We start from the raw sequence: 72,089 nt of genomic DNA, 5'->3' as shown, positions 1-72,089 counted from the left end.
GAACTTATACAGTAAGATAGAAGAACTCTTTACACTTCCATAAGTCCGTCCATCATATGGTCACAAAAGTAGCACTCACAAGCTGCACAAGTATAGGGTAACTCATCTATGGGAATGATTCTGCTGGTTATTGCCGCACCTATCTCAGTGGTATGAGGTGATCTAACAAAAGGACCTCTGAGAGGCAAGCCAAAAACGGGGTAAAGGCATATCTTCTCATGAGGAAGAAAACACGCCAGTAATAAGAAGACCCGCTCAGAAAACCCAAGATGCCTTGATCTCATGACGCAGTAGTATCGGGGACCCAAACCCAAAGCTTCAATAACCATGGCCAAGCGGACATTGTTACGAAAGTGCTGCTGACCCCAGGGTGTTACCCTAGTTATGTTTTGATAGGTCCGCCATTTGGTCTGAGCTACAGAAGTTCCTAGATGAGAAAAAAGTGAGCGCTCATACTGTTCTATAAAATCTTTCTTCACAGAATCTCTTGCGTCTTGAAGGTGAGAAATCATCATGGATAAAACTAATTCCTGTTGCCAATCCATGAAGGAGATTAAGAAGAAGGGAGATCGATGGAAGTAAGACTACTGTGAGCGACAGGTAAAAGTTACGACTTATATAAAGGAAGGAGCTAGCGTAACTTAGAAGCCAACGGTAACTTGCCACTGAAGTTTTACCGTCTTTCCATGATTTGGATTTGGCACATATTTCTATGAAATACATTAAGAACTTTGAGATGAGGGGATAAAAGAAGTTCGTAGGCTAAGTCACCTACTTTCATTGAATTCAGATATAAGGCTCACAATATCTGGGGGATAACTTCTTATACTCCCCAAGAGATAAAGAACTTCTTTTGGGCCGTACTCGAATGAAAACCAAAACCTTGGTATCCAAAACACCGATTCTCACTTCTGAACTCATTGTTCTAAATCCTTAAAACAGGTGGGACTCCTGAGAAGTATTCTAGGGAAAGGGTCTTCCTTTTTTAAACAGAATCTTTCTTTTATTTTAGAGAGGGACTAATTATAAGATCAGAAAGGGAGGTTCTTACTCCTGTATACCTCGAAGGCTGGGGGAAGAATCTTACATTCTACCCCACTTGAAAAGTGCGAGATGTCCTCATCTCGCCAAGTAGAGGACATCTCTTTTTCTTAAGATCCAATTTATTCTGGGGTTCCTTATATTCTGGTCAACCCAATAGAATACGAGGATAATCATCCTTTAAATAGAACTCATCATTAAATAACAATTCATTCAATCATATCATTCATATCTTTAACACGATAATGGTCCATTAGACCGAAAAATTCCCTTCTGAACATTCCTCTACGGGAATTTCAGTTAAGCTAGTCCTCAATTTGTCATCCCTTAACTTGATCTACCGAGTCAAGTGTTAACAGTAGCAATCTGACAACACAATCTACTAATCTCATAGGGATTTGCTGAATTCATTATCATCATTCCAGTTATATGAATATCATCACAGGGACTCGTCCCATTAATCCTCATTGTGGTTTTGTTCAGATTATTATATTTCAACTAATTTTAGAAATCATCATTTTTCAATCAGAATTTTCAATCAGAATCCAAATCAATTCATCAATTCTCAAACAGAATTAAAAATCATATCAATCACATTCGAAATCATCATCTAGATAGCATTAACGCTTATAATTTCAAGTCTTAGATTTACTCGTATATACTATCAGTAAAGAGCTGCAGTTATACTCTCGGTATATACGATAGTTGTTGAAATTTGAGCAAAATGATAAGCTACGGTGGATCAAACACTAGAATCAACATGATTAACAAAGTGATTAAGAAATAATTAAGACATAATTAGTGAATAATTAGCAGATAGATTAATGTAGGCATGGATACTCAAAAACCAGCAAATTCTCATTAGGGCTATGCCTCAATTTATAGAGTTTACATCAAGCATCAAATCCCATTGATTTCTCCATGATTCACTCCCTGAATATCTCCACCTTTTGCCTGATTCTCTCCACCTCTTCTCTTTTCCCTGAATATCTCCCAGAATATCTCCACACTCCTAAATTCCCTCATGCTACCCATTATTCTCTCCCAGTAGATTCTTCTCACCTTTTCACAGGTTCTTTCACAATTACATCTCCTCTTTTACAGCCTCTAACCAAGAGCTTGTTCCCACACACACCCTATTCACTTGTATTTTTCAACACCTCCCCTCAAGTGAATAATCCTAGTACACCTAGACCCTATACCAAGTTTGCCTCCCCTTACTTGGTAGTCCGCGACCAGTGTCTACTCCTCACCTCAAGTTATCTCAGCACACTTGGACCCTATATCAAGTTTCTCTCTTACTTGATAGCCTGCGACCAGTGCCTCAGATCCCTAAACCCATAGTCCTTGACACTCTCTCTCTCTATGTGTCCAAGGCTTACTATAGTTGCCCGTGACCTTGACTAAAGTGCTCACACATACATCTACCACGTGGCCTACATCATCGGTGGCTCAGAGGTGGTTTTACTTTATTGGGGCAGGTTACATTGGGTTGTGGGTTCTCTCTCTGTCTCTCTCTCAGAGATTTTCACATGGCTCCTCACTCTTTGGAGCCTCACATCTCTTTTCTTCAGTCTTCTTCTCGTGGCAGCATCTCTCCACGCGTCCGTCTCTTCTTCCAGTCTTCTCGGGGCAGCTTCTCTTCTCGTGTCCATGTCTTCCTTCAGGTCTTCTTCTCGGTGTGGATCCTCTTCTTGGGAAGAGATATTCTTCTTCTTTCATGGCTGGGGCCATGAGCTCGTCCGTCAGATCATTTTGCTCCATGTGAGCAACATGTTTCAATGTTTTGCTGACAGTTCCTTTGGGCTTTTTATGTTTATTTTGTATCATTATGCAATGCAAACCCAAATTTATGCGGGAGGTCTTACCTCTTGCCTTAATCTGGACAAGGGCAGTGTCTGTTCCCATTTTTACACTGATAAAATGTGCCCAATACATAATGCGTATAGCATTCATTCTCATGCACATTCCAAATGCAATTCTGGCTGTGAATAATCTTGAATTTGAGTGAGATTTACAGGCATTAACCAAGGGTTAAATGCAAAATGATGATTTTCACAATTTTATCAGCACAATTTTCCCAAAAATTACACTAAATTAAGGGTAACCAATTTGTACGGGATGGTTGGAGTATCAAACCAACTCCGATTTGAAATCTGAAGTTATAGGGATCTGTATCAGATACCTAATGGTTAATTTGAACCCTCAATTGCACCAAAATACAGTGATTAGCACTGATTAATCATTGATTAGTAAATTAATGCTCTGGTTTGTGTGCAGAAAACAGAGTATGCGGGGAGCTCAGATCTGGTGCCTTCCACTTCAAATGAGCTCAAATGCTTTCAAAGGCATCAATAGCAATGAGTCTAGTAGAGGATTAAGCCAAGAAACACAAGATTTGACCAAATAATGAAAGCTTAATCTCTGTTTTACCAAAGTCACCTGTAGATTTGATGAAGAGCTTTGATCTCTCTGTAGACTTGATGAAATTTATTTCTGTCTTCACCAGCTTGTAGAGCATGCTTGATTACCCTTTGTGCTAAGAGGAATTAGAAACATTTGAACTGTGCTTGAAGAAATCTCAATTCTCATCCAGAAAAAACGCGCCGGCGAAATCACTGATTTCTGCTTCGTTTTTGCACCGTTTGCTACGCCGTCTTGCTGAGCTTGAAGATGGAGATGTTAGCTAGCTTGAGCTAGAAGCTTGTGACCTAATTTTGAGTATGCTAGATGCTAGAGACCCTCCACTGGCTGGGGGTGAAGGGGAAGAGTGAAAGCTTACTAAAAAATTGATTTTTTGCTAATTATTTTACTAATCCTAATTAATTCACTAATGGGCTCATAAATCTGGTTGATTCTAGGCATGGCTCTGATACCATGTTGAAATTTGAGCAAAATGATAAGCTACGGTGGATCAAACACTAGAATCAACATGATTAACAAAGTGATTAAGAAATAATTAAGACGTAATTAGTGAATAATTACCAGATAGATTAATGTAGGCATGGATACTCAAAAACCAGCAAATTCTCATTAGGGCTATGCCTCAATTTATAGAGTTTACATCAAGCATCAAATCCCATTGATTTCTCCATGATTCACTCCCTGAATATCTCCATCTTTTGCCTGATTCTCTCCACCTCTTCTCTTTTCCCTGAATATCTCCCAGAATATCTCCACACTCCTAAATTCCCTCATGCTACCCATTATTCTCTCCCAGTAGATTCTTCTCACCTTTTCACAGGTTCTTTCACAATTACATCTCCTCTTTTACAGCCTCTAACCAAGAGCTTGTTCCCACACACACCCTATTCACTTGTATTTTTCAACAATAGTCACGGCCCTTGGAATTATAAGGTAAATACCATCATGTCTAGGCCTCAAGCAAGTCAGGGATTCTATATAATTGCGGTATTTCCATCTGAAGACCCAATTACCAAATTACAAGTTTCAGTTTGAATATCAAATTGTATGAATTATATGTGCTTCTTGATAAATTTTTGACATATTTGGTTTCTCAGTTGATCTTTATTAGCCAAAGGCTCTGATACCAACTGTAAGATCCCTGTTCCCACTGCCGAGCAACGGATTCAGGATACTGGCAGCGGAAGTAGCACTTCTCGCGCGGGACAGGGGTCCCACATTCGAGGCCTCACCCACGGATATCCGGATAAGCTACTAATCCGTCGGTTATTCCAAAACCAAACCCGAAAAAACTTCCTTTACCGGAAAGCACGGGTGATTCCACCAGAAAAACTTTTACTCTAACGTAGTCAAAACAGATCCGATTGCATCTATAAAGATACTTGGTCAGATCAAGGAAGAAACTTGCACTTGGATCATTGGGATCAATGCTTTTTTCCCCATCAAGAGGCACAGCCGTTGATTCCTATCCATAGAACAAATACTATCCTGGATTTACTTTATCTATCGTAGTAACAGAATTTGAGTCTCGATTTATGGATCCATCAGTCCAGCCTAACCCCATCCCAGTCCCATGGGTTAGCCAACCGCCCAACCACTGTAGTGATGGGATCCAATTAAGAGTTTGGTTAGGTTTTGTCCTGGTACCAAGGAAAAGAGTTCCAAGGCTCCCTAGCCGGAAGTTCATGCAAAAATAAAACTAGTCACACCACTTACACACCCAATATGAAATTGCCTTTTCACAGATTCAACCAGTTTTAAAGCAATCCTTTAATAAAACCATAGTATCATTGATCACCATCTTCCAATTTATCCCATTGATTCTTAATTTCCCATCATTCCTTCATCAGAGTATCTATGGCATCATTGGCAACTAGAACGCTCACCACCTGTCCACTTATTAGGGGCCGTTCAATAGTTCCTAGCCCATAATACTCGGCAATATAATCACTTATCAAGATGGACTCTCGTTGAAGATCAGCAAGATCAACCAACAGATCCATATAAAGAGCCATGGATTCATCCATTGAAGACCAGCAAGGTCAATCAACCAGATCCATGCCCGATTTCAGAAAACAACTCTTACTCCTTGTTCCAATATCTTCCTCGACACACACGTGGGTATCCTAGGCGACCCAGAGCCCGAGCACCGTATGGTCAGCACCCTCTAGGATCCTTCGTAGGTGACCTAGCGCTTCACTCATAGGCCGCTTCCTTGGCCCCTCATCCACCGTACCGGAAGCTCACCATTTTAATCGCACCGAGGCTGGTCAAGACCTCAGCCGACCTTGCTACGCGAGACGTCCTCCATTGACTCTCCGTCAGCAGTTGCAACTTTATCAGTTAGGTCTCCACGACCTTAATCACAAGACGGTCAAAATGCTTTCCCAGCATTCTTGACATAAAACAGTCATTTACAAACAACATTTACAAACAGTTTACAAATACAGTTTCTATATTAACTCTCATTTTTCCACATTATCCCTCATCAATCCACATTACTTATTCCACATTCCATTTATATGTGTACTCATCCCATCACATCATTTTCCATCTCATCACTTCAGATTCCTTCACATCACATATCATATATTCACATCCATACATATATCCACATCCACATCCACATTCACATCCATACATCCACATCGACATCCATACCTCTATTTTCACATCCACATCTACATGCACATTCACATCCATACATCCACATCTATATGCGTACATTCACATCTACATGCATACATCCACATCTCTATGCATACATCCACATCCACATTCACATTCACCTCCATACATCTACATCTACACGTATACATCCACCTCCACATTCACATCCACATCTATACATCTACATCTACATCTACATGCATACATCCACCCCCACATTCACATCCACATCTATACATCTACATCTACATGCATACATCCACATCTCCATTCACATCCACATCTATACATCTACATCTATACATCTACATCTACATCTACATGCATACATCCACCCCCACATTCACATCCACATCTATACATCTACATCTACATGCATACATCCACATCTCCATTCACATCCACATCTATACATCTACATCTACATGCATACATCCACATCTCCATGCATACATCTACATCCACATTCACACTCACATCCATACATCTACATCTACATGCATACATCCACATCTCCATGCATACATCCATATCCACATTCACATTCACATCATACATCTACGTTTACATGCATACATCCACCTCCACATTCACGTCCACATCTATACATCTACATCTACATGCATGCATCCACATCTCCATTCACATCCACATCTATACATCTACATCTACATGCATACATCCACATCTCCAATCACATCCACATCTATACATCTACATCTACATGCATACACAGGAGCAAACCCTAATATATATTGCAAACCCTAACCATAGAGGGAAGCCATCTCCACTCTCACACAAAGCATAATGCCATAATCCATAATCCACACAACACACTATGAGTTGTGTCCACACTCTACTAACCCTAGCTAATGTCCACACACTATGACCAGCTGGACACGCGGTCATTTATGTCTCACGCATGTTCCTACCTAATCTGCCAGCACATACCATAGCAGGCTCACACTGACATCGAATCTCAACAGCCCCTCTCAAGCTCATGATGTACTGGCGATGAAGATGTAGATGAGCTTGGGATATCAAGACTCTCAACACTCCCCCTCAAGCTCATCCCATGTACTCCCAACATAGTTCGGAAGTACTCAAACTGCTCCCTGCTAAGTGGCTTCGTAAAGATATCAGCCACCTGCTCATCAGTCTTCACATACTGAAGATCAACTGTTCCATCCAGCACCTTCTCTCTGACAAAGTGATAATGGACCTCTATGTGTTTGGTCCTCGCATGAAACACTGGATTCTTTGCCAACTGTATACTGCTCATGTTGTCACAATGAATGACAACTTTGCCATCAATAGGCTCACATAAATCTGTCAAGAGACTCTTTAACCATATAGCCTCACAAGTAGCAATGGCTGCACCTCTGTACTCAGCCTCTGTACTGGATAAAGCAACTGTAGGTTGCTTCTTGCTACTCCAACTCACCACGGCACTTCCAAGTGTAAAAGCATATCCACTAGTAGACCTCCTGTCATATGCGCTACCTGCCCAATCAACATCTGTGTAGCCATGTATGTCCAAGCTTTTACCACTCTCATAAAATAAACCATAATGTGCTGTGGTCTTCACATATCTCATGATGCATCTCACTGCATCCAAATGTGGTTTCCTAGGGCTCTGCAAAAACTGGCTGACTAGCCCCACAGCATAACTCAAATCCGGGCATGTGATAGTCATGTATATGAGACTACCAACCATCTTCCTGTACATAGAAGGATCATCCAATTCCTCGCCATAATCAGCCCGCAACTTTACATTTTGCTCCAAAGGTGTACTCATAGGCTTACACCCTGTCATGCCATACTTTGCCAACATATCCAATGCATATTGGCGCTGTACTAACCATGTACCTGCATGATCTTTTACCACTTCAATTCCAAGGAAGTATCTCAACTCACCAAGATCTTTCATGTCAAATTGCCCACTCAAAGCTTTCTTGACATGCATCACATCTGCACCATGATCACCTGTGATAATCAAGTCATCCACATAGATGACGAGTAAAACAATCCCATGCTCTGTCTTCTTCACATAGAGTGAAGAATCTGCTCTGTAGAAGTCTGAAAACCAAGTGAGATAAGATATCTGCTCATCTTATCACTCTATGCACGTGGTGCTTGCTTCAAACCATACAATGCCTTTTTCAATTTGCATACGTGAGTGGGATATCTTGGGTGTACATACCCTTCTGGCTGTGCCATGTACACTTCCTCTTGTAGTTCTCCATTCAGAAATGCATTTTTGACATCCATCTGATGCATTTCCCAGCCATTAGCTACAGCCATAGCAATGACTGCTCTCACTGTGCCCATCTTACCCACTGGACTAAAGGTTTCATCATAGTCCAAACCTTGGGTTTGTGCATAACCCTTTGCTACCAATCTTGCTTTATGTCTCTCAATAGAACCATCAGATTTGCACTTCACTTTGTAAACCCATTTACATCCAATAACATTCTTGTCCTTTGGTAATGCAACCAAGTCCCATGTATCATTATGGACCAATGCGTCCATCTCAACATCCATTGCTTTCTCCCATACATGCTCTCCAATAGCCTCTGTATAGCATGTAGGTTCCACATGCTTCACCATAGATGTCATATGTGCATAGTGCATAGCAAAATCTCTATATGTCAATCTATCAACAGGATATCTGACTCTCTGGGATCTCCGCAATGCATGCGGGTCACTCTGTACACCTGTAACTCTAGCATGTGGTGGCACATATCTGTCCTGCCTAGCACCAGGTGTGCGTAAAACAGGTATGCCAAGCTCCTCATCCAAACTCTCTGAACTAGATGACTCATAGCCTGTGATTCCAATTCCTTCGACTTTCTTCTTTCCTTTATCCATAGCACTACTCCCAGTGCTCACACTCTCATGCCTCAAACGTCCTGACCATGGACTGACCATGGACGTACAGTACTACTCTCAGCTTCTGTTGCTGGCCCAGACATAGTAGTAGAACTAGAACTTGCTTGTGGTGGCAAGTTCACATGCACATCAGCCTCAAGTGACTCAATGACTCCCTCATCTTTTGCTTTGTACCAACTAGCAAGCTCATCAAACACCACATCTCGTGAGATGACCACTTGTCTAGTTTGTGGATTATAACATTTGTATGCCTTTCGATCCTGTGCATATCCAACAAATACACATTTCTCTGCTTTAGGATCCAACTTCCTTCTTCTTTCATCAGGCACATGTACATAAGCTATGCATCCAAAAACTTTAAGATGTCCAATGTCTGGCCTATAACCTGTAAGCCGCATCTCTGGCGTGCTTCCATGAATGGCTGCTGTAGGTGTTTTGTTCAGTATATACACTGCAGTAGCACATGCTTCTGCCCAATAGTAATCTGGCATGCTCTTTTCATTGAGCATTGCCCTTGCCACTTCACATATAACTCTATTCTTTCTCTCAGCCACACCATTCTGCTGAGGTGTATACCTGCAAGTCAATTGTCTTCTTATTCCATGCTTCCTCAAGAAATGCTCAAAAGCTTTTGAGGTGTATTCACCACCTCCATCTGTCCTCAGACATTTAATCCAATAGCCATATTGCTTTTCTGCAAAAGCTTTGAAATCCATGAACTTTTCCAACACTTCACTCTTCTCTCTGAGAAAGTATATCCATGTCATCCTGCTGAAATCATCTATAAATGTCACATAGCATAAACTGCCTTTGATAGATGGGTTTTGTGCAGGACCCCATACATCACTATGTACTATCTCAAGTGGCCTGCTACTCATATTTCCTTCTCTAGGAAATCTCAACCTTGCCTGCTTTCCAAACTGACAGGCTTCACAAACATGCATATGTCCATCATATTTGAACCTAGGCAATCCACTGACAATGCCTCTTGTTTGCATGTTCTTTAATCTCTGTATATTGACATGTCCAATCCTCTTATGCCACATATCAATGTCCTGTACCACATTCCTGCTCTTTGAGAACATGGCTGATTTTAGCTCAGGAATTCCAGCATCCAGCTTAAACAATCTGCCTTCTTTCTTTCCTTTAGCAATGACTCTACATCCATGTTTAAAGTCCTCAACGAAGCATCCATGCTCGTTGAAACGAACCTGTAATCCCTGTTCCACCATTTGACCAACTGAGGCCAAGCTCTTTGTGATAGAAGGCACATACAATACATCAGACATAGACTTTGTTTGACCATTATGCATGACCAATGGTACACTTTCAACATGTGTAATGACATGCTGGGTATCATCACCTGTTTTCACATTGCCTTTTACATCCATAGGCTTCATATGCTCAAACCATTCTCCATGACATGTCATATGGTTTGATGCTCCTGAGTCCATATACCATGTGTCATCATTCTCAGCATTTGTCGTCTCATAGAACCCACAACATGCTTCATGGCAAACAAATGATTTGCTGTGCCATCATTGCTGCTTGATGCATAATTTTCACCACCATGTTGTGCATAGTTTCCACCATAATGACCACCACGTTGTGCTCTTCCCCCTCTCAAATCATTCTGTTTGCGGAAATAATCTCTCGCCATATGACCATATTTGCCACAATAATGGCATTCCACATCTTGCATAGAATTTTGTTGGCCTTGCCAACGTCCTCTTCCACAGGGGTTACCACGACCTCTTTGAGGGGTATATCCACGACCACCTCGAGCACCATATGAAGGCTGAAAATTCTGTTGTGGAGGCCTATCCTGCCATCCATGACCATTACCACCACGTCCACGTGATGCGAATCTCCCCCTGCCCTCTAAAGCCTCTCTACGAGTAGAAAGCCTGATTTCTGCCATCATCATGGCTAGTAGATGCATTCAGAAATGAATCACTGAGTTTGATTTCCTCAACCAACAAGAGTGAAACCAACTCATCGAAGTCGGGTAAACCTGTACTCCTCTCACTGAGATAGATGTATCAAAAGATTTGTATTCCTTGCCAAGACCACGCAAGGTAATATCCACCAAATCATCATCAGGCATGGGGGCATTTATTGTGGCCAATGCATCTGTTAACTTCTTGATTTCTTGCACATAATCATGTATGCTTGTTAACCCATGACGGACATTGAGATGTACTATGTTTTACGTCATTAATTTAAATATTCTGAGTCATGGGCTGGGCTTGTCGGCACCATATGTTAAGGATAAAGGGATTGGGTGATCGCCGATGAGAGGCGCACCTTGAATATCAGTAGGATAAGGGTTAGGGTCGGCCGGCCATGTATGGGCGCCCAAGTGTGAACGGCCAAGTCACCTATAAGAGTCAAATGTAACCCTAAAATCCTCATTCTCATGTGTTGTGAATACAAGAGTGCTCTTGCCTTATCTCTTTGGTTTCCTTCTCCTGCGTGTGTGTGTGAGAGAGAGAGAGAGTGAGAGAGCGATCGAGCACTGTGTAGCGGCACGGCGGCGGAGAGGCGGCAGAGCGACGACGGCGGCTCCTCCTTCACGACTGCGACGCGGGAATCCTTCAAGGCGGCAGTTGAGCGGCGAGTGACACACCCTTTGGCATTCTGTTTGAGCTTCTTTCCCTGGTTGTATGCTTGCAGCCATTCGTGGCTCGCATACGGTGTCTGGCAAGTCCCCAGCTACGACCTGTGCGGCAAAAGCGCACATTTTTGGCGCCGCTGCCGGGGAGTTGCCCTGCACCAAGCTCCAGTTTGTAGCTCGGCTGTGCTGCGTGAAGTTTAATATACACTGTAGGCAAGCAACTATGTGTTTGTTGTTGAGTTGTTTCCGTTTTTTGCAATCTGTTTCTGTAATTTATCTTCTGCATTTCTGTTATTTTTCTGCTCTGCGTGTGGGCATGTGATCTGTTATCTGGTTTTCTGCGTGGGAGGGGGATTTCTGAATCCCCAGACCTGTGCTGCGTGCGAACTGCGCCGCGGCCAAGGCTGAACCTAAAGAAACCCTAGAAAACTTATCTCCAAAAAAAACAGAAAATAAAAAATTATAAAAATTATAAAAAATAAAAAATAAAGAACTAAATTTTATTTTTAAAGAAAGAACCAAACGTGTGGAGAGGAAAGATTTTCTAATTGGAGAAAAAAAATTTGAAAAGAAAGAACCCCAATTGACCCACGACCCACGACCCCGGCCCCGGTCTCGGTCTCGGTCTTTTGATATATATATATATAGGAGAGTGAGCCTCCATAGCTTTCTTTCAAGTGAGAGCTTATGGGAAGTCGTGCCCTATATGTAGCCCACTCCCCAAGCAGTAAAGTGAGCATGTGGGATAAAGCCCTCACCCTTTCCTCCACAAGCAAATAGGCTTTTGCCCCTTCCCCCCAAAGGAAACGGACTATTTTGAGGACTACATGAGCTCTAGATAGGCGAATACGGTGCTGTAAAGCACACTAGGACCCTTTAAACGATACGCTCGTTTCGAGCTATCACACGCCCTAGTCCAAGTTTGACCGTAAGTAAGGGGGTCAAAAACAAGTTAAAAACAATCTAAAAACAAGTAAAAACGAGGTGCAAAATACCCAAGAAACCACTTGTGTGGGCTTCAAGGGTAGTTACCAACGCACATAGGGTACCCACGTCACATGCATCTACGTTCTGGTCGGGTGCTAGAGCCTGAACCACTAGAAAGCATTTCAGTCTACGCAGGCTTCAAGGGTAGTTACCAACGCACATAGGGTACCCACGTCACATGCATCTACGTTCTGGTCGGGTGCTAGAGCCTGAACCACTATAAAGCGTTTCAGTCTACGCAGGCTCACACCATCCCTCCACGTTGGCATCTTGGCCTTCGGCTGGAACCCAAGGGAGTGCAACCCAAGATCCACGAATAGTGGATAGTGACTCATCCTCTGACTCAAAAGCCATGGAAGGGCACCCTACCAAGAACCCTGAGGAGACAAGCCAAAACATGCCAGTGTGGGCCCCACAACCCGAATCTAGCATGTTTAGTCGTCTAATAGAGACCTTTAGTAGAGCTACATGCTCTGAACATGCGACAAGCGAAGTAAATGAGGAAGGAGGGGTAGTAGATTCGCCATTCACATCTTATGTAGACCCTACCCTCCCAAAGAGTGTCCATGTGGATATTCTACCCACTTCGTTTAATGAGGGCCCTACTGAGCTACCACATTCCGATGCTCTTCCTAAAGTAGAGGTCCCTAGAAGCCAATCCATAAGAAGTGACATTGCGTCCACTTCAAGAGAACCGTTTGGCACACCAAGTCTAGATGGGATATTTCTCAATGAAAATTGGGAATATGATCTACACACAGAGACTCTAACTGACCTATACACAAGTTACACATACCATGTAGGTTGGTTAGAAGTCCTACGGTCTACATCTAGCGCCACTAATCTAGAAGAGCAACAGCAAATGATATGTGAGGTTATTCATAGAGTTATCCACATTGAGAGGCAAAATAGGGGAGTGGACCTAGTTTCCACTGGCCCTATGAGGTTTTTGGATACGGGCAAGGCCAAACAACCAACCCTATCACAATTGGAGACTCCCTCGGTGAGTCCCATAGACCCTTCATATGTTGTTTCGCCTGGAGTCTCAATGCAGGTTGAGCCCATGGGCAGTAACTTTAGTTTTCCAACCTTGGCTCAACTTTCCATTAAGGAATCCACAATGCCTACCCCAATGATGAGCATGACAGAAAGCGCACCTGTTACCACTGTAGTTAGTACAACACCACTACCTAGTGGAACAGTACCTACAACAGTGCGTGCCCGTGCCTATCGACCCTATGTACCTATCTCAACTCATGCTCATGTAGCTCCTACGCCTCTTAGTATGCCAATGGCGTATGCTCCACGATCGCCTTATCACCACCCTTATCCAATAGGAGCTAGGCCTAGTCACATATCATATCCTACGTCATTTGCCAACATACTCAGACCAACGCCAACTCCTATCAGCGAGGCTATCCCAGAAGTGCCTCCACCAACTATGCCTGCTCACTTAGGTGATCTCGCAGCATTTGCTCAGATGATCGGACGATCCATTGCGGAAAACATGCGGGGCATGCCTGAGAGAGAACCTAGAAGCAAGGCAGTACAAGTGGCTAAGCTCACTCAAAACTTCAGTGGTAACGAGGATGTTAGGAAGCACATTGAAGTCTTTGAACACGTGTGTGATTCCTTGGAAGAGCACAATGAGTTGCATAAGTGTAAAGCCTTAGGCTTAACCTTGAGTGGGAAGGCCGGAGATTGGTATCGAACCTTAAGGGTTGAAGAGCGCACTCACTACCCCACTCTCAAGAGATTGTTCTTGAAAGAATACATACGCGAGGGTGTGCTTTGGGGGGTAGCATCTCAACTTCAAAAAGCTGAACACGAGGAAGGGGAGTCAGTGAGAGACTTTATAAGTCGATTGAAGCATCTAAATTCTCGCTGCACTCCTGATGAACGCTTCAATAACAACCAACTCCTCGATAGATTCATCCGAGGATTGCGCCACGAGGACATTTACAATGGCCTAGTCATTAGAGGTCTTACAACGTGGGAAGCAGTCACTGCCAATGCAATCCAGTTAGAAGACAACTTGATGATTGCAGGTAAAAAGGTGTCTTCAGAAACAAAATCCGTTAGTTCGCAAGTATCTGGGCACGAGCCAATGACGGCGAAACCTATTGCCAAGGAGCCCAAGATATCTGAAATGTCTGTGATGACCGACCTTACTAAGGCTCTCCAAGAATACTTTAGGGGTAATCGAGCTCCTCAGAATAGCCATATGTACCCAAGAAGAGAGCAACAATGCTGTTCGGTGTGCTTAGGACCACATAGCACGAGTGAATGTCCCACATTCAGAGTCAAATTCAATGGGAATTGCAATGCATGTGGTAAGTATGGCCATCAATCTAAAGATTGCCTAACACTTAAGCGAATGTTGGCAAACCAGGCACCACTAGCTTGGTCAAACACACCAAGTACCCGCACTAATGCCTGCACAACCTATCGAGCAACCGTCACAGCACATAGTTCCAAGGAATCCGAATGTAGTCCAGTCTGTGCCGTTACCACCGCCAGTGCTAGGACCACAACCTCCACATCCAAGGATTACCCCAATAAACCAGATGGGTTGTGAGTCACATAGTGCATGTGGGGATTATGAAGAGGAGATAGACCCTACTGCTCCATACGGGATTGATACGTTTGAAATGATTCCCCAGTACTACATGGAGGATCATTTCGGGCAAGTCAAGCCTGTATATCAAGCGGCTGCTCTTGCCACAAGAGGGCAAAACCTTAATACCATGGCGAGGAGACCACCTCTTCAATGCTACGAGTGTGGTGGACCGCATCGTGTAGCGGAGTGCCCTAATAGGTTACAAAAGATCGCTACTCAGATGCAACCAAATCAAGGGAGCACATCGGGAATGCCGGTACTTACATGTAATCGTTGTGGCATAGATCATTTGATTGCTCAATGTCCACATAATCCTAATGCACCCAAGATTACGCCATTGAATTTGGTTGAGGTCACCAACCAGGCACGAGGAACCACACCCGTTGTACCCGCGAATGTAGTTACACGGTCAATGCTCCAAAATCAAAACTACATTCTTGAAGAGAGGGATACTGCATCAATCGCTCAGGCAAAGAAAAAGAAAACACGACGAAAGAGATCGCTTAATGCCACGAGCTCCAAGCCTAGTTCAAAGACTAACATAGGGATAGGAGACGACCCCGTGTATATGAATGATCCTGAGGATGATTCTGATTCAATAGAAACCATGGGGACCAAAGCCACTACCTTAAGGGAGGAACCCACTCGGGAGCTCAATGAAGGAGAATCAAGCGAGTACATAAATAAGGGGAAACAGAAGGAAACATCCTCGGCCCCACAACCAAGTCAGTTAATGCCCTCTCGACCACCCAAACTGACTGAGACTCCCCAAGACAAGCCACGTGGGCCAAAAACCCTCAAGAAAAAGATTGGAACTTACCAAAACCCAGTTGAGGAGATTGAACAAGTGCAACACTTAAGGGGTTTGGTGGAAGAAACACAAAGAGAACTGGAGCCAAACCCGAGAAAAATCAAAATTCCAGACACAGTGTTTCCTACGCAAGTTCAGTCTCACAGGAACCATAAACCGTTAGCTATACCTAGTATCATTCAGGAAGAAAGTGAGGATAGGACATCCGGAAGTGGGCAAACACCCTTCTTGCTGGAAAGAATGTTTAGTGAGGGAATGCCTGACCCCATCGAAGAGGAAATGATTCCATCTTCACCAATCCCTAGTCAAGGGGCGATGTCTCGAAAAGTACCGTTGAATGTGTCTAAGCTAATGGATTTCATGTCCTCTAAGATCAGAACCACGATCATATCCAAATTATATGGAGATTCTGAGCTATTCTTAGCTCTTCGGGCATTTCTCAATGGAGAACTAAAGGCGGGGCTACCACAATTTGCAAATATGGATAGACCTGACACGCTTCAAGATGAAGGGGAGCATTGGGATCTACAACCCAACTTAGATGAAGATTCGGTACCTGTTAACAAGTTGGGACAGTACTTTGAAGGTGACGAATCTAATGCAACCCTCCCCATTACTACCAAGGGATTAACTCTAAAGGGAATCCTTGATGGTGGTGCTGGAGTGAGCATTGTGACTAAAAACTGTTGGGAATCTATGGGGAGACCTCACCTCGAAGTCACAAACATAGTGGTTAAGATGGCAAACGGAACTATTGCTAAACCTATTGGAATGTTAAGGGACCTTAAGATCAAGGTCCTGGGATACAAGGTAAAACATACCTTCATTGTAATGGATTTCTCCAAGCATCCTATGTCATATCAAATGATCTTAGGACGTCCTTTCATGAGGGAAGCACAAATGGTGCATGACTGGTCGAAAAACCATGTCTATCTACAATTCCAGGACTCTGTCATTCGAGTTGATCTTGAGAATGGTCGTGCGCATCCTTTAGGAAGCAAGGTTATCATCGATAAATCGATCGGATACCACTGTTCACTCCGCCCCATTAAGGTATTGCTATACATGCAAAAAAGAGACTGATGATGGAAAGGATTCTCCTTACATGGATGTCCTACCGGGTATGACTAAGTCGGATAACGTGGATTGGGTATACCTAGCGGCAACCATAGACACATGGGGAAATAGAGGCACAAGTTGGGTAACACCTGAGGGGCAAGATATGCCACCGTTAGTGCCAATAAACATGATAGGTGTTATGCACTTGACTCCTGATGGCGAGAACGTAGCAAACTCCACCGACACTGAAAGTAGCGAAGACTCTGACCAATGCAACTCTGAGTATGAATCTCAAGAAGAAACTGACCCTGAGCCTGATGGGAAAAATGAATCAAATATTCACCCAAATGTGGAAGCAAGGTGCTCAAGGCCTAGGACAGTGGTCTCCTGCAGTTCATCCGAAAGTGAAGATCGACCAAGTGAGTCCGAATCGAATAGAAACAAAAATCAAAAACTTGGTAAGAAGAAAACGAGACATAAGCGCCAACACTATCGAGCTAATGTACGAACTGCAATAAATAAGGAGAGATCCACTGCAGAATGGCTTAGTTATGTAGGAGCCATTGACGGAAGATAGCGGATAATTGGGGACAATACCTCCAAAGTGTCATGTGGTGTATTCCGCAACCTCATGACGTTGCCCAATTAGAAATCGAAGAGAAGCCAGAACTAAGTCGTACTGCAAGAAGGCGACAAAACCAAGAGTTGGCTCAGCAGCAAAAGGAAGCAGAATTGAAAGAAAAAAGCCTGGCACAACAAGAACTAGTAGACTTACACCCTGCCCCCGAGCATTTCAAATCATTCACCACAGGGGAACGTAAAGTAGTCTACACAAAAGCCCAACGAACGCCTACCAATGGGAGTAGCGGTGTCTACGATGGCCCTACGGTAGTTAAGGAGATAGACTTAGCAGATCCGGGTGAGGAGTCTAAACCAGTTTTTATTGCTCAAGACCTCACCAAGGCGGAAGAAGCTGCACTTACGAAGCTTCTTAAAGAATTCAAGGACATATTTGCATGGACATATCATGATATGAAGGGTGTTCCACCCTCGGTGGTGCAACACACGATTCCAATGATTATCACTGCTAAACCAGTCCAGCAACGTGTCTACCCAATGAATCCTAGGTATGCAAAGATTGTACAAGAGGAAATTGAAAAGCTGGTAAAATGTGGATTCATATACCCAATTGAGCACTCAGAATGGGTTTCTCCGATAGTCATCATGCCAAAGAAGAATGGGAAACTCAGAGTGTGCGTTGATCTCAAAAAGGTTAATGCAGCCACCAGAAGGGATCATTACCCCTTGCCATATTCTGAACATGTGCTTGAAAGAGTGGCAGGCAAGGAGGCATATAGCTTTTTAGATGGGTACTCGGGTTACAATCAGATCACAATTGCAGTCAAGGACCAAGCTAAAACAGCATTTATCACGGAGTTTGGAGTGTTTGCCTTTCGCGTCATGGCTTTTGGCTTGACCAATGCACCTGCAACATTCCAACGATTGATAAACACGGCCTTTAAGGAATATCTAAGGGACTTCTGTGAAGCTTTCTTAGATGATCTTTGTGTTCATTCCTCTTGGGATGAGCACTTGATGTGTTTACGAAAAATATTTGAAAGGTGTAGATTATATCGCATCTCCTTGAATCCTTTCAAATGCCAATTCTGGGTTAAACATGGAGTTATCTTAGGGCATATAGTGTCCAAAAATGGGATTTCCACGGACGAGAGTAAAATCAAGGTCATTCTGGAACTGCCACCACCCATCAACTACAAGGGAGTCCAACGCTTTATGGGCCACGTTGGTTATTATCGAAGGTTTATTCTCTTCTTCGCCGAGATAGCTCGACCATTGTATAAGCTTCTCATCGAGTTTATTTGGACCGAAGAATGTGACCGTGCCTATAAGCTATTAAAGAAGGCCTTGGCGAGTGCTCCAATCTTGAGAATGCCTAACTGGGATTTACTCTTCCATGTGCATATTGATGTATCAAACTTTGCTATTGGGTGTGTTTTAACTCAACCTGGAGAACACAAGCTAGACTACCCCATTAGCTTTGCCAGTCGCCAGTTGAACGATGCTGAGATGAACTACACCACTACGGAGCGAGAAGGGTTGGCAATGATATATGCAGTAAGGAAATTTCGTTATTACCTCCTTGCCACCAAGTTTGTTTTCTATGTGGATCATCAAGCATTGTTGTATCTGGTAAACAAACCATGCTCCACAGGAAGAATCACACGATGGCTATTGATTCTTCTTGAGTTTGATTTCACTGTTGTTGTGAGACCTGGCAAAAAACATGTTATGGCTGATCATTTGTCTCGCATACCTAATGGTGAGGCTCCTACGGGGGTTGATGATGACTTACCTGACACTTCCCTGTTCATGGTGGAGACAATGCCTGAATGGAGTGAGAAGATTGTTAACTTTTTGGTTAATGGCTTCCCACCCAAGGAGCTTCGTAAAGATCTAGCTCGAAAGCTAATCAAAGAATGCGAACCCTATCGCCTGATAGCCGGGACTCTTTATAAAAGAGGAAAGGATGACGTTCTTAGGCGTTGTGCCCGAGAGGATGAGTATTTATACATTTTGCAAGAGGCACATATGGGTGTAGCCGGTGGTCACTTCTCAGGAGACTTAACTGCGCGAAAGATCTTACAATCAGGGTATTGGTGGCCCACTATGTTCCAAGACGCATCACTCTTTGTGAAGGGTTGCGATGAATGCCAACGATATAAGAAACCCCAGAGGAAAGATCAGATGCCCCTACATCCGATCAAAGTAAACCAACCATTTGAAAAGTGGGGTTTAGACTTTGTAGGTCCAATTAGTCCAGCGGCCCGAAACACACAATCTCGCTATATTATTGTGGCCACTGACTATATGACCAAATGGGCTGAAGCGAAAGCGACACGTAAGGCAGATGCGAGGACAACAGCCAAGTTCCTCTTTGAAAATATAATCACACGATTCGGTTGTCCTTTGGAACTTGTGAGCGACAATGGTACACATTTTATAAATGAAGTGATTAAGGAGCTCACAACAAATTTCATGATATCCCATCATAAATCTACTCCTTACTATCCGCAAGCGAATAGCCAAGCCGAGAGTACCAACAAGACTTTAATCTCTATTTTGACAAAGACAGTTGAAGCTCATCGCACGGATTGGGATCTAAAGCTTACGACAGCTTTATGGGCCTATCGTACTGCATACAAAGTGGCTATTAATTGCACACCATTCAAAATGGTATATGGCCAAGAAGCAGTCATGCCGTGGGAATTTGTCATTCCTAGTCTTCGTGTTGCTACTCAAGAGGGATGGGATGGTAATCCCTTAGCAGAGCGTCTGTATATCCTTGAGCGGCTAAACGAAGAAAGACAATTGGCTGTATACAATGCCCTTGTGGAGAAGGATAGAAGGAAAAAATGGTTTGATCGCCATCTAAAGGACAAGGACATCAAGGTTGGGGATAAAGTCCTGATGTATGGAGTGCGAAACAAAAAGAAGAAGCTCAAATATGCTGGTAAGGGACCATATAGAGTATGTGAAATTACCCTGCAAGGTACCATCAGAGTGGAGACTCTCGATGGAGTTGAAACCATTGGATTCCTTAATGGGAGTAAATTCAAACGATACTATGACCCCCTGAGCCAGGAGGAGTTACATGCAATCCATCAAAAGAAGGCAGCTAAAGAACAAGCTGAGCTTAAAAAGATACAAGCGAGAGTCGAAGCCAAAGAACGTCAACAGCGTGCTAGGAGACAACGAGAAGCCAACTTGGAAATTATGCAAGTATTTTTCGAGGAAGCAGAGGAGGATGCACTGGAATCTGACCCACCTCTAAGATACCCAATTGAGTTACAGAGTCCTTACGGGGAGGTGTTGTATAATGCATTATTGGATACAGGAGCTCAACACAATTTGCTATCATATGGCGTGTGGTGTCAACTGGGAAAACCACCTTTAACCAAGAGTTCTATCCAAGTTCAAGGAATCAACAAGAAGAAAACCCCTGTCTCAGGAATTCTGCACACTCCGGTTGCTTATGACAAGGGAATCAACAAGAAGAAAACCCCTGTCTCAGGAATTCTGCACACTCCGGTTGCTTATGACAAGGGAATCATAATTCAAAGCTTTTTGGTTATGCCTGCTGGTACCATGGAAGGGACTGTAATCTTAGGGCGCAAATGGATGATGGCCACCAAGTGCAATATCGATTGGGCAACCAGAAAAGTCACAACGCAAGAACCAACACGAGGTCTGACCGCTCAAAATCCCGCACCTAAGTCATCCACTCAAATATTAGATAATGAAAAATCACAAAGTCCAATGGCAAAACCATCTTCGATTGTTGGCCACCCCTCTAACGCTTCAACACCAAGAGTGGAAACAGGCAAGGTGGTCCCTAAAGCTTCGCTTACTATGCCAAAGAGTACATACAAATGGGTCCCCAAAGCTTCGTTAGCAGCTACTTCCCCTGCTCAATCTCGTTCAGCCACCAAGAAGCCTCGTAAAAGGAAAGCAGCTACCCACCCGAGAAAGGGCAATGTAACATCGCGATGGATCCCTAAAAAATTATTAGTAGCCCAAGGGTACTACGAGGGAAATGACCAGATTTGGGTCCCTAAACATAAGCTGAATCCCTCTACATCACCTGTAAAACCTTGCAAACCAATTGTTGCCACCCCAACGATAATTCAAGATTGTGGTAAGGGAAAGGTAACAGAGTGCTCCACACCACTTCTTCCAGAGTTCGTTTGGATTCCCAAACGATATCGATCATTACCACCTAGCTCAGGAAGGGGGGAGCCACATGAAGCTTCTAGCTCCTCATGCCAGGCACACGCTGATATAGAAGTTTCTACATGCTCTACACCTACTCTTGTCAACACCCAACAAAAAACCGACGATGAGTCTACGTCTCCCCTTCTAATAGTATCGTCGGAAACCATTTCCTCCATTCGTCAATGGGAGCGTACACTACCATCTTTGCAATTGGATGTGGCCACAAGGGTCATAAAAAGCTATCTGCCCACATCACAACCTATGACCCGCTGGACAAATTGGTTCCAAGAGGCTGCAACATCATTGCAAATAATATGATCTACCCAAGGAAAGGGGGAGCATGTACTCACGCTCGACATTCTAATGCTTCCTCCTTATAACCTTCTCCCCTGACCATGTAATTGCCAAATTCAAGGGGATGTATATATATAGCTTCATACATTTAAAAAAAAGAAAAACAAAAAATAGTAAAAAGAGCAAGAGCACAAAAACAAGAGAAATATCCGTATACAATCAAGAACTAGATTGACCTGTCATAAACCTACTGATGCTATATCTGTGTTTGCAGATATGGCAGATGCACGATCATCATACACTTCATCCACTCCCACCTTTGGTGAGAGGTATCATCTATACCTTTCTCAGATATTTCACATGTGCTATCCTGTAATTGAAACTGAATGGGATCATATAGATGTACTAGCCAGAGAAGAAAATGTTGAGGAATTAGAATGGCTAATTCGCCTATTGACCATGACTGACCCCTACTCCGTAGAGGACATATCCCCGATAGCCCAATGCTTTCCTTTTCCACAAGATGACTATCCTCGCATGGTTACATTTTTGATGAGTTTATGTGGATGGGAAAATGAAAAGGAATTATCTGACAATGATGAATGGACGGATGAAACTCATGGCACTACTGAGGTTGACTTTATTTGTTTGGATGATGTGGATAGAGGCTTAGCCTTAGGGCTAGAGCCAGGACTCTACAACATCCTCTTACCGTATCCTCAGTAGTAGTGTGGTGACTGGTAGGTAGGTTAGTGTTTGCAAGTTTTTTCTAGTTTAGATTCCTTAGACAAGTCTTGAAATTTTCACACTGATGTGCCTCTCGAGGTATAGTGCTTGTTAGTTGATTGTACAGGTTGAAAAGTTTGAGGTGGGTTCGCTTTCAAGTCCTGAGACTGCCGCAACGTTCATCAAAATATATCTACATCAAATTGCAAGCTGTCTCGTCAAATCAAGGAGATCTCCAATTACAAGTGTAATTCTTCCATACCCACTCTCTTTCGTTTTTACTGTTCAATCAATTGCATAAACTATAATGCATGACCACATGGAAATTGTCAATGTACTACTTAGTTTTTGAAGTTGCTTGCATGCTAGTGTAAATCATTAATGAGCTTAACTTTATTGGAAATATTCCTAGGCAGCATGACGTCTTTAGTTAACCTTGGAATACGATTGTCTTAGGTCTAGGGTCAAACCATCTTAATGTTTGACACCTGGCCATGTGTGTGTTGACCTCTAGGACATAGCTATTACCCCTTTGTCGAAAGGATGCAAGACAAATTATAGTTCAAGAGCGAAGATCAAAAAGAAATAGATTTAAAAAAAAGCCTACAATAAATGGCAATACAAGTCTATGATGTGCTTTAATGTTGGCCTATCGCCTTATTGATACTTGGTAGGCGAGGAGTATTCTACTCCAGACCGATGCCTTGGTTGGTAGGGGGTAGCCTTGCCTAAAGTAAGCTAATAGATTCCTGGATAATGCCTTGTGTTAAACATGGTACCAGGATCGATGTTAGTTTTGCCTTAGGAAGGTCGCCATTGTGTGTAAAAATTGTCACGTGCATTAATTTTTTTTTTTTTAAAAAGAGGCAAAAGGCTCCTGTAACTCTGATGTTTCTTGTGTCCCTAGGCTTGTGGTATTAACTTGTTCTTAGAGTAGACACAGTGTGGTCATCTGTTTATTTATTAAGCTTGGTTATTTTCCTTGACTTAGGCCAGTTATAAACCTTGATTAACCTTTGACACCTTGCTTACTCTTGATTTACTTTCAATAATTTTAAACTCCTATTAATTTGCTACACTAGCTCATTCATGTGACCCTTAAACTAAGTTCTCATAACAACATCCATTGTGGTCTAACATGCTTAAATTTATACACTTTATATCTTTTAAATTCCAGCATACTTTCACTCTACTTCCCTGTTTTGCAGACGGTCAACAACAACCCTCTCGAGCTTACCATACCATAGCTTCCGAGGACGGAATCTACATCAAGAAGGGGGGCATGTTAACCCATGACGGACATTGAGATGTACTATGTTTTACGTCATTAATTTAAATATTCTGAGTCATGGGCCGGGCTTGTCGGCACCATATGTTAAGGATAAAGGGATTGGGTGATCGCCGATGAGAGGCGCACCTTGAATATCAGTAGGATAAGGGTTAGGGTCGGCCGGCCATGTATGGGCGCCCAAGTGTGAACGGCCAAGTCACCTATAAGAGTCAAATGTAACCCTAAAATCCTCATTCTCATGTGTTGTGAATACAAGAGTGCTCTTGCCTTATCTCTTTGGTTTCCTTCTCCTGCGTGTGTGAGAGAGAGAGAGAGAGAGTGAGAGAGCGATCCAGCACTGTGTAGCGGCACGGCGGCGGAGAGGCGGCAGAGCGGCGACGGCGGCTCCTCCTTCACGACTGCGACGCGGGAATCCTTCAAGGCGGCAGTTGAGCGGTGAGTGACACACCCTTTGGCATTCTGTTTGAGCTTCTTTCCCTGGTTGTATGCTTGCAGCCATTCGTGGCTCGCATACAGTGTCCGGCAAGTCCCCAGCTACGACCTGTGCGGCAAAAGTGCACAATGCTCCTTTTATTCCTTTTCACATTGTGTATCTGCTGTCGCAAACTGAGACTTGCGAGCACTCGTATCTGTATCAAACATCTTGACCAAAGTATCCCATGCATCTTTGGGATTCTCAGCATCCTATATGTGTATGAGCATAGCATCAGAAATACATATAGACAGATAATGCAGCACTTTGAATGCTCTCTCTGACCATTGCTTATGAGCAATAAGCTGCTGCTATGTAGGTTGCCGAGGTAGCTCAGGCTCTGGCTCAGCACCTGTAATGAGATTCCAAAATCCTTTTCCTTTCAAGAAAATCTTTATTCTGTACTTCCATGCCTGGAAGTTCTTCTTCCTATCCAGCTTTTCACCAACAATCTGAACTGGATTATCTGACATATCTGCTCAATGCATACACCTTCCGCACACTTCAAATCTATAAATGAGCCTTCCTCAGCTCAACCACACTCCAATGAATGTTCCAGATACTCCAAGGTAGCCAACAAACTCCAAATTTGATGTAGAAAATCAACCTGTATGCATCCAAGATGAACTGTCTCACGCAGTCCGAGATACCCTGCTTTGACACGCCTTCCAAGGCTCCAAATCACAATGTAGTGGTGCAATCAAGTATGGGCAACTTGCATTGACACCTAAACAACCTCAATGTAGAGTATCAACACCATCTGACATGTATACATATCAATTTTTGAAAACCCCTTTCTCCGGAAAAACCAGAAAAACCAGTAGTAATTTGGCTCTAATTTCTTCAATATTTGACCAAATTGGGCAACAGGCATTCATTAGCTTAGCAATAGTGTCCATCAACTCCATGTAAGAGGAATTTGTCCAATTGTATAAGACCAAGGATTAATTGCTCAATTAAAATGACCCTGTTTCTCTGCAACCAGTGGGACAGCCTGTTTTAATCAGCTCATTCCCAGCTCAATTAGGCATAATTGACCAAACAAATCACATAGCCCTCTTCTCCAAAGTATAAAGCAACCAATTGCTAAAGCAATTGTGAAATATACCAAACAACCAATTAGTAATTGACCTCCTCGCTTCAAGATGTACACTTTTCTGCCATGTTTCTCTGTTGTTGCTGGCTGCGCCGCCTGCTGTAGGGGGGTTTGGGAGTGGTTGTAATGCTAATTGATGATGACTATAGGTGCCCAACACACCTAGGCATGTGTATGACCCATTAATGCTTTGATTTTTACTAAAAACATGCTCCAATTTCATCAATTTTTGGCTTCCTTTTCTCTGTTTTGTGAGAGCTCAAAAACCAGAGTTTTTCACACTTTGAAATGCATTCAAATTGCTCCAAAATTTGTTCAAGGCTTGCACATGGGTTGCCAATACATCCCTCTTTGTCAAATACATGTTTGCTTTGCCAGATTTACATGTATTTCCACCATACATCAATGCTTTCAAGCTTTAATGGAAAGCTTCCAAAAACCAAAATTTTTCTTTGCTTTGATTTGCTCTATTTTGCTTTGCTTTTGCCTGTATCACCTGCAATCCACTCAAGGATGTTTAGAAGACCTTACCCGGTAGGCCAAGCTCTCAGATCTGATAGTATTTGAAGCTTCACAGCTCCAATGGCAAGCTTCACAGCTTCTTTTCCCTCTTCTCTTCACTCACTCATAAACCCTAATAAACAACACAAGGCTCTGATACCATGTTGAAAGAACGGTAGAGGGGGAGCAGACACATACACAGGAGCAAACCCTAATGTATATTGCAAACCCTAACCATAGAGGGAAGCCATCTCCACTCTCACACAAAGCATAATGCCATAATCCATAATCCACACTACACACTATGAGTTGTGTCCACACTCTACTAACCCTAGCTAATGTCCACACACTATGACCAGCTGGACACGCGGTCATTTATGTCTCACGCATGTTCCTACCTAATTTGCCAGCACATACCATAGCTGGCTCACACTGACATCAAGCTTGAATCTCAATAGGTATGAGTGGCCAACATAGTGAAGTTGTTCCTGTGTTTAAATCATCCCTATGTCTCCAAGCTTTTGTAGGTGTTGGAAGCAACTTTGCTTTATTACCTTTGGCCTCAAGGACTGATGACACTGACTTTTAGATGGCACTATAACCCTTATGATTGAGTCCACTTGAATCCATGGGCAGATTCAATATCCGCAGCCAAAACCATATTGTTGGTTACAAATTCATCCACTATATCTCGTTGAACCACCTTGAACTTCTTCTCCTTTATCATTTCTCTTGCCATTCTTGATGTTACTAATGATTTCAGTTGCTTTGCTAGATTAAGATTGGGATTGATATTCTCTTTATGAGGATGTATGACAACTCTACAGATACAACACTACTACTCATTACTAACATAAAGAACATGTAAATTGTTAAAATGCAAACAAAGTGATGAGCTATGGTAGATCAAATGCAAGAATCAACATCATTAGTAAAGTGATTAGACGATGATTAAGACAAAATTAGTGCTGATAGCTTAATGTAGGCATGGATACTCAAAAACTAGCAAATTACTCATTAGTCCAATGCCTCAATTTATAATGTTTACATCCACAAGATGCCAAGCATCTAATCCCACTAATCTCTCCTTAATTCACTCCAACTCTTTTGCTTGATTCTCTCCGCCTCTTCACTTTTTTCACAATATCTCCACACATCCTAGAACTTCTCATGTTACCCTTTATTATCTCCCAATAGATTCCACTCACCTTTTCATTGCTTCTCACTCATTTACAGACTCTCTTTTACAGCCTCTTGCTAAGGGCTTGTTCCCGCACACACCCATTCACTTGTATATTTCAACACCTCCCCTCAAGTGAATAATCCTAGCACACTTGGACCCTATACCAAGTTTCCCTCTTACTTGGTAGCCCGCGACCAGTGCCTCAAGTCCCTAACTCATAGTCCTTGACACTCTCTCTCTCTATGTGTCCCCTAAGTGCTCCCGTGATCTTAACTAAAGTGCTCACACATACATCTACCACATGGCCTACATCATCGGTGGCTCAGAGGTGGTTTTACTTTGTTGGGGTAGGTTACATTGGGTTGTGGGGTTTCTATCTCTCTTCCTTACAGATTTTCACATGGCTCCTCACTTCTTGGAGCCTTACATCTTCTCTTGTCTTTAGTCTTCTTCTTGTGGCAGCTTCTCTTCACGCGTCCATGTCTTCCTTAAATGCTTCGTCTAGCTCTTCTTTCAGTCTCCTTGTTGTGGCAGCTTCTCTTCACGCATCCATGTCTTCCTTCAATGCTTCGTCTAGCTCTTCTTCTCAGTGTTGATCCTCCTCTTGAAAAGAGATGCTCTTTTTCTTTCATGCAACAATGGTTGTGAATAACTTGAATTTGAGTGTGATTTGCAGGCATTAACCAAGGGGCAAATGCAAGATGATGATTACAACAGATTTATCAGCATAAATTCACCTAAAATTACATAAAGCCAAGTGTAGTTGATCTCTGTGTATCTCTGTGTAGTACAACTAAATGGTTGGAGTATCAAACCATCTCCGAATTGCAATCTGAAGTTATAGGGATCTGTATCAAATATCCAATGTTAAATTTGAACCCTCAATTGCACCAAAATTTAGTGATTAGTATTGATTAATCACACTGATTAATCAAATAACAGAGTGTGCGGGGAGGCCAGATCTGGGGCCTTAGAGTTCAAATGAGCTCAACTCCTTTCAAAGGCATCAATAGCATTTAGTCTAGTAGAGGATCAAGCCAAGAAACAAAATATTTGACCAAACATTGAATGCTTAATCTCTGTTTTACCAAAGTCACTTGCAGATTTGATGCAGAGCTTGATGCCACTTCTCCTTAAAGAATTTCACAAATGTGACATCACCAGCATGTAGAGCACCCTTGAAAACCTCTAGGGCCAAGAGGAATTAGACCAATTGCTTCTGTATAAGTGTAGATCTAAGATTTTCTTCAGAAAGGAGGCGCCTGTAAATTCGTGAAAATTAGGAGTAGACGAGCGCGGCGGTTTGATGATCTGACGCAATGGGCTAGAGCGTGGATGATCTGGCTATGTGTGCCTAAGACCTCTTTGCCTAATGTTGAGGCTAGAAGGAGATCAAGCCCCTCCACCAGCTAGGGGTGCAGAGAGCTTGTTGAAAAAGACTAAAAAAGTGATTATCTCTTAATCCTACTTAATAAGATGATTAGCAAGATAATAACTCATAAATTGGATGGATCCTAAGCTAGGCTCTGATACCATGTTAAAATGCAAGCAAAGTGATGAGCTATGGTGGATCAAATGCAAGAATCAACATCATTAGCAAAGTAATTAGATGATGATTAAGACAAGGTTAGTGAGCAATTAACTAATAGCTTAATATAGGCATGGACACTCAAAAACCAACAAATTACTCATTAGGCCAATGCCTCAATTTATAGTATTTACATCCACAAGATGCCAAGCATCTAATCCCACTGATCTCTCCTTGATTCACTCCACCTCTTTTGCTTGATTCTCTCCACCTCTTCACTTTTCCCAGAATATCTCCACACATCCTAGAACTTCTCATGCTACCCTTTATTCTCTCCCAGTAGATTCCACTCACCTTTTCACTGCTTCTCACTCATTTACAGGCTCTCTTTACAGCCTCTTGCTAAGGGCTTGTTCCCGCACACACCCATTCACTTGTATATTTCAACAAAATCACAAAGCAGCCCTGCAAATAAAATAATATTAACTACTTATATAAAAGACATGTGAATGGGAATGGATTGAGTGCAATCTTACCTTATGGCTTGGATTCTCTTCTTTAGGCCTCCAGAATCGGGCCTCATATTCTCGACGTTTTTGAGCTTTCTTCTCCATATGCACGGTCCAATGCTTGTGTCTTTTTCTCTGTATTTGCAGAGGTCACTTCTTAGTTTGTTGATTTGACACTCTTGTTCTTCCAATCTAACTTTCTGTGTCTTGCATTCAGCAGACAAGCCAAGAAGCTCAGTTGCTAAATGTTGTGAATAATGCCTCTCTCTTTCTTGCATGTAAGAAATTGACTTGCAATATCCTAGTAAGCCTTTGGCGCCATCACTTGCAAAACGCAAGAGAGTTGTGGGATTTGAAAAGGGAGGATGTGAAGCAGTACAGGGGTCAATAGGATAGATGGAGCCATCACACCAAAGATCTATGTGTTGCTTCCCCAACAACCTCATATGATCTTTGACATCTGATGAGAGCAATAGTTGACCACTTTTTTGTTTTTGAATGGGCGCATACTCACTCTCTAGATCAATGTGCAGATGGTACTTTCTCTTAATGCTTTCATAATTAGACTCTTCAATAGAATGAGTGTGTACATGGTTGTTCTCCATTGAAGTGTTCTAAAAATGAGTAAGTTGGATATGAGGCAGAGTGAAAGAATATGTCTCACTATAGTGAGCGAAGGCTTGCATTTGTCTTTTGAAATTGGAGATGAAGGTTCTTATTCCCTGCAAATTGTCTTCAGTGCAATAACATCCTCCTAAACTAACTTTATTCTTTTGCAGTTTCAAATGTATCAATTCAAAGAAGATTCCAATGAACTTTATGATGGCCGTCTAGGAGAAGATTTACCTCTCTGGCTCTCAGAGTACACTTTTATGACTCTTACGTTCTCTTTATTTTAACATTTCAAGATTTTTTCTAGAGAAGAGAAAATAAGAATCGACGATTTTCTTACAAGGCCCTACAAATGACCTCCAAAATGTCCTAATGCTACAGTAATGTGATGGAGTTTGAGGTTGGTTGCTTCTTTTGCATTTGGGTCTCACCACCTTCACTCTGAGGAGGGGTGTTGGAATTATCTAAGCCTCAGTGGTGTGAATGCCCCTTATTAGATAAAAGGCCTTGTATATAAATACATTGTACATGGTGTGAGTATTATCATTCAGAATACAATCATTGTGTTTATGTGCAATCTCTCTAACTTCAGTTCTATTGCATCTCTCTCTCTCTCTCTCCTTTCCCCACCCAGTTCGCCACAGTTCGCGTTAGGCGTCAGTTCGCCTCTCTGCCCGCATTTCACCTCTCTGCCCCCGCCAGTTCGCCTCTCTGCCCCCTTTCCCCACCAGTTCGCCATTTTTGCCTTTCTGTCCCCTTTCCCCACCCAGTTCGCCACAGTTCGCGTTAGGCGTCAGTTCGCCTCTCTGCCCGCATTTCGCCTCTCTGCCCCCGCCAGTTCGCTGCCCAGTTCGCCTCTCTGCCCCCTTTCCCCACCAATTCGCCATTTTCGCCTTTCTGGCTTCTTTCCCCACCCACCCTTGCTCAGGCCCCCAAGGCAGAAACATAACTCTCTCTCTCTCTCTCTCCTCCCTACCTATGGGAAGGACTGCAGAGTGATTTGGAGGAATGGCCCCGAGTCTCCAAGAGAAACTCGAGGCCCTCGAGATGGCAATGAAGGCATTAATCAAGGAGAACAAGAAGACATCCGATTCCAACCTCAATGAGGTGGAAAACAAACTACACAAGCACATCATAGCTCTCGAAGCACGGGTCACGAACCTCGAACAAGAGAACACGGCACTCAAGGAGGAGGTGAGTGCATTGAAAGTGGAAATGGTAGCCATCAAGAATGCTGAGAAGGAAGAAGGGGAGATCAATGACAACACTCTCACGGCCATCAAAGAAGAGATCTCCAAGGAGATCACAAAGGACATGGAAGGAAAGCTGGAAGCCAAGCAGTCAGGATGGGTCGAGGTGGTGAAGAAGAACATCCGTAAAGAAGTGAGAGAGGAAACTCAAAGGGAAGAAAACCAAATCATTCACACCACCATTGAGGAGGAGAAGATGAGGCATGCCCGCCGCCTCAACATTCGAGTCACAGGTATAGCCGAGACACCCGACTCCATTCCCGAGAAAGATGGACAGCTTCTATGCATGAAGCTCGGCTACAAGGAAGAGCACCCTCTCCCCTTCACCAAAGCATGGAGAGCCGGGAAAGACTCAACACGCAAGCGAGCCCTCATCCTACAGTTTGCAGGAGAGATGGAGAGGATCACCTTCATGAGGAAGAGGGTTATACTACGGGGTTTAGAGGGAGCTCCTATTTTCTTGGATGATGATCTCACGAGGATGCAGCTTGAGCATAGGAGAACTTGCATGCCACGAGTCTTACACGCGAGGAGAGAAGGCAAGAAGGCCTTCTATCGAGATGGTCGGGTCATCATTGATGGCCGGCCCATGGATTAGCGGTTTGGGGCCTATGGGACACAGACCAGGCCACTGACAGAGATACACATAGCAGTATGGAACTGTAATGGTTCACTATGGGTGCAGCCTGGACGACTGGAGCATGTTATGGTGGGGAGAGACATCATACTTCTGACAGAGACACATCAGAGCCCAGAGAGAGGGCTACCTCGAGTAGAGGGATTCCAGTGGGAGTCAGCATACAGGAGGACCACACGCCAGGGTACCTCGAGAGGGTCGGGGGGAGTAGCAGTCCTATTCAGACGAGAGCTACAGGGGAGACTGAGAGTGGTAGCACAGGATCCAGAGGCCAGATACATGTGGATCAGCTTACAGCTCTCACAGGACAGGGTTATATACATAGCTCTATGTTACTTTTCTCCATCAGGATCCTCCTATGTCATTACAGAGGACATGCCACAGGAGGAGGAGATAGGAGCCTCGCCATACACTTGTCTGTCAGAGGAGATTATGCATTATTCTACACTAGGGGAAGTATTTCTTACGGGCGACTTCAATGCCCACACACAGAGCAGACAGTGTGAGGTGTATGACTATGATGACATGGAGATCCTCCACCCTGTGGATCCAGAGGAGATAGGGGATAGTCGGGCATCAGAGGACACTGGACCAGACAGAGGACATTATGGGGACCACTTACTAGAGTTGGGAGCCAGGCATCGTCTCGTTATTTATAACGGGATGCTACAGTGGCCGGGATCAGGAGGGCTGACATGCTTCCCACATGGGGGTCATACACGGACCGGAGGCACGGTGGTAGACTACATTATGGGGTCTTTGGAGGCATCATAGCTTGTCACCTCATTCTCCATTCCACCTCGTCCTATTGGGGCAGATCATACATACTTGGCATTTTCACTAGCCGGATCACTAGTATCACCAGCCCCCCACATACCGACGCCACACACTACCATCTACTTCACACATGACATGGCAGACATATACACTGGCAGAGTAGAGGATGGGCTCCTACTCATGGATCCCCTGGCATCTATGGATACCATTACAGCCCAGCTCGCATCACTCCTACACACGGCTGCATTACAGAGCTTCCCACATCGTGTACACTCAGGAGATCCTGCGAGACCTGGGACTATGCCCCAGAACAGATGGTATGATGACGAGTGCAGAGCCCTATACTCACGACTCCACATACAGAGAGCCTTGGGAGCCATCACAGAGCAGGAGTCGAGGAGAGAGATGAGGAGACTTACTCGCCGCAAAAGGCGGGCCTTCGCAGAGATACAGGAGCTAGAGATCTTTCATTTCTTCATGAGTAGAGATAGCCCTGTCTCATGGCGGCACTTCAGAGAGCCCCGGACCCCGACACCTATTGCAGACCCACAGACATGGCACACATATGCAGAGGGTCTATACCATGCCCCACAGCAGCCACCTATACCTCAGCCACAGGAGCCTCGAAATACTACAGCTAGCTTCTTTACCCAATCGATGGTACAGGAAGCTATCCGCCGCCTACAGCATGGACGGGCCGCCGACCATATGGGCCTGCAGGGTGAGCATCTCATATATGCAGTAGATTCTTTAGCTCCTTTTCTTGCACACCTGTTTAACAGGGCACTAGCAGAGGGTTTGCCTGCGGAGTGGACGATGCACACCATTGTGCCGATTCACAAAACAGGGGATATGCTCGATCCGAGCAACTACAGGACGGTTATGGTTGGCCACGTGCTGGCCAAACTCTATGGTGCAGTGCTGGAGCAGGAGCTTAGCTTATATGCTGAGCGAGCAGGTTTACGCTCATCAGGGCAGGCAGGCTTCAGGAGAGCTTTCTCTACCACTGACCATGTATTCACTTTGAGATGTATGATTGATCAGGCCAGAGTGAGGAAGAGAAAGCTCTATTGCTGCTTTGTGGATTTCCGCAAGGCATTTGACACAGTACCACGAGAGAGGCTCTTTCAGCGCCTGCAGTCTCTTGGCATACCAGCAGATATGACATGGGGCATCTATGCATTATATGAGCAGGTTTTTGGGCGAGTCAGATGTCCAGGAGGTATATCCGAGACTATTGCTAGCACCATTGGTGTGAAGCAAGGATGCCCACTTTCCCCCACGCTATTTGGGTTATACATTGATGAGGTGGCTGATTTCATTACACGGGGAGGCGGAGATGGAGTTGATTTAGCAGGTACCTCAGTACATATTATGCTCTATGCTGATGATATTGTATTAGTGTCTGAGTCCCCAGGTGGTCTACAGTAGCATCTACATGCACTCCATGATTTCTGCACACAGAGGGGTCTTACTGTGAACCTTGGGAAAACCAAGGTTATGGTCTTTCATACATCGAGACAGGGCAGGAGTCAGCTGACATTCACTCTCGCAGGATGCCAGGTGGAGGTGGTGACATCATACGTGTACCTAGGGGTTACCTTCTCTGCAGCAGCCACACGCTTTACCATGGGTTCAGCAGCCAGAGCTAGATTGACACGGGGATATGCAGCATTGGCTATGCTAGAGAGACAGTGCCACCAGGCGCATTTTCAGGAGCCCCGGACGAAGGGGTGGCTATTTGACACATTAGTCACACCGGCATTGATGTATGGAGCAGCAGTATGGGCGTCAGGCCTTGCTACCCATTGGTGGACACAGATAGAGAGACCACAGGCCCTCATGATGGCACGCATGATACGCAGCAAACCGTCATTACCTCATGACATTATCCGAGCAGAGTTTGCTGCGCCTCCTATGATGGTAGAGGCCATATTTCAGACTATATGCCTGCTAGACAGATTCAGAGAGATGCCACAGGACAGATTATCATACAGAGCTTTTCAGGCATCTAGACAGTTGGCTGAGGCAGGAGACAGAGGATCATGGTATGCACAGGTCACACATTGGTTCTCACAGCATGGCCTAGACATGGATCATCTACCACCATTCCAGTATGACAGGGATGCACCACATATCCGTCTCTCTCATAGTGAGAGGAACAGAGTATTGAGACAGGATCTATGGCAGCTCTATACACGAGAGACATGGATATCGCCTACACAGCCTCTTCCACCGAAGATGCTATACTACAGAGATCACTTCATGAGTATCACTGATGATGGATTTATAGAGAGGCCTAGATACATGGAGGGCTTTTTACCACACGGCTCCCGAGTGGCTATTGGTCAGCTCAGAGTTTCATCACACCGATTGGAGATTGAGACTGGCAGAGCAGCACGGATCCCCCGAGAGGAGAGGGTATGCAGATTGTGCAGAGAGGAGGTGGAGAGTGAGGAGCATTATGTATGCAGATGCAGAGCATATACAGCCATCAGAGAGAGATATCCCATTTTATTCAGAGAGCCACATTCCCTACGCCAGATCTTTGAGGTAGCAGACCAGCGCATACTGGGGAGATACATTCTAGACATACAGCGCCACAGAGAGACATTATTACAGGCTCAGACAGCTCCAGAGGGGGGGCGACAGACACAGATTACTACATTTTTTCAGAGATCCATACCCCTCCCAGCCCCTACACGGCAGGGAATTACTCTCCAGAGAGCAGAGACACTTAGAGCCCGCAGGAGACAGAGGACACCTGGCTTTCGGACACCACGCCTATACCAGAGAGAGATGACAGAGATCAGAGCTCAGTTTCACAGAGAGAGTGCGGAGCGACTGGCTCGCTTCAGCGCACACCCAGGCATGTTCTTCAGGGAGCTGTGGACACCCCCTTCACTGATGTATACCATTTTATACCCCCAGTATGGTACAGGATGGAGCTAGCTAGGTTGCATATCATGATTGTATACTCCATGCATATAGCTTTGCATTCTCCTAGTAATAGAGCTCCATCCCCTGCACACCCAGATTCAGCTTTTTTATTCAGTACTTTTTCATTTTGTTGGGATGACAGAGGATACCCCATACATGTACTCCGATTTGTCTCATAGGCCGAGTTCGGTCTTTTGGAAGACGTTAATAAAATCTTTCTTTCTTTCTTTCTCTCTCTCTCTCTCTCTCTCTCTCTCTCTCTCTTTTCCATATCCATGTCTATGCTTCCACATGATATCTCCACCTCTCCTTCCACTCTCACACTCCCTCCTGGACTTAGCCATGTTTCCAACATGGTATTGGGTTCCTCAAAGTGATACTAAAACAAGTCATGGCACCATATCCTATGCCTCAAAGCAAAAATAGGACCAATAAAAGTAATCCCTCAGTAAACATATGAAGTGGCCCAATAGCTCAACCAAATCCCCTTGGTCAAAGAAAAACATATAGATGCAACCTAATGTGAGACATTAAAAATCATGATCTTAGTTTTGCCAAGATTCAATATAAGGTCCCACTCCTCACAAAGACTAAAGTGCATCAAGATGTTTATGCTTCCCCTATGTTCAATATAAAATCAGGACTGTGTATCCTATGCAAAAACACCCAATTTGAAAAATAAGCATTGCAATCTTATCAATGTATAAGTCCACATCACAACAGGAGACGTTAACAGAAAAATATGTGATGGGAGTGTCAAATAGTCTAGCTTAAATCCAAGCCTCCAACATTGCACCATAATTCTTGGCTAAAGTACGACTAATCATGAGACAGTTTGATAGTTACTCAGATCCAAAGGGGCTCTTTCTTTGTGGATTAGGACAATGGTATTGGTGATCCAAGAGAGAGGAAAACCTTCACATAAATCCCTATTAAATATTTTGCAAAGGTAAGATCAATGAGTTTCATCAATTTGCAAAGTTCTTTGTTCGAAGCCCTGGCTCTAGCACTATGTAACTTAAATAGGGCTTTTTGACATTAGTTATGAAGAGAGTTGCAAAGGTGGAATGTGACATGTATCATATATCCAATGGGATGAAGAGAGTTGCAAAGGTGGGATGTGATATGTATCATATATCCACTGGGATGACCTAATCAACGATATCAAACAACTTATATGCATGAATCTTCCATGTCTCAAAGTATATTATGGATGTGGTTGATCTCCTCCTTCAAGAATGCACCAAGCATCCCAAGTGTCTACACTAAAAAAGTAGGTCTATATCTAGTTCACACTTAACCACATATCGATAAGACTGAGAGAGAATCTTTACCAAGATCTGACCCCCCTCCACCTTTTTCGTATAGGAGATGGATGTGGCTTTGTCCTTGTCGCCATACCAGCTATTTTGAGGCTATGAATCAATAGAAAGTCTAGCAATGGAGCAAGTGTGTATAGAAAGTTAACTTCTAATGGTTCATGAATAATGTAAGTAATCCGTGAAGTAAGAACTAACACAACACTGAAACATCAAGATTTGTTGTTATAAGTGCTCAACATATACAAAGTAAAATCATTATATAAATGTATAAGAATATAGCACAACGAAAAGATAGATAACCAAACAAAGTGCAATAGACAATGCAATGGATAGAGAATTTACAAATTATGAGATAGGTACAATGTGATGGTGCTATCCACCCATGCACTCTCAAGTAGAGCTTAGATGATAATCTAGACACACTCTGGATGAAGGAAGTACTAAGTGTAGAGGGTGTGGATACTCAGAAGCATTGGATGCTTTAGCTCATGATAACTATGTCGATATATAGTGTTGCAGATGGTGTGGTAGATACGTATACAACGCGGATGGTTACGCGGTATGGACGCGGTCACCGCCCATATATCAAGAACGCGACCAACTGTCCACCACCCACTAATAATGAACTTAGGTATCCTAGGAAATATTGCAAGAATATTCTCCATACTGTCGGGTCGGGGGCTCCCCTGCCAAGGGGGCTGTTAGCCCTCCTCGGATCCCCCAGGCGAAGCGTTTTCCCAAGCCCAACTAACGCTTGTACCCCTAACCATTTCCTAACCATCGATGGTGACAATAACGACCCCATCGGTGTCAAAGCCAAGGTTCCCACCAAAGACACGCACACCAATGGCTTCTCCTCATAATGGGGGCCTTTACAAATGTGCACCAAACATAGATGTGAGATACATGCTGAGAGGCGAGAATTGAGTGTACACTCACAATACGAAGTAAAGGTCATGATGGAAGTACATGCCAAGAAAGGTGGCGATGAAAGTAAATCTAGAGGGGATACTAGAAAACATCATAATATGGTGAAAGCCAGCTTCCAAGTATGTGTGATCGACTCCAATGGGTGGTGGGATAGTGAATCTGTATGGTACTAGAAGCAAGAGTTCCAATGGGTGGTGGTGAGATAGTGAAGTTCCATATGATATTAGAAGCACAACACCCCTGTCAAGTAATTCACTGTCTCCATGCAGAAAACGGATGTGGCTACCAAATGAAGACCAACAAGACATCTTGTTATACAATACCAAATCATGCCTAACCCCTAACTCCAAAAGAGAAGTGACCTATCTAATATTATCTGAGGAAATCTGCATTCACAGCTGTATGGGGTCACAACCACGTCCGTGTAGAAGTCATACATATACACCTGTCTACTAGCTGTGCAGGCATTGAAGGTACCTAAAAGGAGAATGCCTCCTTGTTGGCCAAATTCCACCTCCATGAAAATATCTCTGCAAAGCCTCCACAAAGTACAATTACAACCAGGTGGCCATATGCAGTACATCCATGGGCTCATAGACTCCATGTCTCTATGCGTAGACTGCCTACACCCCTTGCTCTTAAGGCCCGGGGGAGACAGACGGGGAGAGAGAGAGAGAGAGAGAGATGTTGAGCTTTTATGAAACACTGAATGCTCGAGGCTTTGATAGACAAGGCAATATGTAAATATGCTATGTTTAATGAGCCTGCGTAAAAATTGCAATATAGGTACTCAGAGACTAATAAAACTTCAATTTAATAAAAGGGTATATAATACATGAGAAGGCATTATTAATGACTAGAAATGAATGGGGCAGGAAAGCCCAGCCACCTGAATCATTTCTAGAAACCTTCGATCAGGTGCATTGCAGCCATCCCATTTGAAGGCCCAATAGGATTGGGCTGCCTTACATACAGCACTGGCCTGATGTACTTGGAAATGTGGTACAAAGAAATCCATTTTCGTACCTTGTGGTTCCACAATTTATACAAGGCTTCTCAAAAGAATGCCACTACATTCTACAATACAATATCCCAAGTCCACAGCAAGAGCTGGTTCTTTCCAGGGTGTCCTTGCAACCCATACTGTCTTTGTACACGTCCTTTCAAGAAATTTCACATCATCATTGCAAGGTCTGTTAGATCATCCATTGGCACATCGAGGCCCATGAAATCTCCTCCTGAATCTGGTAAACCAGGATCCTCAAAATCCAACCATGACCCCAAATCTTGGCCTTGTCCTTCCAGATCACCATTCACCACGAAATCGTCCATGCTGGGAATCGGCAGGTGAGTGAAATCAACTGCTTCAAGCTCCTGCCTTTCTCCAACACTGCCAAGCTTCCTTGACAAAGATTCATCCTTAGCCTTCATGACCCGATCTCCAGGCTTCTCTAGTGGGACCGGTGAACTGTCCTTCGGTTTTCCCAATAACCCATTTACAGCTTTCAGTAGAGGTGCCGTCCTTTGCCTCGGTTTGGTTTTGGTCTTCCTCTCGCCTTTGATTGTGCCAAGGCCCTGCCGCCCACCCCTATTAGTATCACCACCTCTTCCAACAATCTCTTTGCCCTGGCATTTATCATCCCTTTCCCTTTCACTCCTCTTCCCCTTTGTTCCACCACTACCACTGCCCACAACATATTCAAGTAAAACTTCCCTTTCTTTAGGCCTAGAGAACAACATATCATCCTTGTCTATCAGACGCTGTGAAGAGGTTGCTATTTCTTGACCACTCTCAGAAGATTCCTTGTCGCCTTTCTCCACACCAGATGTATGGCACAAGCGTCCAGGTCCCTCCAAAGCTGTGTGTTCACAGTCATCAAGTAAACAGAAGATTAAACAAGAGAGGACGATGGAGTAAATAAGTCATAGCAATTAACTGACAGCAACCCTTTTCTTTGTGTTGTAACTGGGCATATGCCTGAGCATGTGCATGTACTCGGTCCAAAACAGTGGGCTAGATCAAGTTTTACAATCTCAAATAACAAACCTGCTGATTTCAGCTCTAAGGAATCCATGGAAGACAGTCCAACTGAGGAGATGCCGACCTGCACTTGACCACCACTGCTCGGCAACAATTTTTCTTCCCCACCTTTGGAAGAGAGACAAAAAAGAATGTCCCTTAGGCTCACATCCTTAAAGCAGCTTTCTCCAGTCTTTGCAAAATGTTGCCATCTTGCTATTGTTCTTTTTGCAAATGTCAAAGCGGCCGTTCTGGCCGCTTTGGATGCTGAGCTTTTGCTCCCGGAAGCTCCTATGACACCTCCCCGACAACCCTGTAAATTAAGTACAGCAAGATCAACACAGTGCGTAGAGAACTAGCTCTCTCTCTCTCTCTCTCTCTCTGAGGATGATGATAGGATAATCATCGGATGTATACAGACATTGGTGTTTTTTCCATTTTTTTTCATTTCCTTTTCAGTTCTTCCATGGCTCAGTTTATCCATGGTACCATTGTATTACTTATGGTCTCATAGACCCTTGGGGTCTTCCATCTAGGTAATATAATTTTTTTTCTTTACCTCTCTCTCTCTCTCTCTCTCAGGTGGAGCAAAGGAAAACTCGCGAAAAAATAGGCCTTTTTTTTTTCAACTAGCCTTTGGCCCAAGATCCTCCCATAGTTACCAAATTTCACCGTCCATAGACAGCCACCCGTAGGCGCTTATTTATCCAACCGTAGGCGATGCCGCGCCGAAGAAGCACCAAGGGGGGGTTTTGAACCCAGGGCCTCTTGGTCCTAGGCAAACACCTTCACCACTTGAGCTATCACCTCTTGGTCCTAGGGGTTTTATCATGATGGTCGTGTGATCATCACTTGCACCATCCCAATGGGAGTCAGTACACAGAGGGAAGACGAGCATATGGAGGAGTGCAGGAGTCAGGTGGAGTCAACATCTTATTCAGATCACGCCCTTGCAAGATTCTTACAGTAGTCAAGAGAGATGAGGAGGCCCGCTATATCTACCAGGGGGCAGATTAGTACGTGTATCACAGCTTGCTACTTCCCACCAGAGACATCCACGTATGCACAGCCTAGTGGGCGATCGCCATACCTCCCCTCTATGCCTATCAGGGGGCAGATTAGTGCAAAACAGCTTGCTACTTCCCGCCAGCAGAGACATCCACATATGCACAACCTAGTGGGCTATTGCCATACCTGCCCTTTTATGAGGACATTACAGCATTCTCCTTCTAGGAGATTTTGATTCAGAGACAGAGAGTCATCAGGTTGCCTACTTGACCTTGGAGACTCATCTTGCTGTGGGAGCTGGATCTCATGGATACAAGGACAGTATCACAGGATTTGGGGCATTCTACTTTTCTTGGATGATGTCACCCCTCCTGATGCTACTACTTGCACTCATACTTTACCTTGTATATACTCTCACATATATCCACATGATCATTATGATGCTGAAATAGACAGACAGCTAGTCTCTTTTTGAGTTTTTTTTTTTTCCATGGTTCAGTGTTGCATGCGCGGAAGCCTTGTTCTACTGTTCCACAGCCCTAAGCCTGATTAAGAACAAGATGATGAATAAACATGATTAAGAAAAAGGAGAGAGAAGAAGAGAGGGAGTTTTCTTGTATTTAATATGGTACAAAAAGGTGCTTAATAAATGTACATGGTCAGGCCCTTGGTCAGCCCCAAAGGGATTGACCTCTGGCCCTACTGATAATGATGAATGATGAACTGTGGACAAGATCACCTTTTATATTAGCTTGAAGCTTTACAATGGCAATAGGCCAGCAAGAGATGTTGAACTTGTGCAAGGGAAGTGGATGAAATAGTGAATAATGGGGGAACTCCTTATATAGTCCATGTGTGAGCTAGCCGACTACCTCTAGGGCTGGCCAATTGGCATAAGACAAATAAATAGGAGAAAAATGCATAAAATGCCCAATAAATGGTACTACCCCAAAACACTGAGATGCATAAATTCTAACACCCCCTCTGCAGCTCATAGTGTGCAAGAGTCGGAAGAAGATAAGCCGATGAAGATGCAACCATGGACCCTCCGGCACCGCGAATACTAGAATCACCTTGGAGAGAGCATCCACCAACCTGTTTCCTCGAAACAAAATGCCACCACGAACAACAAGGAACTTTGCTTGGCCCACGAATTCCTACACAAGTGTGCAGTGAACTCCAAGAATAGATGATGAGTTGCTGGACACACCGCGCCTATAATCGCCAACACTGGACGGAACACATCACGTCGGAAAAGCCTCGAACAATGAACTCGAAACAGATCCAGTTCATAATCTCTGCTACACAAGATAACCATGTCCTGCCAGATGTCTAATGCTTGGAACTCCGAATCACGGTCCCCATGCACCAGTAAGTGGAGCTGTAAAATCAGCCCCCTCTCCCGCCCACAAGCCTCCTCTGGCTGGAAGCACATGGGGAAAAACTGCATGTGTACTAGACAAGTACACCATCTGGGTTCTCCTGAGCCAGAAGCACCCTGGGAGCCCTAGAAGTGGTACTAGAATCTGTATCACTATCCTGTGTCGTGTCATTGCCTTTTCTCTGAGATGAAGCCTTGTCCTTGGTCTTATCCTTCTTGGACAAACAATCCTTGGACAGATGTCATCTCTTCCCGCAAGAGAAGCAACGACTCCGACCTTTCTTCTGAACTGAGGAAAGTGCTTGGTCAGAACTGTTGACTGACGCCTTCAACTAACCATGTGAAACGAGAACGGACTCCTCCAAAAGTAGGGAGCTGAGATCATCAAAATCCAACTAAGTGGATGTGACCTGGCACCGCAAAGATCGAGAAATCACATCATAGTCCGGAGGAAGCTTGGTGAGGATAAGTGCAACCAGCTGAGCAGAGAGAACAAAGCAGCACCCATAGCCAATAACTGGTCATGGATAACCTTGGCCTTCATGAGGAACAACTGCATGAAACTTCCTTCAGGGATTAACAAACCGTAGAGCTGCCCTTGCAAGGTAACTGCCCTCATCGACAAATCTCGAGCAAAGAGATCCTCCAATTTAGACCATACATGATAAGCACTGGTGAGACTTTGCATTGCCGGTGAGACCTCCTCTGTGATGGTCTGCACAAGCACAGAATGCGCCTTCGAGTCCCAATTCTCCCAATCTTGTAATTCCGCAGCAAATTCATCCTCCTGATCCTGTGTTCTGAACAATATCCCACAAACCCTTGTGGATAAACCAAATCCACATCTGAAGCTTCCAATGGGCATAGTTGGGTCCTTTCAACTTGTCATCCTTGTTCGTACAGGGGGGAGCCATATCCACAGCAACAAGAAACACATATGTCAACTCTCAAACACTTCTCTCAAGTGCTTTCCAACGAAGCGAGGCTCGAGAACCAATCAAACCCCTCTCAAACCTGAGAGAGGAGGCTGGACAGCAGCAAAACAGTCCAAGAAACCACCAGGAACCTCCTACCGGAAGGGCAGGGACTGGTGGAGGAAGAAGGAGATGTACAGCCACTTGTCTGGCAACTCCACATGCAAGAAACTCACCAATAACTAATGCCAGAGAAGAATTTGCAGCCAAAACACCAACACTTGCCTCTGTAGAAGAAAAACGCAGCCAAGTACCTGGCCGGCTTGCCTCTGTAGGAGAAAACGCAGCCACCAAACTGGCCGGCAGCAAGGGAAGGGCTGGCTGGACCAAAAAACGCAGCAGTGTATGAAAACGCAGCCAGGAGGAGCTAGGGCAGAAAACGCAAGGTACAGATGAGAAGGCGGGTAGATTTGCAGAAGATGGAGCCAGCCTGAACCTAAGCGAGTGATACCATGTTGGAGAATGCACAAGCGGAAGCATAAACAAGACGAGAGAGAGTAGAGAGAGCTTGTGGACAAGATCACCTTTTATATTAGCTTGAAGCTTTACAATGGCAATAGGCCAGCAAGAGATGTTGAACTTGTGCAAAGGAAGTGGATGAAATAGTGAATAATGGGGGAACTCCTTATATAGTCCATGTGTGAGCTGGCCAACTGCCTCTAGGGCTAGCCGACTGGCGCAAGACAAATAAATAGGAGAAAAATGCATAAAAGGCCCAATAAATGGTACAACCCCAAAACACTAAGATGCATAAATTCTAACATTGATGGCTGTCGACAGGTCTCCAATGCTAGATGGTGATGATGTTGATGCTGCTGATGCTAATGGTTCTGCTTATGATGATGATGATGCTGATGTTGATGATGATGATGATGAGGCTAATACTGATGGTAATTATGCTACTGTTGATGACCTAAATGCACTGAAATCAGGGATTAATGTTGTTCATGCTGAGGATTAGCCATGGCACAGGCGTGCACATGACATTAAATATTCCATGGACTCATTGTACTACTTTTAGTCTCATAGACCCATTGGGTCTCTCTCTCTCTCTCTTGCGCACCCTGCCCGTCTCCCTGTCCGCCCGCCTGCATTTCGCCTGTCTTCACCGTTCGCCTCACCTCCCTCTATCTCTTGCGTGTGCCCGTCTCTCTGTTCGCCTCGCCTCCCTCTCTCTCTTGCGCACCCTCCCCGTCTCCCTGTCCGCCCGCCTGCATTTTGCCTGTCTTCCCCTTTGGGGGGCACCCTGCCCGTCTCCCTGTCCACCCGCCTGCATTTCGCCTGTCTTCACCTTTGGGCTCCCTTTCCCCACACACCCTTGCTCAGGCCCCCAAGGCAGCAACATAACTCTCCCCTGCACCTGTAGCTGAGCATCTTGTAGGTCGCATCTTCTGAGTCTCCCCCAAAGGGGAGAGGGTACCCTTGAGGGGAGACTCGTTCCACCAACAGCCCTCTCCTTTATCAGCAGCAACATATGGGAAGTAAGAAGTCTTTCGCCTCAGTCACCGCTTCACGATTACCGCCCGTTCCTCCACCCGTGAGCAAGCCGACACCATGGGAAGCCTACCTCATGCAAGAACTGAAGAAACTCCACGGAGAATTAGCAGCACTGAAACACGAGACTATCAAGAAAGATGAACAAATCAACGAACTGAAAGTGCAAGTGCAAGCCATGAAGACGAAGCAAGAGGAAGCACGAGAAGGACCCATACCTACAACACTACAAACAGAAACGACAAACTATGTTTCAAAGGTAAATTCAGTTAACTCACAAGATTTTGTTAAAGAAGTCATATCAGCAGTCAAAGAAAAGGAACGAATGGAAAGTAACAAAAAGGTAATCAGAGTCGGTGGTCTTCCTCAAGGCTGGGATAGGGCAGACATAGCTCAAGAGCTTCGAGAAGACTACATATTAGATACAGATGTACTTACAGCACAACTGAGCAAAGTAGTCCCCTTCGTGGACTTAGGAGACCCTATCTCTATTATAGTAAAGGGCACACAGGCAAAAGTCTCCTATATGAACAACAATGAGAAAATAGCAGTGATGAAGCAAACAAGGTCTCTCCAAGGGACAAAGGTATGGATAGCTGATGAACTCACCCCGCTACAACTCAAGAACAGATCGGCAGAGCTGAATAAAGTTAAAGAAGCAAGAAAGAATGGCAAATGGACAATATACAGAGGAGGACAAGCAATCATTAAAGAATTCCGTACCCCACCCCCCTCAAGAGCAAATCCATCCATGGATGAAATATAGCTATTTTTTATTTTAAACCTCAATTTCGAACTAGATGCAATAGAACCCATTGTAATTTAAACTCTTAAGAGTCTTAAGAGTTCATTTTGAGTTATTTTTTTTCAGTTTTATGCCTCTTTGGCATCGATACCCAGAGTGGAATGTAAATGGATGTACCTGATCTGTCCCATAGGTCGGATTCGGCCTCCCGTGGACGTTAATATAACTTTCTTTTTCTCTCTCTCTCTCTCTCTCTCTCTCTCTCTCTCTCTCTCTTTCTCTCTCTCTCTCTCATTGACCTCCCGGACCAACATTGCCTAGGGCTTTTCCTGCTCTAGCCTCACAGACACACAGACACTTTCTAGAGAGAGCTTTGGCCCCAACCACCCCGACACATCCCTTGCTAGCCAACCATCACCAGCTTCTTCTGGACCTAGGACCAGAAGAACACCCATACAGTGGATCCTGTAGACCCACCTTGCCCAAGAGGAGTTACATCAGATCATGCCTCAACATTCCAACGTGCCTAATGCCCCCCGCCCCCCAGATGTCAACCACAATCCCCTCATCAGCTCCAGATCTAGGACATGCTCCATCGCCGTCAAGTTACCTTTCCACATGACATAGCTGAGGAAGACCTCTCGGCCATACTCATTAGCCCCATGCTTGATATTTTGGAGAGTGGTATACCATCTATTGGGGGCTGATGTTCCTCTCATGTTTCATGTTTCATGCTCCTGGAATTCCATGATGAGTTTTCCATGGACAGTTGTGTATCAATCGAGTGAGATTGTTTTATTTAATTTTCCGTTCCATGATGAGATATGCCATCGACATTTTTGTATCACTTTGGTCTCATAGACCCATTGGGTCTTTAGTAGACGCTCTCTCTCTCTCTCTCTCTCTCTCTCTCTCTCTCTCTCTCTCTCTCGGCGTACATGGATGTACACCTATCACATGGGATATGTTGTGCCATTGGGCAGATCCGGACCTCATCACACCAGCTGCGGATTGAGACAAGGTGATATGTGCATCAGATCTTGGATGACCGCATTTGTCAGCTATGCTACGAGGTAGAGACAGAGGAACACTACATTTGCCGATGTACATTCTATTATGAGATCCAAGGGAGATATCACTGCCTCTTCCGAGAGGGTTTTGGGCCGTTACGCAGGATCATGGAGTTTGAGGATCAGAGATGCCTGGGATTGTTTCTACTTGAGCTCAAGAGACACAGAGAGACCCTCTTGGCAGACAGGAGGCCGAGCCATGATGTACCTAGACAGAGGACCCTGACAGATTTCTTCGGCACCAACACCAGCAACCTAGCCCACACACCTCCTGATACCTCCTCCATTGGGCCATTAGGGCACCGACCACAGTCCCAGGGAGTCACCACTGATAGAGCAGTTATCTTATGTCGTGCTCGTCGGCCACGCCCATCAAGATCCCGACCACGGCATCCTCACCATCGCCAGATCAGAGCCATTATTGCTCGGCATCGGAGGCGCCTACCTCGCTTCTACGACCTCTCCATTCTAGACAACCCCATGGCGGAGATACTTGATCTAAGGAGAGGGCAACACTTCAACTGATCAGCATACATGGATCTACCTGATATACATTTTTCAGTATTCTCTAGTATTTTCTACTCAGTATCATCTCGGAGCCTTACAGTTCTGTTCTTATAACTGTAGGACAATCAGTTTATTGTACTTTTTAGTCTCATTTAGTTGTTCTCTTTGATGAGACACCAACTTCAGATGTACTCTTAGTTTTGGTCTCATAGGCCACTATGGCCTCTTAGAGACGTTAATATATCATTTCATTTCTCTCTCTCTCTCTCTCTCTCTCTCTCTCTCTCTCTCTCTCTCTGTGGCCTTGGACACTACAAGCCCATCTAGAGGACAATTAGAAAGATACACACACAAAAATGGTGCCAAAGGAAGAAAGAAATACCACTCGTTTGTTGAATGCAATCTCTACAAGTTTCAACATGGCCAACCGCTCCCGCTCCCTGCACACCGCAACATGAAAACACAGCATGTGTAATTGTAATTGATTTAAAACTATCTTTTCACAAAGTGCAATTCTAGTCACCCAAAAAGGTCAAACCATTACTGTCGTCTTCCTGTCATATTTCTTCTCATATCTCTACTCAATCAGCCTGAGACATAGATTAGGGAGCTACAACATGCCCCTCCCCTTTCCACCACATTTTGCATGCATACACATGCATGCACCTGCAAGTTTCACAAAAAAGGGGCACCTTATACCTTTCTTCAGTTGTTCTAATATTAGAAACTATCATTCCCAAGGACAACAGCCTCTCCTTATTTGTATGTATCTGTCAATCAAATGATAGGGTGTTATGGATATGGCAACAAAAAAACACGACATTTATGTCACAAAGCAGGGCTCTAATATAAGAGATCAAAGGCTAAAAGAAGATTCAAAACCTGGTCTTTGAGCTCCATGTGAGATTTCTTCAGTTCTTCAGCAACCTCATCATCTTCTACCCCAGCTATTTCTTCCTACCAACACATACATTCATGATTCTCAATCCAAATTTGTACCACTTGTGATAAGTTGTAATCGTAAAATATGATTCGTTGAATGCCCACCTGAATACATTCTATGCATGGGCTTAAGCAACATGGGACACTGGAGGTTTTGCAAGCAAATGCCACAAACAAAGATGGATCAACAAGCTTCTTGACCATCAGAACAGTCTCCTGCCCGCAGAACTGCGAGTTCCCAGTTTTGAACTTCGCATGAGATGCACTTTAACTAATATCTATAAATAGGTTGGAATGCTAAAATCGCAATATTGGTAGGGGAAAACTGATGACAATTTAGGCATTCGTATTGGGCTCATACACCGTCTTTCTGCTCGGATACAAAGCAGCCCCAAACTAACAACCCGAGGATCCTACCTTCTTTTTTCAGTGATGCTGAAATGTGGTGTTGTGACCCAATGTCTTTTTGCCACGACATTAGCGGAGCAGCATTGTCATGAGCAACACCGTGTTTTTTGGTTTACTGCTTATTTGAACTCAATCATATCTATCTTTCTACTATCTGTTGTTTGCACATGCACATATCTGTACATGCATGCATTCATTATAAGATTCGCATGCATGATGCAGCTAGGCAAACCACCAGTTTTCTCAATGGAGCGAGAGATTTACAATATGCACTAAAACTAGCCATAAGACAATACCAATTTATTCCGATGGATAGGGAAGTCATTGATCATCAAACCAGATCAAAGTAAAGAGCTCTCCATGTTGATCACACAATTTCAAGTCTCATCAAATTCTGATCAGTCTAACTCCATCTATGCTTGTTTGTTGTCCATGTACCAAGCAGTGCAAGTTGAGAAAGAGGCCGCGTGGATTGGGGGAGTTGTATGGAAAGTCCCCTAGAGACCCCTGCCAATACTCATGTGATTCTCCCGACTAGCCTTACGCCCAAGATCCTCCCGTATTTACTATTTTTCACCGCCCGTTAGGCACACCCGCCCACAAGGTGCATGTTTTTCCGCCGAGGAAGCACCTTGTGGGGTTTTGAACCCAGTACCTCCTGGTCGTAGGCAAACTCTCCACCAGATATGTTTCTAGACTCAAACTAGCAGCAGTGTGATAATTATTAAAGGATGTGCAATGGCCGCACATGTATGAGATTCTCCTTGCTAGGAATCAATGTACCACACTCAGTGTGGGTTCTGGCATACTCTAGTTGTGAGGTCTTAGAGGCTAATTATAAGAAAAAGCCATGTTGAGCACTTGATAACCTGATTTGCAAACGGATGAAACATCTGGTAGGGGAAGGGTAGAAGATGCATTGATGCTTGTCACGGCATTATGGCATCATTTTCCCTTCTGGACAGATGGACCCATGTGATGCACACAGGACTGTGGGGTGTGGGCAGCAGCACAAGAAGGGGGAAGAGAGAGAGAGAGAGAGAGAGAGAGAGAGAGAGAGCACCAGATCAGGATACAATCCAACACTTTGAAGCTCCAGTGCTATCCTGTCATCCAGCTTTAGGGTCTGATACTGAATATTCCAAGTCCTTAGCTCGTTAACATTGGAGCCTTTCCTTTCATCCTCCTTCCTCGTGTCACCTTTGGCTGGAGAATTCAGAAGTTCAGATTCTGAATCCCAGTGTCGATGCCCATTTGAGGTGTATAAATCGTCGTATGAAGGACTTTTTGCCCAGCCATCCTGTTTACTGCTGTCCCCTCTTCTCGTCTCTATTTCTGGCTCTGAATCTTGATCCTTCTTCTCCAACTGTGCCTGTTCACTATCACTCAAATCATGTAAAGATTGATCCCCTGCATTACCTTGCAGCTCAACCTGGCTTCCATCCTCCCTACTGCCATCATCTGAATCGCCCTCAATGATAAGAGCCGATAAAAGCCTTTGAGATAGAGGCATCCCTTTGTCCCACCAGCCTCTTTGCAGTTCCAGACCCTGGACTTGTTGATCCTTCAGATTGTTAAACGCCTTCAAAACCTCCCCTCCATCAACTTCCATGCTTCCGTTTGACAAGCATGACACCTTGCTAGCTACATTTACCACAATGGATTCTGGAGGTGTGGCTACAACACTTTCATTCCACAGATGCATTGGGCTTACTATGTCCTGCAAATTCAAAGAACTGATTTTCAACACACAAAAAAAGTCCAAAAAAACCATACCTTCAAGAAACAGGGAACCAATACTAAGGCTCTAAAACTTCACTATACCTTTATAGTACTATTATCCCTTACAGGGAGATTCAACGAACATTCTACCTCTTCCAGTTCCCTTGCCTTCAAAAGAATCCCACAACACACAAATTCACAAAAAGAAATGGAAGGCAATGGAATTTCTAGAAGATCTTGCACAAGGAGCTTGAGAACATGAAGTGTGCTCACTTGTTTCCTCAAACCCTCCTCCTCATCAGATGTTAAATATGCAAAAAAAGGCTCCATTTCTTTCCAAAAACCACTGGGACAAGCCGCAGCTGCAGCATCAAACCAAATTAAACATTCATCAGCGCTGTTACTCTATCTTTATAAGTCAGTACAAGCTTGAAGATTAGCATAAAATATTTGTTTTCCCTTTGTGCCAAGAAAATACTACATGCAGCATTTTGGAGCCAACTATAGAGGCAGCATAATTTTGTACATAGAACACAATACTAGTATCTTTCCACATGCAAATCTAAAGCACAAATTGCATGCAAAAAGAGGTGTATAATACTGAAATACTGCTAGAATCTGGTTACAGCAGATGGCTTGTTTCTCCCCAACCATCTTCTCCTGTGAAAGAAGCTTTGATGGCTTGATAGGAACTGCCAAGACACAGGCTGTGTAGAAAGGCTGCAAGGGAGCAATTGCAGTAAAGGTAGATGAATAAGCGATAAAGAGCTGCACCAGGGATCTACACCCAGCCTACCAGGGTGCAATTGGTCTAGGTTGGCCATATCGGCCACTTCCGGGGTAGGGTCCATGTTGACCCCAAATGACAATGCCACCAACCTAGGGTAACATAGAGGTAAACAAAAGCCCAAAGGTCTTGACTCAACTTCCAGGCCCATCCCAACATGTCTCAGTGTTATTCTGACCGTGCAACTTGAGGATGGTGTCCTCGAAATACCACCTTCAACCCTTATGTAACACGAGTGCTTGCAGAAGTGTGTTTATGATTGACTGATTGTGATTCGCGCCCAATTAAAGACTTAAACCCATGCAACAAACCGCTTCTTCTTCATGCTCAGTACATAGTGAAGAGAGATGACCTAATCTACCATGTACTACTAACATGAAGTGTATACAATGCTGAATAGAGATACTCAATGGTAGGACTGCTCCTAAGCTCTCAATGACTCAATGATGACTAACTGATAAATGAATGAATATGACCAAGGCCTAGACTCCTATTTATAGTGTCTAATGTTGGTGAGTTGGCTACCAACCCTAATAATAATGTCCAATTAAGTATGTTCACACAACAGTCAAATAACTCTGTCCACACTTGCTTGCTCATCAGGTGCCTAGACATATTACAATGAGCTAGCACAATAATCCTTACACGCACGTGAATCCGGCCACACACTCAACCTCGGAGTTGACCAAGGGTAGAAGCATGTCCATGTCACACTCGGGAGAGTGTGCACGTGATCCCCTCCTGCTTAACTTGAAGCACGGGTGCAAATGATGCTCCAACCCGGTAAGGATCATCTTGTGAACTCGCTCTGTGCTCCACACACCGGTCCAAACTCCAATAGCATGGCTACTGGACCTACGGTCTCCAATGATGTCTCCGCCACTGCCTCCTCGAGAACTGCACCACTAGAACTAGCCTCTCTGCCTCTAGATGCTCCACTACCACGGCACACCACTACGAGTCTGAAACTCACTCAATGACTCCTCCCTATCGTCCGACACTAGAATGGACACTGGGATGGGTTGCCCCCCATGTGTCTGGATCACCCCCAAGCTTGGTAGTGTCTGCTCCTTGGACTCATCCTCCAAAATCTGCTCCTTAAATAGAAACATTGTCACCAATGCCGCTTCCTCTCTTGAAAGCTTTCCAGCATCCTCGGATACTCCATCCTATTTAGCTTCATCTATGGATGGACTTACCACTGTACATGCTACCTTTCTTGCTTGGATTTCTTGTCGACGCTGCCACCTGGCTCTCCAACTGCTAGATAATCTCCTCACCCCTCTCTATCGTATGTGGTTCCACTATGCTCTCGTAGAGGTGGATGTCGGTGAACCATGTTTCCTTCCAAGAAACCAAAGAGCACTCTAGCATCTGGCAAATGCTACCTGTCACATTATACGTATGTACTTGAAAATAAAAACAAACACATCTTTGTGGTCAAGGACCTGGCCAACGCTTTCCGTGCACGATGGAGGAAGGGTGGGTGTAACCAATTGGCTGGGGTAGGGAAGCCTCATATACTTAGATATATAAAAGCTACCCTATCTGTCCCCTACGTCCACAAACTGGCACGCCTGTACCACCACCTTGGAGGCGCCCTTCTGATGTGTTTTGCTGGTGTGGATGGCCGCCTCCTGTGTGTTGTCCTGCAGCCTGAATAGGGCTGTGTTTTTGCTGAATCTGGCCACCCTTATGCTCTCCCAGATCTGGCCTTCTCCTATTTACAGTGTCTAATGTCGGTGAGTTGGCTACCAACCCTAATAATAATGTCCAACTAAGTGTGTTCAAACACATAACCCAATAAATTTGTCAACACTTGGCTGCTCATTGGGTGCCTGGACAATAGTACAATAAACTGGCACAATAGACATTACAAACACATCCAGCCATGTACTCGACCTCTAAGTTCACCAATGGGTAGAAGCATGTCCACATCACACTCGGGAGAGACCACCACCTTAATGCAGCCCAAAAAACAAATATCGGTCCACACTTGAGTGAAGCCTATTTAGCGCCGTGCCGAACCTACCTAAGCCATTGACAACCCATTTGGCCTACAATGGCCATCAAACCTGGTCTGTCAAACATCCAGGCTGCTCAACCACGGCATGCCTCATAAAGGGCTGACAAACAGGAGCTAGCAGGTAACACTGCAATGATTGTATCCTAAAAAACTGTCTAAGAAGTTGTAGGCTTCTTCACTTGCTACCCGTTCTAATACATGCTCCGTATATGGTAATGGGTAGTGGTCTTTCCTGGTAGCTACATTGACCTTTCTGAGATCAACACACACTCTAAGCTTCCCGTTTTTCTTTGGCACGATCATGATTGGTGATAGCCAATCTATGTGCTCAATCTTGTAGATGAAATCTGTAACTATGAGTTTATCAATTTCCTCCTTTACAATAGCTACGTTTTTGCCTGGATGGTCTCGATCTCTCCATGATCAGAATAGTGTGTTGAACCACCTCGGGTGGTACACCCTTCATTCAATATACTTGTAAGCAAAACAATCCTTGAACACTTTCAAGAGAGCAGTGAGCTCCTTTTCTTTTCAGTAGCAGCAGTCAAGTCATTAGCAACGTAGATAGGTATGGGATTTCAGAAATAAAATCATGTGTACTACTATCATCATGCATGAGCTACCAGGTAACACTGCAATACATACAGAGGGTGGAGCATTGATTTCCAACATATTTAAAACATGCAATTTTAAGAATACGTGCATGGATTTCCAAAGGGCCACAGCTCATAGTACAGCACCAAACTGAAGAAGAACAGTAAAAAGCTTTACGGTCACACACCAAATTGAAGTTGTACAGAAACTCACATGTAGAGAACCACTAGGAGAACGTTAAAAAGCTTACCACTAGCATTCACAGCGGCTTGTACAGCAGCCACCAACTCTTCATGATCATCATCTGACTCACCTGGAGAGTGATAAAAAACCCTCTTTAACTAGAAAACAAAGAAACTGCTAGCAGTACAGATCGTCTACAGCTCACAAAGCCTCCTGCAAACAATAAACTGATTTTTACAAAGAAAGAGCAACTATTTAGTGCCTAGTTACCAGAAACATCTCCAACACTGTTGATTGGAGGTCGCCGTGGCCTTGTTAAGGCCTTACGATCTGCTGTTCCCTTCTTTGTGGGAGGACGTCCGGGCTTACTGCCCAAAAAGAAAAAACTGACAAGCCCTTTTAGTACAAAAGTTAAGCTCTCTAAAATTTGGCTGGACAAGCTTTTTGTGAGATTTCGCAATCACTAGGATGATCGTATATCAACTTACATGTCAGACAGTTTCTCTAGCTTGTCAAGCCCAGGCCTTGCACTTCTTAACTGCTTTGCATTGGCAGCAGGATCCACCTTCTCAACATGTGTTACAATCGGAGTTTCCCTCGCTGCAATCAAGCCTCTGCTGCTCCTACCTTGCCTCCTTACACCATCTCCACCTTCTTCCTTGCTTCCTACATGAGACTTTTTGCCTGGCACAACTGGAGGTGTCATCTTCTGACTAACAGTTGCAAACCTGCCCTCAGATTCCCCATGCTTTTTCCATTTATCTTTGAATTTTAAGTCACCACCCTCTGAATCTTCACTCTCAGAAACCCCCATGGAGGGTGTAGCTCTTTCTATCTTTGGTTTGTTTTGAGAAATAGTGGTGGTACTAGCAACTCGCCTCATGGGACCTGCAGCAGCTAGCATGCTAGGGCTGAATCTCGCTCCCACAGTAGTTGTGGTATCACGGCCAGAGTTTCCATCTCCCATGGTGATTGCCTCATCCTTGCCTGTTGTAGGACCAACAGTTGGTGGGACTAAGTTCATTCTCCTTGCTACGCGTGACATTTTCTGAGGCCTTTGCCCCACCCATTGAGCTACAGGTGGAGATGATGGCCTCAACACTGCGGATCTTTTACGGTTGCTTGGACCAACAGGGAGTTGAGATCTGCCAGGTGCTGCACGGTCCCAAGCATCAGAAGGAGACGGTCGTGAAGCATGTTGTGCAGATGGATTGACTGAAACCACAGCACTTGACCGAGGTGCCCGTGCAGCCTTCAGTTTGGTCACTGTTGTTCGGCTTACCAAAAGACCTTCTTCCTTATGTGACAGCCTGCAGTTATTAGCTCAAGTCAATTGAACTGATACTGCTGGCTAGTATTTAGAATGGTGTTACTGGTGAAAGGATGTTCACTTACTTGACACCATTCTTCACAGGTAGTGGTCGTTCCTTGTCAGGAAAAGTAAGGTGGTCTCCTTTCTCTCCTACAGAAGCTGAGCCATCAGATTCATTTCTATTTACAGGACGAATTGGCACATGCTGCGCACTTTCCACCTCGTGGATGGATACCATGCCATGAACATGACCCCTGCAAATGCAGTCAATAAGCGTGTCAGGCCCATGTACAAATAACTAAACCTGCATGCATATTACATAATTAGGACTATTACTAGCTCTTAACCCACAACATGCCACGACCTCGCATATACTAATGATTGCTTGATTGTCTGTTAGTTTGAAGAATCTTGTTATGAGTTGTCGTGGACATCTTAAAAATGAGAAATGCGTTGAAAGCACCAACTCCTTTTGTGTTGGCGCTTACATGTTCAGTATACTGATCTGGATGTGGAATGCAAACTGTACTCAAAGCACCATCTTCAATAGTGTTATCAGAGCTGATCACTCCTACTTATCCTTAAACATAAAACAGCCCACAACATTCTTTACCACCTCTACTCCCTATTCAAACTTACCACCATTATCATTTAAGCCACAACCTAGATCCCACCTATAATGCTAGGCTTTCCAAAAGAGCCTTGCATTGAAAGGCTCAACAAGGCTAAGTGTTGAAGGTGTCCCACGAAGGTGCACAGGTCCAAGGAGAGTAACACAGCCAGGGTAGAAATCCCCTGGGGCTGGTCAGTGTCAGCAAAACCCGAGGGAATGACAGCCTTGAGAGTTGGATGCCATTTGGGGCATACCAATGAAGGCTTTTGGGAAAATGGTTCCCAAAGGGTTGGAGCAAGGATGCCATGATTAACCTCGGGAAGGAGACCACTAAAGTGTTCAGGGACAGGGCCTTCGGGTCTTTTGCAAACTTTTTAGTCTCTCATGTTCCTAGTATTCCATGATGAGATCTCCATGAACAGTTTTGTATCACTCCAATGAGAGAGTTGTCACGTGCATCCCGCACTCGGATGCCACGTACACATATATGTACAGAAGGTGCAGGACCTGGGATGGAAAACTAGTCCCATGTGAGCCCAGTCCGGGACGCGTTAGCCAGGGTTCCATTCCAGTCGTCCGAGGTCAGGTGTGCATTGTCCTACACATGCGTCCAAGGTCAGGTGTGCATTGTCCTGCACATGAAACAGTGCCAGTCCGCGCTGTGAGTCTCACTCTGGAATGATGTCAGGGGTTCTGGGTATGTGATCACTGTGTAGACAGTTGGGTTTGCATATAGGAAAGGGGCCAGCCCATAGGGATACCCCAAGGACAGATGTGGGCATGGGGAAGGTGTAGAACCACCCCCATAGGGGCCACGAAGGCCTTGGCTGTACCCACCAGCCAGCCATGGAGGGGCTATAGGACAGCCCTAGGGCTCCTGGACAGGTGGCCGACTGGTTACACAGCCCCTAGGGGACTGTAGATCAGGTGTGGGGCAGCCCACACAGGCTGCCCAGCAGCCAGATCTGAGGTGCATGGTGGCCAGCTCTTATTTAAGTCATGCGCAGATTTTTACAGCATTTAATGCTGAATATTCTAGTCGTGGAGCAATTTTCAGGCAGCCAACTGCTGTAAACCAGCCGACTGGCTTCCCTGAAGGGTATAAATACCCAAGACAAAAATCAGTTCATTTATCTCAGATTTCACCAAGTGCTGAAGCCAATCAAAGGGCCAGGACAGCCAAGGATAAGCTAACGCAAAGGGGTGAAGGATTGAAGGTGAAGGGCAAAGGATTCTCCTCAGCCAAGAAGGTTCAGGTTCAGTCTTTTATTTCAGTTTTGCATCATTCTAGTAAAAGCAAATACACCATTCGTGGTGGGGGCCCTACAGAGGGTATTCGGGACCCAATACTGTGTCCTCTTCTCCCTCTCTCTCTCTCTCTCTATTTTTCTGCACATCTACATTCAGTTTTGTGCGTTAATTTCCTCGCGACAAGTGTGCTGATTTCTGAGCATTGAAGTTACCGATCTCCCCCGAAGCTTCCGCATGTTACAGTGCATGTTACAGTGGTATCAAAGCCTACTTCAAGTGTAAAGATTCAGCAAGAAACCAGAAATTTTTTCTCGCTCGTGTGGTTGGTTTTCAGACTCCGGTGGACTACCCCTTTCGGAGTGACTCTAGTCCCTCGAAGGACGGTTGGTTTTCAGCCTCCGGAAGTCTCCGCCACACATAGTGGATGGTCAAACTGCACTCCGGAAAGGAAGTGTGTTTTCCTGCTATGGCGAGCTTCGACGACGAGAGAGACCAAGAACCTTGGGACCAGAGTGCACCAGGCAACCCAGCTAGGGCATCAGGCATGAGTGTTACAGAGATGTTCCAACAGATGATGCGAGCAATCGCAGACCAGACTACCAAGTTGGAAGAGCAAAAGGCGCAGATCCTGGCTCTGAAAGAGCGCACCCGTTCTCCAGCGCCGCGTTTTCCATCTCCCCCTCCCTCTCCTTCCGTATCCCAGATTCTAGATCCTCTACACAGGGACCCTCTCGCAGGGTCACGACCGCAGCCGAGTTCGATGCTTGAGTTGCAGATGTGTGCATTGGAGATCCGATAACACAAAGACGAAGTCATGCAATGCGTGAAACATGAGCGTTACCTTGCAGCTTTGGACGCCAAATTGACACCAGTGGCTTCCTCGAATCATTTTCCCGAGAAAATGAACTTCAGTAAGTATAATGGTAAACTCGACCCCACTACTCTTTATTCATGGTTGCATCAGTTTGAAGCTTACTTTACCGCAGTTAGAAAGAACGATACTGACAAAGTGATCTTAGCCAATTGGTACTTGGAAGGTGAGGCCATTCCTTGGTGGACCCAGTGGGCTCATGCTTGTTAGCATATTCATCCCCAGATGCTGCTCTTTTATGGTGCCCATTTGGTCCCCTTTTGCATGGCCCTTGCTTGTGGGCTGGCCACCCCTTTTTACTATTTTTCTGGGATTTTTCCCAGTCTTTCTGGCATTTACCAGTCGGCCATGTCCATTAGCTCCAGTTGGCCTGTTTATCAGCTCAAGTCAGCCAACATTCCCTTACTATAAATAGTGGGTGCTGGCCTCTCTTTTCTCATTCATTCTTGTACATATTTTGCTCCCTCACTTATGAGACTTGTATTGTCTCTTGCTTGGGACTGTTTTGCTTCAGTATATTCAGCATAGTTTTCTCCATATCTCTCTCTCTCTTGCACTCTCTGTTCAGCACATTCTAGTGCCACTCTGCTTCCGCTCTGTGCACTCTTTCATGGTATGGTCGCTCCCGGTTTAGCAACCTCTTTGCTGCCCAAGATTCAGCCCTGTTTTCAGCACCTTCTGCCCTGCGTTTTTCTTCCAGATCCATAGCCCTTGCTGCTGCGTTTTCTGGGCAGCAACTTCTGGTCTTTTCTCCTCCAGTTTTGGCTTCTCCATCAGCAGCCATCTGGCGTTTACTGATCAGTGTTTTTTCCCACTTGGAGATTGGACAATAGGCGGCCTGTTTTCTACTGGACAGCAGCCTTTCTTTGCTGCGTTTTCCTCTCCAGTGGCCCTTTCCCTTTGCAAAGGGGGCTTGTGGTGTTGCAGGCTTTGGTGGCACTCTTGGTACCTGTGGAGGACACTACTTCTTCAGAGTTTGTGCATTTTTTGAGATTGAGCCCAAGCTTTTGTGATGGTTGCACCGACTTCTCTTCATATGTTTGCTAAGTCTGCCGAGTTGGATGGCTCCAACTACAACCTATGGACAGTGAAGGTGAAATCGGCCTTGCGTGGCGTGGATCTTTAGGATTGGCTTGTTACACCAGCCAATGCCACCCCTCCCACCCTTGCTTCTTCCGGTGGTGCGACTCAGGCACAGATTGATATTTAGCAGTCGAATGATCGAAGCGTTTTCTCCTTCCTAATGTTGAAATGTCAAGATGCTGTTCTCTCTCATGTGCGTACAGCAAATGCTGCACATGAAGTTTGGAAGGCTTTTGCAGCTCTCTATGAGATTAAGTCTCCAAGTTGCATTTTGGCGTTGGAAAAGCAACTTATGAACTTATCAGTTTCTGGGTTTCCATCTTTGTCTGGATTTTGCTTTCATCTCGAAGATGAAAGATCTCCGGGACGAGCTTGCTGTTTGTGGCAAGGACATCTCCACAAAGGATATGGCTATTCGACTGCTCTCCAAACTTCCAGAGAGGTTTGATGCATACTTTCAGTCTCTGGTTTCTTCTCCTCGTCCTGTTCCAGTTACTTGGGAGGAAGTTCTCCCCTCCGTTATGCAGATTGAGTCTCGCTTTGAGGAGCGGACTGGCACTTTTGGTGGCCCTGATGGAGCTTTGGCAGCATGAGATAAAGGGAAGACTCAACAAAAGAAAGGAAAAGGGGGTTCTGACAAGAACTCCAAGGATTCCGACAAGGATAAAGACAACAAATCTTCAAAGAATAAGGACATTGAATGTCATTATTGTGGCAAGAAGGGTCACAAGTCACCCCAATGTCACAAGAAGAAGCGTGATGAAGCAGCAAAGAACTCTTCCTCAACGGCGGTGTCTCAACCCAAGAAGGATGATGGCATTCTTCTCTTAGCAGGTACTCAGCGTATACTTGCTCTTGTGACTTCTCAGTCACGGTCTTGGATTGTTGATAGCGGTGCTACTGCTCATATGACACCCCATCGAGATTGGTTCGAGGACTTCACTGCCAGATCAGGCGAGATCACTCTGGGTGATTCTTCTTCTGTGCCAGTGCATGGACATGGCACTATCCCCATCTTCCGTTCTGACAAGGACAAGAGGTACTTCTCTGAAGTTCTGTATATTCCAGATTTGGCTTTTAACCTTTTGTCAGTGAGTGCCCTAACAGCTCAGGGTGCGGAGGTGATCTTTTCTCGTTATGAGATTACCATTCGTGATAAAGCGACTGGTAGCATCTTGGCTCAGGGAGTCCAAGATAGTGGTCTCTACAAGTTGACCGCTCTACTTTCTTCTAGTGCTTCTTCTGCTCTTTGGCATGCTCGGTTTGGCCATTTGAGCTATCAGCTTCTGCAGCGAGCTTCGAAGGATAGATTACCGACCATCAAGGCTTCGTCTTCTGCTTGTTCCTCTTGTTTACAAGGGAAGCAACACCGAGCCGCCTTTCCGAAGGAGGCGACACACAGATCTTCGACATCACTTGCTCTCATTCATGCAGACTTATGTGGTTCTATGAGTACCGCGTCTTTGAGTAAGGCGTTGTACATGCTCGTGATGGTGGATGATTTTACCAGATATACTTTGGTTTTCTTTCTGAAGACCAAGGATGAGACTTTTCATCACTTCTGTGATTGGAAAGCTGAGGTGGAAAAAGAGACCGGTCACTCGGTCAAGGCTCTCAGGACCGACGGAGGGGGTGAGTTCACATCCCAGGAGTTTCAGCAATATTGCATGCCATTCGGAGACAGCTTACTACATCATATACTCCCTCACAGAATGGAGTTGCCGAGAGGAAGAATAGGACCATTATGGAGATGGCCCGTGCTATGCTTGAGCATTCTTCATTACCTCGACGTTTCTGGGCTGAGGCGGCTTCCACTGCTGTCTACATTCAGAATCGGTCTCCTATTGCTGCTCTTCCCAACAAAACTCCATATGAGGCTTTCCATGGTGAGAAGCCCTCCGTTGTTCATTTCCGGATATTTGGGTGTGCAGCGTATGTTCATGTGCCTAAGGAGCACCGCTCCAAGTTGGACTCGAAGTCTCAGCACATGACTTTTCTCGGATACAGCACTGTGTCCAAGGCATATCGTCTTTATGATCCTCAGGCCGGTAAAGTTGTTGTGAGCCGTGATGTGGTGTTCGACGAGACTCCTACATCTTCAGAGGGGGGTGGTGAGCTTCTTCTTCCTGCACCTCCTTCTCCTCCTCCTCCTCTTGCTCCCGCTGTTTCTGTTACACCTCCAACTGAGGATACTTAGTCAGATGATGATGACCCTGTTGCTCCTCCGGCGAGTTCGAGCAGATCTGTAACCTGGTTGGTATTATCAGACAGTTCGTGATTCTGGGTTACGTGAGCTTCCTTCTGCTCCTCCGCCTGGTTCTCTTCGGCGTTCTTCCAGAGTTATAGGGAAACAAATTCATGAGGGCAACATGTTTGTTAATTATGCTCTTATGTCTACAATCATTAATGGTCCTTCTGATTCCACTTCTGTAGACGAGGCTCTTTCACATGAGCCTTGGCGTCATGCTATGCAGGCAGAGCTGGATGCTATCGAACGGAATGGCACTTGGATTTTGGTGCCTCGGCCTCTGCAGCGTAAGGTGATTGGTGTGCGTTGGATTTTCAAATCAAAGTTCCGAGCTGATGGCAGCTTGGACAAGCACAAGGCGAGGTTGGTTGCCAAGGGTTATGCTCAGCGCCCTGGTGTCGACTTCGATGAGACCTTCGCTCTGACAGCCCGGATGACTACCATTCGCACCGTTCTTGCACTTGCAAGACATCATAGATGACCCATTTTCCAGATGGACGTCAAGTCGGCTTTCCTAAATGGAGAGCTTACACAGGAGGTTTATATTGATCAGCCGCCAGGATTTGTTGTTCCGGGCAAACAGGATCATGTGTATCGGCTGAAGAAGGCTTTATATGGTCTAAAGCAGGCTCCGCGGGCTTGGTACCAGCGGATTGATGAGTTCTTTCAGAAGCTCAACCTGCACCATTCTCATGCAGATTCGAACCTTTATATCCTCCTTGAGTGGGGTTGATTGTTATCATTGTGGTCTATGTTGATGACCTCATCTTTACAGGTTCTTATTCTGTGCGGATCCGTTCTATTATGGATGCTTTGGAGACAGAGTTTGAGATGATGGAACTTGGCCTCTTGCATTATTTTCTTGGCTTTGAGATTTGGCAGACCTCGAAGGGCATTTTCTTCTCTCAGCAAAAGTACACTCGGGAGATGCTCGACAGATTTCAGATGACTGGGTGCAAACCAATATCTTCTCCTATGGATATTGGTCAGAAGTTTTCTTCACTTGATGCTTCTCCAGGGACTGATCAGGGACAGTATCGGGTTCTCGTCGGTTGTTTGGTATGGTTGACCTACTCCTAATTGGACATATGCTTCGCAGTCAGTTTATTGAGTTCTTTCTCATCCAAACCCCGTCAGCAGCATTGGCGGTGTGCTCTCAGAGTTCTTCAGTACTTGCGTGGCACTCTGGATTTTGGCATCTTTTATGGCCAAGGACACACTCTTGTTGGATGATCTGACTCAGACTGGGCTGGAGATCCAAATACACGGCGTTCAACCACTTGGGTCTGGAGCCATTTCTTGGAGCAGTAAAAAGCAGCCTACTGTGGCGCTTTCCTCTACCGAGGCGGAGTACCGTGCAGTTTGTTATGCTGCATGTGAGGCGATATGGTTGCGGAGATTATTGGAGGAGCTCGGCTGTCCTCCTACCGGATCTACTCTTCTTTGGTGTGACAATCAGAGTTGCATCGCCATCGCCAAGAACCCTGTGTTTCATGCTCGTACGAAACACATTGAGATTCAGTATCACTATGTTCGTGAACGGTTTCTTGCTGGAGATTTGCATTTGGAGTATTGTCCTTCCACGGAGAATGTTGCAGATTTGTTCACCAAGCCGGTTTCTCAGGCTTCCTTGGCTCCTCATCTTCGGATTCTCCGAGTTTGTTCAACATCTGGTGCTGAGAGGGGGTGTTAGCATATTCATCCCCAGATTCTGCTCTTTTATGGTGCCCATTTGGTCCCCTTTTGCATGGCCCTTGCTTGTGGGCTGGCCACCCCTTTTTACTATTTTTCTCGGATTTTTCCCAGCCTTTCTGGCATTTACCAGTCGGCCTGTTTATCATCTCCAGTCGGCCAGCATTCCCTTACTATAAATAGTGGGTGCTAGCCTCTCTTTTCTCGTTCAGTCTTGTACATATTTTGCTCCCTCACTTATGAGACTTGTATTGTCTCTTGCTTGGGACTGTTTTGCTTCAGTATATTCAGCATAGTTTTCTCCATCTCTCTCTCTCTTGCACTCTCTGTTCAGCACATTCTAGTGCCACTCTACTTCCGCTCTGTGCACACTTTCAATGCCCACACCAGATTAGGTATGGCAGCTTATGTTTGGGATGAGTTTGTCCGCGACCTTAAGCGGCGGTTTCTACCACCCCATTACCTTGAGCGACTCGAAGACGAGTTCAGGGGAGCACGTCAGAATGCGCAACCAGTCCTTCAGTTTGCCAAAAGAATTTCGACTTTATGTTTGCAATTAGGCTTATCTGATACCGACAAGAAAGGGCAATTTATGTATGGCCTTGACACGCAAATCCAATGAGAGGTGCGTATGTTTAGACCAGCCACCTTCGAAGACGCACTCTCGCTTGCGCAGAGTGCTGAAATGAAGCATAATGGTGGCAAGCCCAAGACTTCCCAACCGGCTACTCCCAAGGCTACCGCCTCGGGGGGAAAAGGCCAAAACAAGATGGGGTCTTCCCCAAGACAGAGCACGGGAGCCTCTGGCTCCAAGAACTCAAACAATGCGTCCAAGCTTACTCCAGACCAAGAAGCGGAGGCAGGCAAGACAAGTGGCAAGTTGAGTGCTGAGGAGATTTCTCAGTACAAGGAGGGTAGGTGTTTCTTTTGTCATACAAAAGGACACACTTCTCGGGATTGTCCTAAGAGGACTACCGCTCCAAAGACCGCCACCTCAGCCTCCACAGCTTCCATGGTGAGCCAAGCTCCCACACAGATCCCAGTGGCTGCCCCTAGTTCTTCAAATCCCAATGCTTCCATTGGAGCAATCATTAGTCGTCGGGAGCTCGAAGATAAGCAGAAGGGCGCCCATGACCAGGAGTATGAGCGCAACAAATTGCTCAAGACCTTTGGCTACATATGTGGCCAGAGAGTCGTTGTCTTGTTTGACAACGGCAACACGGAGGACGTGGTCACGAAACAAGCCGCTCGGCGTGCCCGTTTCGTCCTGACTTCAATGGACAAACAAGTTGAGGGTTTTAGCACAGGCATGACAACGAGCGTCAAGTATGAAGCTCTAGGTGCTAAATTGGTTATTCAGGGCATAGAGTTTGTGCGTGATTTTATGGTTGCCCTCTTGTAGAAGCAAACATAATTTTGGGCATTCAGTGGTTTCACAAGTTCCTTCCTGATGTCCAGTGGGACAAGCACACTTTCCAGATTAATCAGAATGTGTCAAACGCCCCAGTGACCATTAAGTGTGAGCCAAGAATTGCGAACTTTTCGCTCATAAGCCACTTGCAGGCTAAGCGAGCAATCACGAAAGGCACACATTGTGTGATGATATACATCCAGACTGCCCAGACGGTGCCCAGTGCTTCCGAGAAGTATTTGGCTCTCCATGAAAAGTTCTAGAAGATTTTTCTTCAGGACAATCTCCCTTCCCAACTCCCCCCATCTAGACCGGAGGACCACAAGATTGATCTCCTCCCAGGCTCGGAACCCTCGAGTAAGTTTCCATAAGGCAATGGAATCAAAGTTGGACCGCCAACTCCAAGAATTGTTGCAATCTCGCTTCATCCGTCCCAACGTGTCGCCATTTGCAACACCGATCCTGTTTGTTAAGAAAAAAGATGTGTCTTCTTGTTTGTGTGTCGATTATCGTGCACTCAATAAGCTGACTATCAAGAGTAGATTCTCGATGCCTCGAATTGATTATATTCTCAAGAGGCTGAACGGGGCTAAGGTGTTCTCGAAACTTGATTTAAAGAGTGGGTACCACCAGGTGAGGATTGTGGAGGGGGACATCCCCAAGACAACCTTCCGTACGGAACGGGCCCACTATGAACTTATGGTCATGCCTTTTGGCCCGACGAACGCCCCAGCTACATTCAACCGCATGATGATGTGTGTTTTCCAAGAAGTAATTGGAACATGTGTGTTCATATTTCTGGACGACATACTGGTATTTTCAGCTACGGTTGATTGAAACATTGGAAACATTTCCTTTATGGCCGTGACTTTGAGGTTTGCACTGACCATCAGGCATTACGTTGTATTCAGACAATGCCAAGTGTACAGTGGAGTGACCGACAGCACCGTTGAAGCCAAATATTCCAACAATTTGGTGGTATGATTGAGTACCTTCCAGGAAAGGCCAATCCAGTGGCTGATGCGTTGAGCAGGAAGGGACAAGTGACTTCGATTCAGACCACTAGACTCGACCTTGTTGGTACGGGACTAGACGACATGAAGCACACGTACGCAGATTCCGAGGAATTCAGTACACAATGGGAACATGCATTGGATGCCACAAGATCATGCCACTTTTTGATACGTGATGGTTGGCTTTTCTACAAAGGCCGACTATGTTTCATGAAGTCATTCAGGGCAGCTCTTCTCCACGACGCCCATGACGCCATTACTGGTGGTCACAGGGGCATGAATTCGACTCTGGAAAAATTGGAACGGCAATATTATTGGCCAAAGATAAGACGAGATGTGTTTTCAAATGTACAACACTGTGATATTTGTCAAAAGGTGAAAGCTCCTCGTGGGAAGAAGATAGGGTTGTTCCAACCCTTGCCAATTCCTGAGAGACCTTTCCAAGATATTTCGATGGACTTTGTCACAAATCTGCCTCCCAGTCCGAGTAAGCGTAATACTCAGTGCTTATCTATAGTTTATAGATTTAGCAAATTTGTTATGCTTATTCCATGCAGGGCCAATGTGACCGCCGAGGATGTCGCCCAATTGTTCATTCGGCATTGGTACCCGATTGGCGGGATTCCTAGGACCATAGTGTCAGACCGAGATGCCAAGTTTACCAGTCATTTTTGGAGGGCATTGTTTGATAACTTTGATACTAAATTGAATTTTTCCATTTCATTTCACCCACAGACGGACGGCCAGACAAAGATCTACAACCAGTTGGTCTTTGATGTGCTGAAGTGTTATGTCCACGATCAGGCAAGGTAAGTGGGAATCATATTTACCTTTAGTTCAAGCTGTTTTGAATGATTCTTTTTCTTCAACTATTGGCAGGACTCCATATGAGGCAACGTTTGGAAGACCATTCCAGTCGCTATTGACTAGGACCTCGTCTTCAGTACCTGAAGCGAACAAAGTGACGGAGTCGTACCAGGAGATTTTAGAGTCAGTAAAAGACAGGTTGGCTAAAGCGCAAGAGGCCTACACTCGACAGGCTAATAAAGACCAAAGGGATATGAAGTTTTCGGAAGGGTTTATCTTCAAATTATGAAGCAAAGGTTGAAACAGGTGGGCAAGCGATGCCCAAAGTTGTCTTTGAGGAACTTCGAACCTTTTCCCATCCAGAGAAAGATTAATGAGGTTTCAATGAAGTTGAAGCTACCTCCGACTTAAACTATGCATGATGTGTTCCACGTGAGTTGGTTAAAGCCATATGCAGGTCCGATCCCTTCATAGGTTATAGACGAGGCGGCACCACATATTATTGATGAAGCTGAAGTTATGGTTCCAAAACAGATCCTTTTGCACCGTTTCAAGCATGGCTCAGGCAGAAGGCAGAGACAGTTCCTCACGAAGTTTCAGGACCAAGGGACCCACGAAGTGGTATGCCTTGACAAAGAGTTTTTCGACGACTATCCGACGTTATTGACGGATTATTTGGAGGCTATGAAGCTTCCGTCAAGTTAAGCAGAAGGGGATGTCACTTGCATCCCGCACTTGGATGCCACGTAGACATATCTATACAGAAGGTGTAGGACCTGGGATGCAAAACTGGTCCCATGTGAGCCCACCAGCCAGGGTTCCATTCCAGTCGTCCGAGGTCAGGTGTGCATTGTCCTGCACATGAAACAGTGCCAGTCAGTGGTTCTGGGTATCTGGTATGATACTGGATGCCAGATCACTGTGTAGACAATTAGGGTTTGCATATAGGAAAGGGGCCAGCCCATAGGGCTACCCCAAGGACAGATGTGGGCATGGGGAAGGTGTAGAACCACCCCCATAGGGCCCCATAGGGGCCAGGAAGGCCTAGGTTGTACCCACCAGCCATGGGATGGCCATGGAGGGGCTATAGGACAGCCCTAGGGCTCCTAGGCAAGCGGCCGACTGGTTACACAGCAGCCCACACAGGCTGCCCAGCAGCTAGATCTGAGGTGCATGGTGGCCAGCTCTTATTTAAGTCATGCGCAGATTTTTACAGCATTTAATGCTGAATATTCTAGTCGTGGAGCAATTTTCGGGCAGCCGACTGGCTTCCCTGAAGGGTATAAATACCCAAGACATAAATCAGTTCATTTATCTCAGATTTCACCAAGTGCTGAAGCCAATCAAAGGGCCAGGATAGCCAAGGATAAGCTAACGCAAAGGGGTTAAGGATTGAAGGTCAAGGGCAGAGGATTCTCCTCAGCCAAGAAGGTTCAGGTTCAATCTTTTATTTCAGTTTTGCATCATTCTAATAAAAGCAAATACACCATTCGTGGTGGGGGCCCTACAGAGGGTATGCGGGACCCAATACTGTGTCCTCTTCTCCCTCTCTCTCTCTCTATTTTTCTGCACATCTACATTCAGTTTTGTGCGTTAATTTCGCGACAAGTGTGCTGATTTCTGAGCATTGAAGTTGCCGATCTCCCCCGAAGCTTCCGCATGTTACAAGAGTTTTGATTTGTTTCTATTTTATTTTCTGTACCATGGTGAGATATGCCATGGACATCATTGTATCACTTTGGTCTCATAGACCCATTGGGTCTTTAGTAGACGCTTAATATATCCTTTCTTTGTTTCTTTTTTTCTCTTCAGTTTTGTGTCAACACTCAAGAAATTTCCTATGTTTCGGGTATAAGGGGCCAGAGAGGGCTGTGAAAGAAAGTGTAACAATAATGTGAAGTTAAAAGAAATCCTGCTTGCAGCCCACGCGAAACATCAGAAAGGCGTGTGCAGCAAGGATTGCAACTTAAAACCAACACATGAAAGAACTAAAATATAAGATCAATCCTATTTCATTTACGGAAATCCCTAATATGCTCAAACAATGTTTAAATTTCTCCCTCCTGAACCATGCAATAAAACTTGTCAAAACTGATGTGATCAAAAACCTGATCAGGTGCACCTCTCCTGAACCATGCAATAAAACTTGTCAAAACTGATGTGATCAAAAACCTGATCAGGTGCACCTCTCCATGCATAAGCTTCTTTATTTGCATTGATTAGTTACTCTAGAAAGACATGTAAAATAAGTGGCACTTCCATGCCAGCGTGTCAACACCAAAAAATCCATACAAGTCTTACCTAAAGCCATGGCCTTCACTTGGCCTCGGCCGATTCTCAACACTATTTCGATGTTGGGCTCCCCATTTGTGCTCCTGTTCTACTTCCAAAGTTCCATTGGTGGCCAGAGTTATTGCGACAGGGTCCGATTTGGTGGCTGATCTTCTACCTTTCATTTTGGTTTTCTCCCAGTTTTCACTAGCAGCAGAAACCATTCGATCTTTGTCCTCAATTAAGCCAGCAAGGGATCTGTTTGTTTTGAATGAATCACGATCTCGATCTGCCAACCCAGTGGACCTCTGAAGGCTTGAAGTGTTTGCACGTCCCTCCACCTGCACCAATGCAAGACACAAGTCTACAGTTCAACCATGGCCTTTCATAACTCAATTGTGCAGCCTCTATGTAAACAGGGAACAAACCTACCCGTACATCTACCATGGATGTCCGGATGCGCTTGTTTGGAACAACCGCCTTGTTCTTGTCCTCTTTGGGTGTGCCACTGTCCGCCATGCTTGCATGATTGGGAGAAGCACAGAATGTAGCTTTGATGGAATTCCCAGCTGTTGCTGGACGTTCCACTGCTAAAGAAGTTACGGGCCGTTCGTGAACAAAAGTTTCGGTTTGAGCTCGTTTCCGTATCTGAAGGGAGGCCCGGTACTTGTCAAGCTTTGAAGTAGCCTCTACAAATCTCCGAGATCTCTCTCTAAAAAAATCATGAGATCAGATCATCCCTTGCACTAAAGGGTGCATCTTCTACAGAAAGATTATACAACTGGAACTTCAAAGTACAGATAGAACAGTACCTAGCCCTAGCCACATTGTCAATGAGGCTAGCTTTAATGCGCTTGAGCTCTTCAAGCCCTTGTTGTTCCAGAGGCTTTGGCTGTAAGTTTCCATGCACTTCACCTTGCAGGCCCATGGCAGCAATGGTTGCCCTCCTCAGCTCCAACTGCCGAGCATACTTCTGCTCTCCTGATGATATTGGGTCCAGAGCCAAGATTTGTGTAAGAGGCTGACGCTCTCCATGCCCAGAACTGCCACTTCCAGAAAATGATTGCCCTGCCATTCCCCGCATCACTAGACGCCCATCATGATTCTCTCGAAAGCTGGAACCCCTTTCAAGGTTTGGCCCACCTCCAAAATGACCTCGATGTGCACCCAAACACCCGAATGAGACATCATCCGGGCTGTTAGTAATAATTTCAAAACGAGGATTTACTGCCATTCCCTTTCTTCATATACCTTAGCAGTGGTGCCTGAATCTGAATAAACTCATTGTGATATTGATGGACAAACCCTAATAAAACAATTACAACATTGTTTGAGTTATAATCACAGCAGCTAATCCATTAGTTGAAAGAGCCTGATTGTCAAGCCTCTGAATAAAATAGCCAATGGTACCTACTACCAACAGCATGTAGTTACATATTGAGACCATGTTGCCAGGCTTCATAATTGATCAAATTATGGGTGCAGGGGCATCAACAGATGGTAAAGGATTAGTTAAGTGAAGGGTTCAGTGGTACCATTGGGGATAATCACATAAGTCTAGAAGTTCAATAGTATAATCCAGCACATAACAGCATATGTCTACATGTGCAATGGTGTAGTCAAGGACAGGCATAAAAGCATGTGACTACATATGGAGCCAATTGGGGATCAAACTTGGAGCATGTATGTGTTGATTATAGGGTATGTGACATGCCAAAATGATTTCAGTTGATAACAGGGACTATATGGTGATGATGAAGAACAAATTTCAGAATCTTAACTTGATAAAATAGGATGAACTTACCGATGGCCGGAGATTATGACGCCCGATCAAGCAATGCGATGATGGAGGGTGCAATGTGTGATCGGAAAGTTCACCCCCTGCCGTTGAATTGCGCCGGGAAATTCAACCCCCGTCGTGATATTTGGGCCGGGAAAACGTATACCACGGGGCAGCTTGCGCCGGAACGTCACGGCGAGGGCAAATGAGGGTAATCGTCCGATCAAAAAGACGGTATTCGAATGAATAGACGGCGATCAGAGCTGCGGGCAGCTCAAAATCCCGCAAAAAACTCCGATCAGAAAACTACAGAAAAAAAGGCGAGACGCTTGAAGGCCAAAAAGAAATCCGCCATCGCTAAATAGCTCGATAAAAAGCAAAAAGCAAAATCAAAAAGATGGCTTTTTTTTTTGGTTGTTTGCAGAAGGGATCGTGACTCGTGATTGGGGGAAGGGGGGAACAAATTTAACACCTTAGACATCAAGCATTAAATACTTTTGCAAAGATGCTTTATAGCTTTTAATGAGAATCTAAGGTCAACGTTCAAGGTCTCCCCACCACACCTCCCTGTGATGGGATCAATGCTGCATCGCAGTGGGGGCAAACAAGGGCCATCCGATCTTGGCTGGAGGATGGCCGCGGCTGGTTGGTGGACTGCTCAGGGGGATAAGCTTAAGGCCTAACAGCCACCAGCAATCTAGAGCGCGAATGTGCACGGGCGTGATGGTAAGGTACTGCGGCGACCCGGGTTCGAATCCCGCTTCGGCGTATGCTATGTGACTGAGTTTACAAATTGGCCCGAGTTTGCTTTTCTGCTCGACTTCGCATTTTTGGCCGAGTTAACAAAAATGCCCGAGTTTACAAAAAGGTGTCAATCTAACAATTTTTGGTCGAGTTTACAAAAAGTTGCCGATCTAATGGCCCTCGTTCGCCGCACCTACAAGGTCAGGTTTCCACTACTGATCCCATCACTAAGGGGTTTTTATGACATCGTGGGAGATAGTCCTGAGGCCCCGCCACCCCCTCTCTCTCTCTAGATTTAAAGAATCCTCTCCTCTATGGTTCTCTCTCTCATTCTCTCTCCCCCAAGGCTAGCTTTTTGACAATCGTCATCCTTATTTTTTAGCATAGGATTAGGTTTCGAGCATTTTTACTATAAAGTGCCTACAAAATAGAAGCCTATCAAAAAATAGAAGCCTATCAAAAAATACACTACGGAGGTAAAATATGCTCCTTGTCGTCATTTTTAAAGGGCAAGCGTGCTCTCCCCTTGCCCAATCAAGACAAGGAATGTATTATTAGCACCAACTTCTTTCAACCCAGGAACGTATATCTCATCACCAACTTCTTTTTCTCAACAAGTGTAGACAACTAAGCTCAACCAATTTTACTAGTTCTAATTATTGATTTAATAACTAAAATGCCCAAAGTCACAATCTAAAGAATGTTTTATTTCTACATGAGAAGTGCAAAAAAAAAAACAACATCATAGTCCTAAAGAATAGTATTTATCTACATGAAAAGTGTTTATTGCATTTGTCCCCAAAAAAAATGTCGTGTTAAGTAGATTTCCTTTACTTTTTAGGATGGAAGTTTCCATTTAACAAGGTGAATGAAGTCTTATATAAATAATGAGATAAGGGCAGCCCGAGAGAAAGGGAAAGTGGCCTTCTATAGAGATGGTAGAGTGGTGATTATGGAGAGGCGCTCTTCATGACGGCGCGAGACCTATGGGACTACACTCAAAGTTGCTACTTGGAATTGTAATGGATCTCTACGCCTTGATGTAGGGGCTTTTGAGGATAGTTTCACTGGGAGGGACATCATCTTCTACTGTGAGACGCATCAGGCTCCTGGACAGTCCATGCCACATGTTAGCGGATACCGATGGGA

The 72,089-nt window shown here is 44.8% G+C and overlaps 1 protein-coding gene across 1 annotated transcript; it reads right to left on the bottom strand.

Moving 5' to 3' along the window:
* Positions 1 to 38,781: 38,781 nt before the first annotated feature.
* Positions 38,782 to 70,895, bottom strand: LOC147610813 (uncharacterized). Its single transcript, XM_086785417.1, has 16 exons — positions 70,221 to 70,895; positions 69,229 to 69,722; positions 68,849 to 69,128; positions 68,447 to 68,757; positions 55,240 to 55,410; positions 54,333 to 55,154; positions 54,115 to 54,212; positions 53,912 to 53,974; positions 50,528 to 50,616; positions 50,357 to 50,422; positions 49,596 to 50,252; positions 48,065 to 48,139; positions 47,882 to 47,952; positions 47,565 to 47,622; positions 40,031 to 40,316; positions 38,782 to 39,842 (listed from the first exon to the last, which is right to left on the bottom strand). The coding sequence occupies exons 2-16, from the start codon at positions 69,648 to 69,650 to the stop codon at positions 39,157 to 39,159; spliced, it is 4,155 nt and encodes a 1,384-aa protein (XP_086641543.1). The 5' UTR covers positions 69,651 to 69,722; positions 70,221 to 70,895; the 3' UTR covers positions 38,782 to 39,156.
* Between the last annotated feature and the right edge of the window lie 1,194 nt (positions 70,896 to 72,089).

This window comes from Cibotium barometz, chromosome 48 (assembly GCF_041138505.1).
Source record: "Cibotium barometz isolate CiBa-2024 chromosome 48, ASM4113850v1, whole genome shotgun sequence".
Classification (NCBI taxonomy): Eukaryota; Viridiplantae; Streptophyta; class Polypodiopsida; order Cyatheales; family Cibotiaceae; genus Cibotium; species Cibotium barometz.
This window is presented reverse-complemented; position numbering and strand designations above follow the sequence as displayed.

Bases quoted from the DNA above. Each gene is read 5' to 3' on its own strand.
- LOC147610813 (XM_086785417.1), bottom strand. From the start codon at position 69,650: ATGGCAGTAAATCCTCGTTTTGAAATTATTACTAACAGCCCGGATGAT. The intron at 69,129-69,228 runs GTACTGTTCTAT...TGATTTTTTTAG, and splicing joins GACAATGTGGCTAGGGCTAG to AGAGAGATCTCGGAGATTTG. The intron at 55,155-55,239 runs GTAAGTGAACAT...TAATAACTGCAG, and splicing joins CCTGTGAAGAATGGTGTCAA to GCTGTCACATAAGGAAGAAG.